The sequence below is a fragment of the Choristoneura fumiferana genome, chromosome 18 (assembly GCF_025370935.1).
Source record: "Choristoneura fumiferana chromosome 18, NRCan_CFum_1, whole genome shotgun sequence".
Lineage (NCBI taxonomy): Eukaryota > Metazoa > Arthropoda > Insecta > Lepidoptera > Tortricidae > Choristoneura > Choristoneura fumiferana.
In genome coordinates this window covers 19897970-19964075 of record NC_133489.1, presented here as the reverse complement: position 1 = coordinate 19964075, position 66106 = coordinate 19897970, and the positions used below count along the sequence as shown (strand labels likewise).

General features: G+C 38.5%; 3 protein-coding genes across 8 annotated transcripts; 1 reads left to right on the top strand and 2 right to left on the bottom strand.

Annotated features, from left to right (window-relative positions):
* Nucleotides 1-10278: 10278 nt before the first annotated feature.
* HDAC6 (histone deacetylase 6) lies at nucleotides 10279-39401 on the bottom strand. 5 transcript variants are annotated; one of them, XM_074101613.1, is made up of 19 exons: nucleotides 39219-39401; nucleotides 38977-39120; nucleotides 37686-37775; nucleotides 35280-35410; nucleotides 34320-34503; nucleotides 33930-34132; nucleotides 33559-33627; nucleotides 32201-32393; nucleotides 30634-30693; nucleotides 30233-30426; nucleotides 29783-30033; nucleotides 27788-27869; nucleotides 21394-21540; nucleotides 20376-20499; nucleotides 19367-19594; nucleotides 18105-18230; nucleotides 17145-17274; nucleotides 15564-16333; nucleotides 10279-13143 (listed from the first exon to the last, which is right to left on the bottom strand). In XM_074101613.1, exons 1-19 carry the CDS (start codon nucleotides 39219-39221, stop codon nucleotides 12922-12924), a joined length of 3351 nt encoding a protein of 1116 aa, XP_073957714.1. In that variant the 5' UTR covers nucleotides 39222-39401; the 3' UTR covers nucleotides 10279-12921. The 5 variants fall into 5 exon arrangements, with proteins under 5 accessions (XP_073957714.1, XP_073957713.1, XP_073957715.1 ...); XM_074101612.1 differs by lacking the exon at nucleotides 30634-30693 and adding an exon at nucleotides 30741-30800 and having other exon boundaries at nucleotides 39219-39400; XM_074101614.1 differs by lacking the exons at nucleotides 30634-30693; nucleotides 38977-39120 and adding an exon at nucleotides 30741-30800 and having other exon boundaries at nucleotides 39219-39400.
* Nucleotides 37102-51840, top strand: LOC141437999 (mitochondrial intermediate peptidase). Of its 2 annotated transcripts, none has more exons than XM_074101619.1 (12): nucleotides 37102-37177; nucleotides 41568-41716; nucleotides 42267-42526; nucleotides 43013-43264; nucleotides 44578-44766; nucleotides 45369-45685; nucleotides 46155-46318; nucleotides 47474-47695; nucleotides 48232-48345; nucleotides 49322-49444; nucleotides 50217-50399; nucleotides 51155-51840. In XM_074101619.1, exons 2-12 carry the CDS (start codon nucleotides 41579-41581, stop codon nucleotides 51275-51277), a joined length of 2085 nt encoding a protein of 694 aa, XP_073957720.1. In that variant the 5' UTR covers nucleotides 37102-37177; nucleotides 41568-41578; the 3' UTR covers nucleotides 51278-51840. The 2 variants fall into 2 exon arrangements, with proteins under 2 accessions (XP_073957720.1, XP_073957719.1); XM_074101618.1 differs by lacking the exon at nucleotides 37102-37177 and adding an exon at nucleotides 39762-39933.
* A 692-nt stretch (nucleotides 51841-52532) lies between these two features.
* LOC141438001 (cullin-4A-like) lies at nucleotides 52533-61165 on the bottom strand. The gene is made up of 8 exons (XM_074101620.1): nucleotides 60977-61165; nucleotides 59691-59883; nucleotides 58892-59193; nucleotides 57149-57370; nucleotides 56407-56514; nucleotides 55710-55880; nucleotides 54696-54848; nucleotides 52533-54151 (listed from the first exon to the last, which is right to left on the bottom strand). The coding sequence occupies exons 1-8, from the start codon at nucleotides 61133-61135 to the stop codon at nucleotides 54056-54058; spliced, it is 1404 nt and encodes a 467-aa protein (XP_073957721.1). The 5' UTR covers nucleotides 61136-61165; the 3' UTR covers nucleotides 52533-54055.
* Between the last annotated feature and the right edge of the window lie 4941 nt (nucleotides 61166-66106).

Here is a 66106-nt window from a genome sequence, read left to right as displayed (position 1 = left end):
TTCGGACTGACTCATTAACATTAGGTAAAGGCTTACCAGGAATATTTCAAAATGGAACCTTGGAATTCGAACGTTATGATTGAGGGAGGATTTGATCAATAAAAGCTTTAGAATTGACCCTACAGACTAGGTAGTCCGCTTCAGTCCGTTCCAGTGCCAGTCGACAATAGGACAGCCAAAGACATGAGCGAGTGCGGCCACTTGAAGAACCGCGAAATATTTCAAGTTCAGTGCAAATATGCATGCAGCTAGGTGTGCACTGGACTCTATGAAGAAGCGGTTGGATAGAATCGAGACCCAAATCAATAATTTGATCTTGGAGGCGGGGTTATGCAAGGGAGTAACGAGGAGAAGCCGGAGCCTCGTCCCCAGCGCTTTAACCTGAGGACATATTTACCCCAAATATTATATAATAAATACAATAGGAAGTGCTTGTTAAATAAATCGCTAGCTTTTTGCCTGCGACGCCGTCTGCCATATTATTTTTTTGCAATCCCGCGGCAGCTATGGAATTTTCGGGATAAAACGATCCTTTTCCTCCCCAGGGTCTCAAACTATCTTTATACCAAATTCATTTAAATAAATCGTTAAGTGGTTTAAATGTGAAAAGGTACCTAACATGCATACGGTCAGACGGAATACATTCGCGTTTATTTATAGTTATAGTTTGGATAAGTTTAATTAGATTAGATGTCAACAATATCCCAAATATCGGCTATGACATTTTTATTTTAACTTTTTTGGCTGTTCGTTTTAAGTCTTATATCGTCTCTTTTGATCCTTCCTTCTGTTTTGTTCAAGTTTGTTTTAATCTTAGATTAGGTATCTAAGAATATAGTCATTTATAATTATTTGTACATAGATAACTAATCATTTTTAATTCAATGGTCATTTGTGTCAAAAAAATAATCATTTAGGAGGCTTGTGAAATGTGAATATCTTGAAGATTTCTGTTTTTTTTTTGTAAATATACCCAGAATCAAATTAATTATTTTGTTTAATTTCCGAAATGACTCATCGACATTAGGTATATTGGACAAAATCTTGAAAATAATAATGGGAAAGTGAACCAAATAAATTTTACAAATGCACTAGCACCTCAAATCCAGTGTATTCAATATCTAGTCTAAGAAGAGAACCAGAAGCCATACGATAAATAAATTATCTTTTCATTTGTTAAGTACAGCTGAGACCAGAAGAGCATATGAAAATGAAGGATCCACTTTCTCACATTGTGCTTGAGAACGATTTAATATCAGTTGCAAGCTTTGTGTTTGATGACCACCAGTCCACCAATGGAAAACAAATTGGTCGAACAAATCAAAGACACGCCACAAGAAAAACCACGGGGAACGTCATTCAGTAAAAATATGAATACTGCAAGACGTTTCCTGGACGCAATGAAATTTAGAATGGACGAGATTTTAAAAAATAATCATTTTGGAACCCAGCCTGAGGAAGGTGCGATACTGAAGAATAATATGAAGGGTGACGAAAATGAAGCATGCTTAGTTGGCAAATGATTCATTTAGAATTAAGGAGTTCTTATTGAACTGAAGAGATTATTTACCGTATAAGAAAACAAGTGCGGGTAGTTTAAAAAAACTCTCCGCATAAACAAACGTAGTACCCTCTGTTAAAAATAGAGTGTAAAGCATTCTTATAAGTTTGTCTTTGATAAGTGCATGTGTGTGACACATGACAACACTAGTTAAATCCTCTGATTTTGCTTCTTCCCCTTCCTTTTTTGACACCGACCGCTGTAAGACGTGCTGTTGTAAAATCCATTTATTTCATACGATAGTTCCTTGTAATTTAAAAGATTCATCGGTTGTATTGGTGACAAATACACAGTTGAATGTACTGGAAGTATAATTTATGCAGCCACTGCCTCCGTTGACCCTGCTTCCACATACGCTGGACGCAACCTCCTCTGCACTTCATCAGGTGCTATAATATAATACAAGGCTTCGAGAAGATTGAGCACTGAATGCGCATTTTGGAAAGCTGACATCGTGGCAACTAATTTTAACACCCTCATACTGATCATCGGTTTATATAGTTTCTAAAAAAATATGACACGAGCGACTAGAAAAGAGAAACTACGTTCTTATTTTTCGTCATATTTTTGGCCCAAAATGTTTGAAAATGGCAACAGTCTTGTACGAGAAATCGTAGTAGGTACTTCTTTCATATTGGTTTTTTTTTTCAATGGTATTGAATTAAACAAGGAAAGAGACATTGGCGATGACTTCTGGTTTCTGTTCACGTTGGAAACAGAAATTGGGAAACAAACAGGTTGGTAATTAATTAATTGACTTCTTAGAAACTTTGAAAATGATTTAGTAATTACATTACTATAATTCAAGTTCATTAAAGTTAATGTATTATTAATTATGCAGGGGGTATTTTTGATTACCCTGTCCAAAAACCGGCTGCCAGTGGTTTGTGAATTGTATAAAAGCTTCTTGCCTCTTGCCCATCTATCAGTTGGTACTTGGCAGTTCTGGAGTGATCATATTCTAGTAAATTTTTTATCAAGTACCCGCGAAAACATTGTCTCATAGTGGTGAGCACGGAGTACTGAGAGAATACTCAGAACTAAGGTGAGTTCTTTCAGACATATCAAACTTTTAAATTTTATTTAACGTGGTTAAATGAAGACATAAAAAGCATATTTTTTTAATTTATGTTTTTCTTTATACTGCGGCAGACTTATAAATAATGCTTTTTCTTACATTTCGGTTTGAATATGTTTTGTTTGAGCCAAGTCAATGGGGTGGGTTATTATTTTTTCACAAGCTTTTATTAAACTTGTATGTATGTACACATCAAATCTTGCAACCGAATACTAACCCACTTCCAATGGTCAGATTGATTTAAAATTTTGTATGGGTAGGTACCTATGTAAGTTCGGTGACAATACAATCTGATAGTGTAATTCTTGGTACGCATATTATTATGTAGTGTGGATGACAATGCAAGCACAGTCAAAAAAATGTACAGTCAGCAAAAAGTCTTCCATTTTTTTTTAAATAACTTTTTTTCTTTTCATTTGTGACAGACAGCTGAGGCCAGAAGCTTATTTTTGAAAATGGAAAATCCAGTTTCATACGTTTGGTCCGAAACGGTATGGTATTCCTTGCGTGCCTTGACGACCCTAGCAGTCCACCAATGGGAAATAAATTGGCGGAAAATGAAAAACCCACAGCGAGGATGCGCCCATTCGAGACAGGGCGCATTTAAAACCGCAGAGAACGACACTCGGTGAAAATATTAATGCTGCAAGGCGTTCTCTGGACTTGATGAAAAGTAGACTGGACGAGATACAGACAAAATTAAATAATTTAATTTTGGAATCAAGCTTGTGGAAGGTGCGATACGAGAAGAAGCCGGAGACTCGTACGCAGCGCCGTCACCAGAAGGCGTATATACCGCCCAATATAACCAAGTACAATAGGATACACTAAAAAGTATCGACGTGGTTATATCCTTCACCAGGCTCTCGAACTATATGTGTACCAAATTTCATCTAAATCTGTTTTTCATCGTCATCTCAAGCAGTTTTAGCGTTTAATTAGTTTGGATAAGTATCGTTAGATTATAAGTACCTAGATGTCAACAATAACCTGTATATATATTAATAGTTATCAAGAAAACAAAATTAGTTTGGTTGTTTGATATTTTTTTAATATACCTATAATCAAATTTATTGTTGTGTTTAATTTTCGGACTGACTCATAACAATTAGGGTGTTTCGGAAAAATCTTGTAAAGTAAAACCGGAAAGTGAACCAAACAAAAACTTACCTATATAATATGTATACCTAGCGAAGTGTACGAAGCAATATTCATAAATATGGAAGTACAAAGTCTTTTGAACTAGTGAAGATACCTAATGTTGGCAGCAAGATGTCCTTTAGACTTGATAAATTAATGAAAATTGAATTTCGGTTTGAACAAATTGTGTGCCAGCTCAAATCGTTCATATTATATTTTTTTATTTCGTTAGAAACAGTTGAGACCAGATGAGCATTCCACGCTTTGATATAATTGCAAGCTTTGTGTTCGACCCACCACTAGGAAACGCTAATAAAGTAATGGATAAAAATCGAAGACACAGTGAGGATGCGCGCATTTAAAACAGCAGAGAACGTCACTCAGTGAAAATATTAATGCTGCAAGGCGTTCTTTGGACTTGATGAAAAGTAGAATGGTCGAGATTCAGACAAAATTAAATAGTTTAATTTTGGAATCGAGCTTGTGGAAGGTGGGCTTGGAGAAGAAGCCTGAGCCTAGTACGCAGCGCCGTCACCAGAAGGCGTATAAACCGCCCAATATAACCAAGTACAATAGGATACACTAAAAAGTATCGACGTGGTATATCCTTCACCAGGCTCTCGAACTATCTGTATACCAAATTTCATCTAAATCGGTTTCTCATCATCTAAAGCAGTTTTAGCGTTTAATTAGTTTGGATAAGTATCGTTAGATTATAAGTAGATGTCAATAATAACCTGTATATTAATAGTTATCAGAAAAAATATTAGTTTGGTTGTTTGATATTTTTAATACAAGAAAACGCTAATAAAGTAATGGATAAAAATCTAAAAGACACAGTAAGGATGCGCGCATTCGAGGACAGCGCACATTTAAAACAGCAGAGAACGTCACTCAGTGAAAATATTAACGCTGCAAGGCGTTCTTTGGACTTGATGAAAGTAGAATGGTCGAGATTCAGACAAAATTAAATAATTTCATTTTCAAATCGAGCTTGTGGAAGGTGCGATACGAGAAGAAGCCTGAGCCTCGTACGCAGCGCCGTCACTAGAAGGCATATAAACCGCCTAATATAACCAAGTACAATAGGATACACTAAAAAGTATCGACGTGGTTATAACCTTCTCCAGGCTCTCACACTATCACTGTACCAAATTTCATCTAAATCGGTTTCATCATCATCTAAAGCAGTTTTTTTAGCGTTTAATTAGTTTAGATAAGTATTGTTAGATTATAAGTAGATGTCAACAATAACCCGGAAGTCGGCTATAACATACACCTGTCATTTTTTTTTAACTTTAGCTGTTTGCTTTCGTCTCCTCATCTTTTTTGTTCCTGTTCCTTTTGTTTTGTTCAAGTTTATTTTACGCTAAGGATTATGTGAGAATCATAGTCATTATAATTATTTGTAGATAGATAACGAATCATTTGTTAATTTCAATTTTCAATTGAGTATTAATAGTTATGTATAAGAAAAAAAAAAGTTTGGTTGTTTGTGAATATTTATATTTTCTTTAATATACCTGTAATCAAATTTATTATTTTGTTTAATTTTCGGACAGACTCATTACAGAAAACGAAACAAAAACTTACCTATCCCTAGCAAAGTGTATAAAGCAATATTCATAAATTTGGAAGTGCATGTCTTGTACTAGTGACGATACCCAATGTTGGCAGCGAGATGTCCTTTAGACATGATGAAGAAAATTGAATTTTGGTTTGAACAAATTGTGCCAGCTCAAATCGTTCATTTTTTTTTCATTTGTCAGAAACAGTTGAGAACAGATATAATTGCAAGCTTTGTGTTTGACCCACTACTAGAAAACGCTAATAAAGTAATGGATATAAAATCTGAAAGACACAGTGAGGACAGCGCACATTTAAAACAGCAGAGAACGTCACTCAGTGAAAATATTGATGCTGCAAGGCGTTCCCTGGAGACAGTGAAAAATAAAATCGACAAACTAGAGTCAAAAGTAATATCGAGGAAGGTGGCTGTATCAGCAAGCTTCACGGTGGAATTATTATCTAGAACTAGCAGTACGAGTATGAAAGATGATAATTTCCTATTTTTTTCAATAGGTACGAACGAATATTTCAGACATTTCGATATATTTCAGAATGAAAAAGAAATATTCTAACCTTATGATTGAGAGAGGCTTGATATCCATTACAAGCTTTGTATTTGACGATTTAGTGCTGAAGTCCCAGTCAAAGATACGACAGCCAAAGGGGCTGAGCGTATGTAGGTACTCTTTGAAGACCGCGCACATAGAAAACCGCGAAGAACCTCTAAGTTCAGTGCAAATATGCATGCTGCTAGAGGTTCACTGGACTTTATGAAGAAGCGGCTAGATAGAATTGAGAACCAATTATATAATTACTAACAAAAAATACTAAGCTCACCCGCGATTTTACTTCACAGAAAACAAATTAAAAATTGTTTCATTTATATTTGTTACAGACAGCAAGGCCTACCAGGAATATTTCAGAATGGAAGACAAATATTCGAACGTTATGATTGAAGGAGGCTTGTTATCAATAACAATAGCTTTGTAATTAGTAATAATAATAATTGACACCAGCAGAAGCAGACTACCTAGTGCCACCACTCCAGTCAAAGATGGGGCAGCCAAAGAGACTGATGCACTCATTCGAAGACTCACGTACCTAGAAAGCCGCGAGGGAACTTCTAGTTTCAATGAAAATATGCATGCTGCTAAAATAAATGTTCACTGGACTCGATGAAGAAACGGCTTAATCAAATTAGACCAAAGTTATATCCGAGAGAAACATAGCTGAAGATCGCGCCGCCGAATGCTGGAATAGAAAGGGAATACCCACGGAGCCAACAACCCGTGACCACGAACAGGATGAAATCAGTCCATCTAGTGAGTCCTGCCGACACTTCGTATTTCCCACCGTGGTTGATAAGTAGTCAAGGAACTTTCTGTTCAAATCAATTTTGACTATTTCCGTGACCATCGTTTTTCGGATGATCTGGATTCCGACGACAGCGAAGATTCCGACGATTCCGACGACACCGATTCCGAAGCCGTCACAGGGGACATGACCCTCCCCCCAAAATCGTAAACGTCAAATTGAAAAATCTTCTAAAAAATTACAACATAAAAAAAAGCTTTTTGGCCCCTAGCCGCGATGATTTATTATTAGTGACCCCCTTCACAATTTCAGGCCGCGATCGCGCCAGCACCACACCACTGAATTAGAATACCTACCTAATATCATTTGGTGTTTTTACTGTACCACCTTATATGTATTTATACCCAAAGTCTGACAATAAAGTTTTTGTACCTATATTGTATTTTTGGTTCCGTTTTCACGCATATTCATTAATCAGCGTGCAACGGTCTGGAACCACTCCCACTTATATTATAAATGCGAAAATTTGTAAGTCTGTTTGTTACTTCATCACGTCTAAACCGCTGAACCGATTTAGATGAAATTCAGTAAACCTAAGGATAGTTTGAGTCCCGGGAAAAGGACATGGGATAGTTTTTATTCCGGAAAATTGCATAATTCCCGTGGGATAGCTATAACCGAATTCGACGCGGACGCAGATTTGCTGAAAATTATTAAACTGAATGTCTTATACTTATCTAATGAAATTTTAGATGAATAATTCATTAAATAGCTATTAGCGACATCCCTTAAAAGTCAGATTTGACTGTAACAATGCCGCGTTTTCTTGTCACAGTGCGAGCATGTTTCTTTTGGATTCTAATGTGAAATTTAGAAGTATAAAAATAGTACTTGCAAACTTGTGGATATTTTAAAGGTACTATTAATAGCTAAACTAGCGGAAAGACATCCAGTCGAGAGACATGAAGCTGAGAGGAAAATATACGAGAGAAGCATAGCTGAAGATCGCGCCGCCGGATGCTGGAATGGAAAGGGAATACCCACGGAGCCAACAACCTGTGACCACGAACACGATGAAATCAGTCCATCTAGTGAGTCCTGCCGACACTTCGTATTTCCCACCGTGGTTGATAGTTAAGGAACTTTCTGTTCAAATCAATTTTGACTATTTCCGTGACCATCGTTTTTGGGATGATCTGGATTCCGACGACAGCGAAGATTCCGACGATTCCGACGACACCGATTCCGAAGCCGTCACAGGGGACATGACACTCCCCCCAAAATCGTAAACGTCAAATTGAAAAATCTTCTAAAAAATTACAAAATAAAAAAAACTATTTTTGGCTCCAAGCCGCGATGATTTATTATTAGTGACCCCCTCCACAATTTCAGGCTGCGATCGCGCCAGCACCACACCACTGAATTAGGATACCTAATATCTTTTGGTGTTTTTACTGTACCACCTTGTATGTATTTATATTATACCCATAGTCTGACAATAACGTTTTTGTACCTATATTGTATTTTTGGTTCCGTTTTCACGCATATTCATCAATCAGCGTACAACGGTCAGGAACCACTCCCACTAATATTATAAATGCGAAAATTTGTAAGTCTGTTTGTTTGTTACTTCATCACGTCTAAACCGCTGAACCGATTTAGATGAAATTCAGTATACCTAAGGATAGTTTGAGTCCCGGGAAAAGGATATGGGATAGTTTTTATTCCGGAAAATTGCATATTTCCCGCGGGATAGCTATAACCGAATTCGACGCGGACGCAGATTTGCTGAAAATGATTAAACTGAATGTCTTATACTTATCTAATGAAATTGTAGATGAATAATTCATTAAATAGCTATTAGCGACATCCCTTAAAAGTCAGATTTGACTGTAACAATGCCGCGTTTTCCTGCCACTTGTCACAGTGCGAGCATGTTTCTTTGGATTCTAAAGTGAAATTTAGAAGTATAAAAATAGTACTTGCAAACTTGTGGATATTTTAAAGGTACTATTAAAAGCTAAAATAGCGGAAAGACATCCAGTCGAGAGACATGAAGCTGAGAGGAAAATATACGAGAGAAGCATAGCTGAAGATCGCGCCGCCGGATGCTGGAATGGAAAGGGAATACCCACGGAGCCAACAACCTGTGACCACGAACACGATGAAATCAGTCCATCTAGTGAGAGTCCTGCCGACGCTTCGTATTTCCCACCGTGGTTGATAGTTAAGGAACTTTCTGTTCAAATCAATTTTGACTATTTCCGTGACCATCGTTTTTGGGATGATCTGGATTCCGACGACAGCGAAGATTCCGACGATTCCGACGACACCGATTCCGAAGCCGTCACAGGGGACATGAACCTCCCCCAAAATCGTAAACGTCAAATTGAAAAATCTTCTAAAAATTTACAAAATAAAAAAGCTTTTTGGCCCCTAGCCGCGATGATTTATTATTAGTGACCCCCTTCACAATTTCAGGCTGCGATCGTGCCAGCACCACACCACTGAATTAGAATACCTACCTAATATCTTTTGGCGTTTTTACTGTACCACCTTGTATTTATTTATCCCCATAGTCTGACAATGAAGTTTTTGTACCTATATTGTATTTTTGGTTCCGTTTTCACGCATATTCATCCATCAGCGTGCAGCGGTCAGGAACCACTCCCACTTATATTATAAATGAGAAAATTTGTAAGTCTGTTTGTTACTTCATCACGTCTAAACCGCTGAACCGATTTAGATGAAATTCAGTATACCTACAGATAGTTTGAGTCCCGGGAAAAGGACATAGGATAGTTTCTATTCCGGAAAATTGCATATTTCCCGCGGGATAGCTATAACCGAATTCGACACGGACGCAGATTTGCTGAAAATGATTAAACTGAATGTCTTATACTTATCTAATGAAATTGTAGATGAATAATCCATTAAATAGCTATTAGCGACATCCCTTAAAAGTCAGATTTGACTGTAACAATGCCGCGTTTTCCTGCTACTTGTCACAGTGCGAGCATGTTTCTTTGGATTCTAAAGTGAAATTTAGAAGTATAAAAATAGTACTTGCAAACTTGTGGATATTGTAAAGGTACTATTAAAAGCTAAAATAGCGGAAAGACATCCAGTCGAGAGACATGAAGCTGAGAGGAAAATATACGAGAGAAGCATAGCTGAAGATCGCGCCGCCGGATGCTGGAATGGAAAGGGAATACCCACGGAGCCAACAACCTGTGACCACGAACACGATGAAATCAGTCCATCTAGTGAGAGTCCTGCCGACGCTTCGTATTTCCCACCGTGGTTGATAGTTAAGGAACTTTCTGTTCAATTCAAATCAATTTTGACTATTTCCGTGACCATCGTTTTTGGGATGATCTGGATTCCGACGATTCCGATGACATCGAAGATTCCGACGATTCCGACGACACCGATTCCGAAGCCGTCACAGGGGATATGACCCTCCCCCCAAAATCGTAAACGTCAAATTGAAAAATCTTCTAAAATTTACAAAATAAAAAAAAAAGGTATTTTTGGCCCCTAGCCGCGATGATTTATTATTAGTGACCCCCTCCACAATTTCAGGCTGCGATCGCGCCAGCACCACACCACTGAATTAGAATACCTACCTAATATCTTTTGGTGTTTTTACTGTACCGCCTTGTATTTATTTATATTATACCCATAGTCTGACAATAAAGTTTTTGTATACTTATTGTATTTTTGGTTCCGTTTTCACGCATATTCATCCATCAGCGTGCAGCGGTCAGGAACCACTCCCACTTATATTATAAATGAGAAAATTTGTAAGTCTGTTTGTTACTTCATCACGTCTAAACCGCTGAACCGATTTAGATGAAATTCAGTATACCTACAGATAGTTTGAGTCCCGGGAAAAGGACATAGGATAGTTTCTATTCCGGAAAATTGCATATTTCCCGCGGGATAGCTATAACCGAATTCGACGCGGACGGAGGCGCGGGTAACGCCTAACGGCTAGTCACACTCACACTAATATTATAAATGCGAAAGTTAGTAAGTCTGATTATTTGTTTGCTTGTTACCTCATCACGCCTAAATCACTGAACCGATTTAGATGAAATTCGGTTTACAAATAGTTTTAGTCCCGGGAAGGACATAGGATAGTTTTATACCGGAAAAAGCCAAAGGGTAAAAACGGGACCTACTACTATTCCTAAGACTCCATTGTCCGTCCGTGCGTCTGTCAGCAGGCTGTATCTCATGAACCGTGATAGCTAGACAGTTGAAATTTTCACAGCTTATGTATTTCTGTTGCCGCCATAACAACAAATACCAAAAACAAAATGAAATAAATCTTAAAGGGGCGCTCCCATACAAAAAACGTGTTTTTTTTTGCTAATGTCTAATGTTGTATAGATAATGGTACGGAAACCTTCGTGCGCGAGTCCGACTCGCACTTGGCCGCTTTTCATTTTTAACGCGACTGCGAAGAAGGAGGGTTATTGTTTGACTATTTTCACTTTTGCATTTTTTTGTTTTATTTGTGTGCAATTGTGTAAATTTTGTTGTATTTTTTTGTCTTTGTGTGAGTGAAGTCTCCTTTCTTTCCTTCAGTAGGACCAGTATGGATTCCGTTTAAAATTGTTGGATTCCATTTTCAATTGTGTGACAGATACTTGAATAAGTAATGCAATGGCAATGACCGTCAATTGAAAAGCGTTAAATACTTGTAACTTTAAATAAATACTTTATTCGTTCCATTTTATTGGTACAAAATCGTCACTAGTACCTTAGGAACTAAGGATTAAATTTAATGTTTAATATTCCAGTTGTTAGTCATAATATAATGTACCTAGTAAGAGTTCACGTTTAATTTACTAGACAACTATATTAAATGATTACGGGGTTATAAATTATTATAACTTACTACTTGTACGTTAGCGCAACTTAAATACATTGTTATAACGACACAATTTGAATAGGACGCTTTAAGGGGAAAACAAAATTACACTGTCACAAATTAAAATATCACTTACTCCCAGAGATTTCCTATTACAAATTTCGTAATTGCTTTTTTTATTTTTGGGTGCTGGGTTATATAAATTCTTAACATTGATATGCATTCCGAGTGGTTTTTAAGACAAAAAACAGACAAGCTTTTAACCAGAATAGGAGCGCTTTTTTTAATTAACCTGTCCTCTCCCAGAGGCACAAATTTGTGCCCGAATTCCTTTGATCCTGTTATCCTGGGAGATGACAGATTAAATCACTCAATATAATTCGAAAGTGGTAAAATTCGCACATCAATAGCTACAAAATTACATACAGCATCAGTTTTACCTTCAACTAGTTTACCAGATCAATTAGAGCATAGTTTACTTGTGGATTTTCAAATTTAGCTATTTCACCATTTACGAATCACCAGTTCCCGGACCCCTATTTTAAATTATGAACACGACAGGCGTAAGACGATGAGAACTTTTTCTAAATTTTGAAACCAATGAAGCCCGTTATAACACGGGACTTCTCAAGTCGTCAAATATTTCTAATTACCACACTTTGTTACCCGACATTTTTAACACACATTTTTGAAATAGGAAGCAAATATTAAATACCCTTTTTGGGTTATGCTCAGTATGTTGATATTGTTAATAAATATAATTAGTAGTTATATGTAAAAGTTTAAATAAGTTAGATTATTAATAAATAAAAATGTTATTACATTAATTAAAAATACGGTAATTTTAATTGAAGATTTTTACACGACTGCCCAAAGAAAAAGTGTAATATTTTCAGGGTCCTTGTATGTATGTATATCAGATTTTTCCACTAATAATTAAATTTTTTAAACCATTACATTGGAAAATGTTATTTTTATACTTGACATTTTATTGCCTGTACTGAATGATTGTTGAATTCTAAAATATACGATCAACTTCAATTATTTTGTTTAATTTTCGGATAGAGCACTATTATAACTAGTTTGAAAAAACACTTGTATCCAAAACATAACAAATAAGTAAATTATAGAAATCAAGTATTTTTTTTTAGATTAGAGGTCTTTTCAAAGTAGTAACGATATCCATTGTACATCAAATATCACAAAATAATGTTATTTCTAGCTTTGTACCTACCTGTTTTTGAAAAACGAAACGTTACATTGATCGACTTTATGAACCCAATACTGAACCGCCCAATCACGCAGTGCGAGTACACCCAATTCCTTCACATACAATATTCAAAAACCCTGCACATATTTCCAATCAGTCTACCTCACTTACTCCATGTGTAAAGTGTCGCTCCTATAGCAATAAGGCATGTGTTCGTTAAACTTGCACACATGCGCATTGTCCTTGGCCGCGTACAGACGCGCATTGTCGACGTATGCGTCGCACACATAGCACCACACTGACAGATCCAAGAGGGACAGCACTAGCGGATGCGAGGAGGACGCGTGATGCGCTTCCATGTGTGCGTTTATGCTGCGGCCGCACGCTCTCTGTGGAAAACCGATCGGTTGTTTTAAAACAAATGATACAAAAGCCATAAACGCAAAGGTTTAATATCATATTTTTTGGAATATGAAAATATTTTTTAATATTTACAACATAATAAACAAAGCAAACATTACGTCACAAAATAATAAACATTACAAAAATCACGCATCAATAAAAACAATACTTTTTTGTGCATTTCTAGCGCCGTACTTTGATTGAAAAAAAAAAAAAAATGATAATCGTGACAGTAAATGTGGTAAAAGCAACATATTTACCTAAAATATCGAAAACAAAGTGTATAAAACAATTAATAAATAATAAAACAAAGCATGGCAACACAACATAGCACTTAACATGATAAAATAATAAGTAAAAACCTTTTTCTCAGACATATGTCTATTTGTCAGTACCTACCTCAAATGCTTTGGTATTGATACAATGTAGGAGACGTGCTTATCACCTATTGCAAAGCAACATGTAGCTTATAATTATAGGAACCTAAAAGGCATAAGAACCTATAAGATAAATTATCTTCCTATTGTATCGTAGAGCGTGAGCACTCAGAATTTCTTTCCCACTTACTTACAAATCCATATCAAAACAAAACAGTGACACAAATACGAAAAATTAAGCTTGGCATGCATGCAATGTTAAACAGAGTTAATAATAAGATATCAAAAATGATTACGGCATATATCGTTGCTTAAATACCAAAGGGACAAAAGTCAAAAAAAAATTTTTTTTCAATCGCAATAATTGCATTTTAAATGCTATTTAAAGTGCAACTATTGCAATAAAAATAAAACAATTGATTTGTGGCCCTTTAGTATTTAAGCACCGATACATATTAATCGCTACATTAAATAGCGCCAAAGCAGGACAAGAAAGAAATAACTCTAGGAGAATTTAACTGGTTAAGAAATTCATTACACAGTATTTATTTATTCTAGTCTAGAGAGAAAACTGACAGCAAAAGTCGTGGAAGAACAATGTTATCCATTATGTGGTAAGACTTTTTTCCATACACAGCGACACTTTCTCAGCGTATATAAAAAATACATTTCATCGCAATATGTCCCTAATAGCACCAGAGGCGGCGCCAGGCGTAGGCGACGCGACGAGGGCCATCGCCCACAAGCTATCTAAGGGGCCTCACGCCTTGAAAGTTTCTAGTTTTTTGCTCATTCAATAATCCGTCATCTAATCTGTGGTGTGCCATCATAGGGCGTCGCAAAATTTACCTTGTTCACGTCAAATTCAGGCCCTGCGCCGCCACTGGATAGTACAAACTGCATTAACCCTTAAGGGGATCCCATGCCCCAATGACCTTCGATCTGAATTCCTTAGTTTTCTAATGTTTTTTGTAGCTTATTATAATAACAACAACGGCTTTAAGCAATATAGTATCCCATATTTACTTCAAAGTTCATTGTTTTCGAGATATTTGGCATCAAAGTTGAACAATTTTAGGCCAAAAACTGGTTTTCTGGCCATAACTTTTGTGTTAATTAGTTTCAAATGAAAACCCTCGACCAGTTTTTAGAGACGTCAAAGACGAACCCAAATATGTAGATTTCGTATATGTTAGATCTTTCACGTCAATAGAGATACGAAATAAGTGTTTTTTCAGACAATGTTTAAAAAAAACATACAAAATTAAGTATAATTTTTTTTTTTAAATCCGGTAGAGAAAAATGGAGATAAACGATTGGAGAACCGATAGCCGACTTGACTTATAATTTTATCTGTAGTGCAAAACTTAATAAGGTAGAGGCGATTTAGCGACCACATGCATTGACTTGCAAATTCAACCTTACTGGCTTAGTAATAAGTTACAATATTACTAGCTTTAAAAATATCCTTTGTCAGGTATGTATTCGATAGCTGTTCTTGATTCTGTGGTAGTATGCTCCAATAAATAGGGCCTTATTAAGGGTTAAAATCTGCCACAACGGAGCGTGTCAAAATATCTGACACGTCCTACCGAGTGCGAAGACGGCCGGTGTCTTATACTGAGCGGCAAAAAATCTGGCCCTGAAATCTATGCAGTAATAGGTAGTTTTATTTTTCGGTATTTCTACCGATATGAGCTCTATCCTACCGAAATACCGAAATGCAATGATTTTTCCACGATTTCAGAGAATAAATGAAAATTATCCCGATTTTCTACCGATTTTACACTTTTAAGTTGGTAACCCATTTCATTTACGTTTTTGCGTTGCTAGGAGCTACTAGTAGAGTGGGCCAAATTTTATACCGCTCAGTAAAAGTATTTATGTACTCTTGTGTTAGATATTGGTGCTGGCGACCGATAAAGTATTTCAACTATACAAAGAATGATTTTAAATATCAGAAATAAATCTCAAAGCCAATCAATATCCCCATTCATGTAGTAATGCAACACAAATACAAGTATACTCACAACGTAACAATGCAGGCACACCCAGACCTCGTTCGTCTCCTCGCAGTCACAACACTTGACAGCCTGCTCGAACTTAACGTCCGGGGGTATCTCGCACAACATGTCCAAGTGAGGGCACCAAGGCAACGGTATCACCGCGAACATCTCACCGTCCACTATCGCTTGCATGTTCTCTGCTAAATAATCCACTAGAGTCGCGTTTTGAGTCACTTTACTGGAGCTCGCTTTGGGCTCGATCTCCTTGGACGAACCGGGTTCGTTGGCGTCTTTTGAAGACTGTGGCTTTTCTTCCTCGTCATCAGTCCCGCAATGTATACCGTCGGAGCATTTCGGTTGCAAACTCAGCGAAGACAGACCAACTTCTATGGAATCGTCTTTGTCACTGCACGGGGATTTGAATGATTCGAAAGATTCTTCTGACTTTACATCGCTGGTATCATGATCGAAGATGGTTAGACCTCGGCTCGGTAAGGGGTCCTCTAAGACGTTCTCTGATGGCAGTGCCAGTTGGAATTTCAGGCTTTTCCAGTATTTTTTGTGGGTGGTTATGACGTCGTTGATGGATTCGATGGCGTATGGGTGGGCCGTCGTTTTGGGGTCGTAGTGGTGGGTTAGGGGATCGCCGAGTAAGGCTTTTGTGCACTGTGTCATGGCGTGGGATATGCTGGTGATGTTGTAACCTCCTTCGAGGCAGAGGACTATGCGGCCGCCGGCCAAGCCCCGCAGAAGCTGCGTCATCCGTCCGTAGCACTCTGGGGACACCTTGCAGCCTGTAAAGTTTAGATGACAAACAAAAATCAGTACTTGGGCGACCGAGCTTTGCCCAGGGAAAACCTCGAGAGCACACGTTTTCGCAGAGATAAGACAAAGCTAGATCGATTGTTCGTTCCCGAAAGCCTCCACATAGCAAATTTCTTCGAATTCCTTAGAGCCGTTTTCGAGATACCCGAAATAAATAAAATAGAATAACATTTATTTATACTTATTAATTACAGACATTTTAGTAAACTAATATTTTACGGTATTGTGCGGTTATTATTGTCTACTAAAATAATGAACTACTGCAAGAGAAAAACACATACCAGTCACGTATTGCAAATAACAAGTTGTGAAGTCGCATATTTGCTAACTCAATCAACAATTTATTAATCCCAAATTTGATTTTTAAATTTTACAGGTGATCGAAAATTCATCTTTTATGCGAGTCATGGAATAGAAAATATGCATAGAACACAAATCTTGTAAATAATTTAAAGATTTTAACGTAACATCAATATCTGTTAAAATTAAGGAAGAATAGATACGAGCGAATGAAATTGTAGAAAAATGAAATTTAGTATGGAATTTCTACAGTCGTCGTGACATATGACGACGTAATGTATTTCGGATGTCTCTGTCTGTCGAATTAACAATATAAAAAATCCATTTTCACATGCTTTTACTCGTATTTAATAATGTTTGTATTATGGGTGAATGGTGTCAACTCCTTAATCGTCCTACGATCATCATCATCATCATCATCATCATCATCATCATCATCGTATCATCTATACTATATTTATTTTTAATTAACAGACTGACCTCCGAGCTGGTCGCCGACGCAAGCGTCGAATCCAGCGGACACCAGCACCAGCTGCGGATTGTACTCGTAAGCGATCGGCAGTACCACTTGCGTGAACGCCGCCATGTACTCCACGTCGCCCATGCCGCGCTATAGACAATACAAATAACATTATTAATACAAAAAAATCTATACAAATATTTTTGCTAAGGTTTTTCGTACTGGCTGGCAAGGGGCACTATAGTCTACTATAGTCACGCACGGTCCGGTGAGGTGAGCTATGAGATGCGAGGTCAAATTCTAGCCAGCGCGGCTGAAGTAGTCGCGGGCACAGCTAGTCGTTAAAATTCATAGCCACCCGACCTTGAGACGTAACAAATAGTAGATTGTACAACAAGAGCATAAAACGAGCCATTTTACCCAAGACGTTCATATAGCCACCCGAGCCAGTACGGCGAGAGTGGATGACACGTCGAGGGGAAAATGGGTTTAAGGCTCGAGTTTTACACTCGAGTTTTTCACTTAGATTACGAGGAAATTAAATGGCAACAGTGGAAACAATTATACACTTTCTATGTACCTTTTATTTTTTATGCATTTTGATTGATTTTTAGTTTTATATAAATTAAAAATTATAAAAAAAAAATATGTAGAAACTTTTTTGTTTGTGGCTGCTGACACCTGATTACCTTGGTCTTAGACGAAGATTTAATTTTATGCACTAGAGCATAAAAAGCCATTTTATGTCGCCTAGATCCATCATAAACACCAACTTTACGAGCATGAGAAGTGAAAACCAATTTTTTGCGCAGTCTAAAAGAGTGCTTACGATAAGCTATCATAAGGTAATTACATCGCAGACTATAGGGACAATGAATTAAGTTGATCAAAACAAATACCGCAATGTAGTGAAGCTTACGTACAAGTTCTCGCATTGTCCAAATGGGGATTTAATCGTTTATAGTTCATTGAGTGCTTACCTTATTCCAGGGTACGTTAACGTTGAATCCCTCCCCGCGCCCCGCGCCTACCGCGGTGTGGTCCGCGTCCTTAGAGTGCGGGAAGAACGTACCGTAGTCGTAGCGGTGGATCGAAATGAACAGTATCTGTGAACACGGATAGAACAGCATAGGAACATAATCATGCAAGGTTAAATTATCCCTTTTTATGTTTATGGATTATGACATTGGCCATCTAATGCACAAGTTAACGATCAAACAGGCCTACTCAAGGAGCACTTACAGAATTAAACAAATACAGTTGATATTGCAGCAGGCAAGGTTGCACTGCCGAAAGCAGATTTATATAACTTTTTTTGGAGATTGGGTTTCAATGACAAGTTACAATTCAGTAAGTGCAACATTAAACAAAAAACAAGAATAAATTTGAGTATGTCTCATATAGTTGTCCCGTCGTGAAATTGTCAAGGAATTATTAACACCAAGGACGAGATCATAAATCATAAACTGCAAAAAACAACAAAAAAATTCTTAACGTCAGAAAAACGTATGTATGTATGTACGTATGTAAACTATTTATTATACAAAAGAAAATTAACAAAATACAACTGACACGAAACGAAACGTCACGAAATCTTGTAAGGAAAAAATTGAAATTTTAACTTAACTACACCGAAAGAAGATTAAGATTATCTGACTTTTTATCACCTTTGCCACAAGGTTTTTGTATTTATATTTAAACACAATATTACTTATTTTTTGTGTTGAAATAGTGTCAGGATATATATATTAAATAAGTGGACAACAGAAAATGGACGACTTTTTGAGAAATAGTTATTTATTTGGTGTAAAAAAAGTAAGATTTGGACCAGGCTAGTTAAAAAAATAATTTACATACATGAAATCTTAATCAGAAATGTAACAGTAGAGCACCAAAATGATTGCTGTACTAGTTCATACTAAGTCTACAAGACAAGTTACCTTATTGTCTTTATAAATGATCCGCTGTGTACCATTCCCGTGATGCACACATATCCACAGCGACGATATTACAACCAACAAATATCGTTTACGATACTAACCCCCTGATTCACCATCCATTGATTAAATTTATCTGACGGATAAATGTGATGACGTCCCTGTTTGTTTTGTTCGAATAAACGGACACGGTATCACATTTATCCGTCAAATAAGCATAGTTGACAACCCTAGCGTAGGTATGAAAAGTGAAGTACATACATGACATTGACTTCTGTACCTATCTGTTTTGTGACACAAGTTACCTTATTGTCCTCATAAGTGATCCGCTGTGTACCATTCCCGTGATGCACATCCCAGTCCACGATCAACACCCGCGTCAGCCCGTGGCTATCCACGGCGTGCCTCGCGGCCGCAGCGACGTTGTTCAGCAAACAGAAGCCGCTCGGTATCTCCTCGTCGGCGTGGTGGCCCGGCGGACGGACCACGCACACCCCTGAACCGCCAGTGTTAGAGAGGATTGTGTCTACCATCTATTGGGGTTGAAATGGTTTTAAATGCTTCGATTTGTATTGTGCAATTGCGCCAGATAGCTCATTTTTGTAGAAAGTCTGCTTAAGGGTGCGCCGAGCTTTGAACGTATTTGTTGCATTCATTTAATCCCTTGCTGTATCATTACTAGTAAAGCTTTAGTTTTGAAACTCGTAAGATATTTAAAGATTTACTCTATAAATCATACACTGTAGAAACACGATTAACCCTTTAACCGCCATTGTCTGAATTATAAGACACAAATTATCCAGCTCATTTCGCCGCAGTCTTATAGTTAAGACAAAATGTCATATAGTTTCGGTGTAGGTGGCGACACGGGCACGTACGAATGAAAACGTAATGGCGGTTTAAAGGCTTATGGTGATTTTCCACCGGCGAGCCGAGACGAGACGAGAATTGAAAAACCACCTTAATACTTGTACAAACCCTTAGTACGACGTAAATATTGCGCGGCAAGTCATAAATTTTTGAATGATAAGAAACCTAGATGTTTTCAATCGCATATACACGGCGCATTTTTAAAGTATGTATTTTTTTAGTAATACGAAGAAAATATCTAAAACGCGCGCGTTCTGACCAACCTATCTTAATATCAACATCATTACTTTACTGTTCCAAATAAAGTTTTTTTATTTTTATTAAATCACATTGATTAGCGCTAAAAACTCGGTGCCCTCTTAATAAAATGTAAGTTTTTTGGTTGCGTCATGCCACTTATGATTAGTTAAAACCATATTGCGTGTATTATTTCTTGCAATTTACCTGTAAAACGCATCCTGTAGCCACGGCAGCGCTCTCTAGGGAATCAGGGTGGAAGTATACAGAATCAAATTCATCTTTTTGACTGTTCAAATCCCTTAACTTTGTTGTTGCTAGTTCTTTTAACCTAAAAACAAAAATGAAACGTTAATTCCGGTCCACCTCGTACAATGACCTTTACCGATCTCGTAATGTCTTGTGTCATCGTGTGTCGTGTGGATCGTGCTTTGCCTGCGACGGGACGATTCTTAAGCCGAGTTTAGACTTGCAAGAAAAATCGCGCAAATTGCATTAACCAACATTGGCCGTAAAGCCAACGAGTTTGTAGTGGTCAATCGAGCGCCGCAATGTAATGCAACTTGCACGATTTTCCTTGCAAGTCTAAACTCCGCTTTACGTGCCCGTGTGATGAGCAACTCGAAGTTACAACAAGAATAAGATCCGAAAAGTTCGAAACTAGCCGGACCGCTCTTTTGGTATTATGGTATATTATATCGTATATTTCGTATAATCGTGAATTGAATCGTTTAATTTTGGAACTTTTCAAATGTGTCTCACGAGAGCTTAAGAGCGTATTAGAACTCGAAGTTATTCATTCAAAGAATAACTTGTCCCACGCTCCCAGTATTCAAAAATTTAAATTCTGGAGCATCATTGTCTAATACACTTGTAATCGCAATCGTTTTCACCACTTCTTTCTGTCACACGGCATAAGACGAGGGTAGAGAGAGATGATTAGCGCGTTAGACAATGTAGCTAGGTAGTCGATCAGAATAATAACTAGTCACCTTATGATTGGTTTTTTGGAGTCTTTGTATATTTTATTTCAACTCCAAATTTGTTACTGTAACGTTATGTATGCATAGGAAAAAATCGTGTCTAGATTCCTGTCCAGCAGTGGTGTAGGGGTTATAGCACGCAGCACGGATTGCTGAGGACCTGGGTTCGATTCCCAGTGCTGGTCTCTTTTTCTGGTTTTTCTGTGCATCCATGTCTCAGTTTGTATTTTCGAACTAGTCACCTGTTTAAGTGTTTGTCAGTGTGTACGGCGAGTATTTCGTCGTCGGTGGCGGTCCGCGCCTCCAGCTGGTGCACCCGCTCCAGCAGACCGAAGTCGCGGTGCCTCTCGTGTATACGCAGTATCCGCTCGGGACATTCCACGTGCCCGCTGTAAAACATTTACACTAACCCCTGTTTCACCATCCATGGATTCAATTTACCTGACGGATAAACGTGATGCAGTCTCTGTTTGTTTTGTTCGAATAGACGGAGGCGGCATCACATTTATCCGTCAAATAAAATTAATCAATGGGTGGTGAAGCAACCCCTAAGTATCTAACCGTAAAAAGTAAAGATAACTGCTCTCCATGAGTTGTTGTTAGGCTCATGGGCGCGTTATCAGTAATGTAGATCCATTGAAACTAAATTATAAGGTTGTCGCACCATATTTATTTCATTGTCAGTGTGAAGTGACATATTGGTATATTAAAACGTTTTTGTTAGAATAATGTTTTCACAGGTAAAATAACATATTTGTATACTTTCATTAGTTGTCTGAATAAATTATTAAGTTTCCTTCTAATTTCGCCATCAGCTATCTTTTAAACTGGGAAAATTCAGCGTGATCATTATTAAGGAAAATCATGATTTTAACTGAATACTAAGCGAACGAATCATATACGACATTAATTAATATTGACAAATAAATTATGCAACCTCCTATTATGGAGTTTAAAAAAAGAATAGAACCTCTTTTAATTACTTGCTGAAAAGAGGTTTTATTTTGTTTTAAAACTTAAATAATAAAAATTTAAAAAAGGTGCATCCAATTATATATATATCTAGGCACATGTTAAAAAAATATGTGCAGTGCCATGCCTAGCGTTTTCAATGATTCTGCAACACTGATAACGGGGTGTGATGCCATCCACCCGTCAGATGACTTGCATGCTCGTCTCACCTGCCCCCCCCCCTCATTATAAATTAAGTAATAATAATAAATTAAATACCCAAACCCTCTCATTCTGAGGGGAGGCCTGTGCCCTGCAGTGGGACGTATATAGGCTGGGATGATGATGATGATGATGATGAATAAATTAAATAATAATACTAAAAATGAATATTTAACCAGAGACTCCGCGACACGTTAAAAATTATTTACGCAACGCCTTAAAAATATTTAACTATATCGTCGCTTCGGAGGTAAAGATACTAAAGCGACACTTTGGGCCAAATTGAGTTATATATACCACCGGAATCAGCGAATTTTTCTGCATCGATCTATCTGGGTTTCGGGACGATCAGAGGACTTTTTTGGCGCTTTAGTCCCTGAAAAATCAGTGAAATTTGGGACACTTCTTACTAAACCGACGCTTAAATTGAGTATTTTCTCTTTAGTGCTTTTACCTGTTTTAGTTTCTAAACTTTTATATTGTTAAGTAATTTGTAATTTTTCACCTTTAAATACATTTGGCGTTTTAGTACTCTGTGCATATCAAGAAATTTGATTCTTCGTCGCTTTAGTAAATTGTTCCAGTCTATTCTGAAGTTTTGGATGCGTTTAGTATTTTGGTTAAAATGATAAGAATATATTTAAGTCGTTTGAGTATTTAGTACAAAACAGTTAACAGAATTTGTGGTGTATTACAACATAGCAAAAGAAAGAAAATATTTAAATTAGTAAAAAAACATAATATTAAAGGATTATCTTTGGTCCCGTAAGTCAATAATCTCATATTTTATTGTCAAAAAAGAAGTGTTTAGGTATTTTTCTTTTACGAAAAATCAATTATATTAATTAGTCAGTTAGTAAAAGTACCCACGATATTTTCATACGAATTGTAGATTATGCCAAATTAATCTGGACTTTAATCTTAGGAACTTAAGTTACAATCACTTTACCAAGGATAGGTAAAGGTATGCGCGTCTTTTATATCAACACAATAATAGAGCGTGTTGGCAACAAAACCTGAAATAATTGATTGTGATTATGAAACGTTAGTTTGTAAACGAATAATTATTATGATTATGGGCACTAACTCTATTGACTGTTATTAGAGTTAGGTACGAAGGAACATGATAAAAAGGTAACCTTATTGCGAGACTTCTATGTATCGGAAATAGGGTCTGATATAGAAATATGATGAATTGACATCTAGCTGTTCTAAACATCTAGTCTTTACTATATATAAAGACTCAAATTATGTTATTGAATGGCAACTTTGATTAATTAAAACACTTGAATTTCAGATCCAAATGGAATCAGATAAACATATCTCTTTCCAAAAATGCGAACCCGGAAAGTGAAAATATCAAATTTATAACTTGCCAAAGCTATATGACTGCTTTGGTTGTTTGTAAATTGCATGCATACTGTTTATTATCGAAACAAATCTGCTGTGATCTCATTTGAAATAAAACATGAGATAACATGCAACTTAAGTACTTTATTAAAAAAAAACAGACAGACAAGCAACTCTACGACGGTTTTTGAGGCTACGTAGCCTGTTCCCAATCAGCGGACTGTCACCGAAAAGTCTTCGGGCCCGGCGCTCCACCGAATCCAACGCGGCTAACTGATAGGAACTTGGCGGAACCGTCCCAAAGGCGACAGCAGTATTCCATACACGACCTTACCTGCGTTTTGTAAAGAGTAAAAAGCTGCTCTGGTGTGAAATATCATTTCACCTTATATAGGACACTAAGTTTTTTAGCAGCTGTTTTCGCTCTGGACTCAATAGCCGTACCTAAGTTGAGGCTAGAAATATGAAGTGAACGGTCTCCGCTTAGCGGTTAACAGACACGCCTGTATCTTGGCAGCACTGAACTGGACCAAGTTGGCCAAACCCCAGTCGGACATGGCCTCTGAGGTCGAATTCGTCCGCTGTACCATAACCTTCCTGAGTGCCCGATCTTATCATCGCTGGCCCGGCCTTTAGTAAGGTACCTCTCTGCAATTGTGCGTCATCTTCGTACCCAAAGACATCGGGTATGAGTAAATCGTTTATGTGCAGCAATAATAGAGTTGCAGATAGGACCGATCCCTTAGGCACCCCGGCATTGATTGCCATGAGATCAGATGAGCATCCGTCAATGACGACTCGAATAGATCGATTCCGCAGGAAATCAGAGATCCATGAGCATAGGACAGGAGGAATCCTACTAAGTAGGCCTCTGTACCAGACCCTATCGAATGCCTTGGAAAAGAGACACAGCAAGAGCTTCGCCATGCTTCTCAACAGGTTCACCCCAAATGTGACTAGCATATACCAGAAGGTCCCCAGTGGACCGATTTCTGCGGAACCCGTATTGGCGGTCACTGAGGAGATCGTTACCTTCTAGATATACCTACCAGGAACTTAGCATTCAATACACGCTCCTTTACCTTACATAGTATGGAGGTGATTGCGATAGGCCGATAGTTCGACGGGTTGGCACGACTGCCCTTTTTGGGTAGGTACTGGCTGCACATTAGCAATCTTCCACGATACCGGGACCTTTCCCATCTTGAGGGAGAGCCTGAACAGACGTGTCAAAACCGGAGACAGTTCCGGAGCACAGGTCTTTAAAACAATTCTAGGTTTTATTCACGTCCAGAGAACGCAGCGTTCTTAAAACCTCCATTTGGTGTATTTTGACCTCCTGCTTAAACGTACCAAAGTGAAGAATGTATGGAGGCGCTGCACTATCATCATCAAGACGCGAACAGGTTTGCCTTCTCCGCTGCAGTGTGAGCAAGCGACTTATCCGACTTCAGCAGTGGTAACAGTGACGAACGACAGAAATTGGACTCCACCGATTTGGTTAAGGACGAAAACGCTTAAGGAATGTATTTTCTTTCTTTTTTTTCTTTTTCTTTACTCTCAGAGGGGCAGGAAGTAAATTTGGCACCGATACAACCAACATGGAGGAATCGCGCTTTCCGTATGACCTTTTTGCAGGACATGGTAGCTTTGTTGAAGAGCTGTTTCTTAATGTGTACATTTGGTCCGGAGCTATGAGTAAGTAAGCAAGTAGAGTGCTTAATAGCTTCAGCTTGAGCGCACTCAGCGTTAAACCATGGGCGAGATTTGCCACCAGTATACGTCAGAGAAAGGAATAAAATATTCCATACTCTGACGCAACGCATCGGTAACAGCTTCTGCGCAGCTCGACGAATCGTCACTGGAAAAGCAAGTTTTCTGTCATGGATAGGAAGCAAAGAAATGACGCATCTCATCCCAATCTATATATAGTAATCTTACTTCTATCGCCATTCTCGCCGAGTACCGATTGAGCAATCGGGAGGAGAGTACTGCGACACAAATTTTACCAGACAATGGTCAGAAGTACCCAGAGGAGAAGACACCGACACATTGTACCTGTCTGGATCAGTCGTCAGCAGAAGGTCCAAGCAATTAGGCGTGTGCAAGGCAACATATCCGGTATGCGAGTCGGTTGCTTAACCAGCTGGGTGAGATCTAGCGAAAGCGCAAACTGGCGCGCTTCTCCTCCTGCATGGTCCATGACTTGGTACGGGAACAACCAGTCCTCGCGGTGAGCATTAAAGTCCCCCAAGAAAACCAACTACGCACGCGGATACCGTTGCTGAACCACACGCTGTGCCGTAACACTGAGGTGATCAAAGACCCTGGTCGTCTCCAAGTCACCGCTGTGCGACCGATAGATCAGAGTGTAAAACGTTTGTTCAACACCAGTGTCCATCAGTAGCCAAAGAATGGAAAAGCTAGGATCCTCAAGGTTGCGGAGACGCTGAGTACAGATGTCATCACAAACGTACAAGCAGACCCCAGCACGTGGCTTAAAAGTATGCTCCAGGCTGTACCCTGAGTAGTGTGGGTAGTACAAGTACGCCGTGTCTAAGGGACATTTTATCTGCGTCTGGGTATCCTGGTCTGGTCAACACCAGGGGTATTGCAGACGCGTTGTCAACCTAGAGGCCTAAGATGGGATACCTCACGTGCCAGTAATTTTACCAGAAGAAAAGAAGAAGGAGATGAGAAAGACAAAAGTGAATAGGTTAGAAAAGACGGCAGTTGAACAGACACAGTGCTGCTCACCCAGCAGCACACGAAAGTGAGCCACAATACAAGGAGCCTGGTCGGTGACTGCGGGGACGCCCGAATGCCCCAAAGACGGCTTTCGGGTCCTCTCTCCGGTCGCCAACCGGCACTACAGCACATCTTCGGGATTTTTCGCAAGTTAGCGGGGCAGCCTTTCAAAGTTGGCGAAACCTCTACTTGGGCCCCCTACTAACTGCGGTTGGCCAGCGGAGCACCGTGCTTCGAATTCAGCTACCCTTCACGATCAGGCACTCGGTGCAGCAAATTGACGGCACCGAAACCGGTTTGCACGCAAGTACCTGCCCAGACCCGTCCCTCCACATGGCTACTCCTAACTTTATGCTGGAACACGGCCAAGACCCAAGACCGTTTGGCAGCATAACTTAGTTAGGTGGGTGGTGACAAACCGCGGCCGAAGCCTACCACCAGAATGAGGTTGTTCATTTGGCGCTACCTAGGGGACACGTGTGGGTAACTAGAGCTAAAGCCCACGGACGCGAACAGCTTTATCCCCCAATAGTCGACGATAGGCAGATAAGACAATAACAAAAACCAATGTCAAATAAAACTTAAAGGTTTATACGATTTCCTGTGTTTCCTTTGAATTTAGTAATATTGATTAAAGTCAGCAGGGCTAACTACGAAACTCGAAACTCGATGTTCGTGTCGTGCGGTCCCTCTGACACTTATACTATTTAATACGAGTGTGAGAGGGACGGTACGATACGAACTTCGAGTTTCGAGTTTCGTAGTAGCCCTACACAGACGGTCCATTAGTGATCATTCGTTAAAGCAATCTGAAAATTTGTATCTTGTATTTCAAACATTTAACTTGCAAGTCTATTAAGTATTTGTAATGTTTTATGATTATCATTTAATAGGTTGCTTAAGCATTATGCAGTTGTAAAATAGTTTGATTATTGGTGAATAAGAATTAAACACAGTTTGATAAGAAGTTGATTAACGCCATTAAGTAAATTGAAGATAAAAAAACTAGAATAAATATCCCGTTAGTCATCTGAAATTATGATATATTACACCAATTCTTACGTTTAGTCCTTTTACCTTATTGCGTTGTCTCAAAAAGTTGAAGACGAATGACTAAAGCGCCACCTATCTCCTGAACTATTGTACTTAGGTCAATATTATAGATTTCAGTTCATAGTATGCTGAATTTTCTTTCATACAGTCTTAGAAATTCTAGAATGTGTTCACAAATAAACGAGTTATGAATTTTTTTCGTCAAAAAAAAACTTTAAATCGCTCTCCTGTAAAGTTGGTCAAATGTCGCTTTAGTATCTTTACCTCCGAAGCGACGATTATGTATGTTGTGTAGTAAGTATAAGTACGTACGGTTCGCAAATGTTCTTGTGTTTTAACATCGCTTGGTCGAAAATGTAACACACTGCATGCTGCGGTATCGTTAGATCCGTAACTAGAAAAAAAATCCAGTTTAGTATTTTTTATCATAAAAGCTAAATGAATATTTTATAATAGAATTGAATAAAAGCAAAAAAAAAAATATTTGAAAGCATTCTCCTCGGTAACCAATACGGTATTTGACAACTCCTGATTTTGCCATATCTTAATATTACGAGTAATATGAAAATATAGATAAACAGATATTGTTTAGCGAAGAGAAAATTTAAATCGGTTGAAAATTGGATTTATAGTAATTTTTGAAAAATCGATATAACTGTCTCTTTCTCAAACGCTTTTTTCTATGCAGCAAGTATGGCGGTACTGGCGTGTGACGTCACATGCCAGTATGTCTTTCTCTGTCTAATCTTGAATTTCAAACCTTTATAACTTTGTTATTTGTAAAGGTAGCTTGAAAATTGTTTTTCTATTCGATAACAGGCATTGTGTAGTTTTAATTTATAAAACATATACAAAATAGTCAAATACCGTATTAGCTAAATACCTACTATCATCCCTACTTTTAAAAAAGCCCATACCTAAAAATATATTTTTTTTGACCGAAACTTCATGAACTAAAACAATTACTTTGCTTGCCTGCGACCTTAAAAATTGAAACTGGGCTTGAAGGTCGCGGGTGAAGCAAAGTAATTGTATTAGTTCATTGTTATTGATTTGAGATCGAGATTTTTACACTAAATTTTATTTTTAGGGTACACTTAACGATTACACCCTGTATACTATACAAAACACAAGGCGAGAAGATCCGAGAAGCGAGAGAAGTGAACTAAAGCCCAAGGCTCAGTTTCATTGGTCGATAGGGCCCTAACGCAGGTTACGGGAGATTTCCATAACGCATATCATAGGGCTCCCGTTCGGGGAACCGTTTTCATTGATCGATAGGGCCCGCATGGCGGGGTACGGGAGATTTCCATAATCATGCCATAGGGTCTGCATTCGAATTTCACCAGTCGTTAATCCGCCTGCGGGGAGTCACCGCACGCCATATATCGAATTATGAGTTTCACTAGTAATTTTACCGCCTGCGGGAAGACACCGCACGCTATATGGGTGGAGCTAGACGAGCAAAGTTTTGTGTTGAGAGTCGCGTATTTTCGATCGCGTAATTTCCGCTTTATACAATGTGTACAACTCATTTTGAGTCATCGTGTGACACAAACTGGACTTATGTATAAAACCGAATGCAGCAGAAATTACTAGAGATGGTTGAGATTGGTTTTTTGGAATCTTTTTGTATTTTTATTTTTATTTCAATTCCAAATTTTTACTTTTACGGTCATCCCGTAAAACCTAAATTGAAAATACAAACTGATAAATAGATGCACAGAAAAACCAGAAAAATAAGACCAGCACTGGGAATCGAACCCAGGTCCTCGGTATTCCGTACCGCGTGCTATACCGCTACACCACTGCTGACCAAACGTGTCCACTTTTACCGAGCCGAATATTCGGCATATTGATTCCTAAGCAAAACGCGCGGATAGAAGCCGTATCCTTCCGTAAATGTTTCTTTTATTTTTGTTTTTAATAAATAACCATCTTTTGAATCTGCTATTATTGGAAATAAAGCTACAGTGACAACAAATCATAAAGCCTCACTGTACCTCATAAAAATAACACATTTAATAGGTACCATACATGGCTCAATACAGTAAAAAGTTCGAGTACCATTTTGCCGAACATTCGGTGATTTAGCCGAATATTCGGTCGAATACGAATATTCGGTAAAACTGCCGAATACCGAATATAAAACGAATATTTGGCCTATCCCTAGAAATTACGCGAACGAAAATACGCTCGTCTGGCTTCACCCTACATAGACCGAGTTACCGACCAAAGACCTCAGCCTTGAGAATATGAAGAGTTTCTTTTGTCCTCGTTCTATTACCTAGTCTTGAACAAACTTACCCAATCGCAAATGATTGAGCCTCTCCAAAATCTTCCTCTTGGTCTCATTATCCTGCAGAGGATAGCAGTCTCTCGTTAGGAACCTGTCGGGCCTCGTCTCGTCTCCCTCCCACCTTACGGCTACCGTGTGTTTCTGTTTCGCTCTGTCACACACGTTGGGTATGCCGTCTGTGCTGTACGTGTGCTGGTAGTTATAACACCGCCAATGTTGCTTGTGTGTGTAGATGCAGTTTAGAATTGTGTCGCGAATACTGTAAGGAAAAAATAAAAATATAGCACCCATGTTTTAATTCACTTTAACTTAACTTCAAATTTAGTTTTGCATGCAGAGGCCATCGTACTCTTGTACTTATTATCAAACCGAGATTAGAATACAATTGGTAAGTACACCGGCGGACTGACTGACGTGGCATACTGTCACTGCACGTGACCGTTACTAACACTACTTACGAGTCGCTAGGCTCTCCTGTAGTCTCCAAAGCTGGGGGCGGGTGTCCGAGCAAAGTCCTCAGCGTCAGAGCCGCGCCCTCCGCCAGAGAGGGCAGGCAGTAGCCGCCCTCCAGCACCACACACACCGACGGAGTGACTGACATCAGCATACTGAGCAGATGTGCGTAGCACGCCGGGGTTACTTCCATTTCACCCTGTTGTTGGAATATGTTTGTGAGTAAAAGAAAATGCATAGGCGTAAGATCGACAATATTATTGTTTAAGTGCAAAAAGAAAATGGTTGCTAACAATTTCATATTCTGAGACCGAAAACGTGAAGGCTAGTAATGCTATTGATCTGTGTAGCAAAGCTAAACATTCACTACCACACCAAATACAGCCTAACTCCCTCCCAGTCTAACCTTTTCGTCGCCCAGGGCGGCGTCATACCCAGCCGAGACGATAACGAGCTGTGGTGCGAACTGAAAGAGACAGAGATACAAGTGTAGCATGAGAAGGAAAGAGATACCTCTGGGCAGCCAACCGCTGCGTCGTAACCCGCTGATATTATGATCAGCTCTGGTTGGTACTGGGGGAGAAAATTGACACCGTTTAATTATGATTGCAAAATTCATAAAAAATTACATAATAGTGTTCTTTTTTCAACAGTCAATTATTTCGACTTATCGGGTATCACCAGGGAACCCTCGATATAATATATAGGTGATTTACACCTGTTAGTGTAGAATACAAACACAGCTATATCAGCTCAGGTTTTTTTTTAAAGATTAACATTACTCTTTTTCCAGCACTGACAAATCCTTATGTTTTTACCCAACTGCAAGTATTGTTAAATATAATTATGTCAAGTTTTTACACACAACTCCCACTTTTATTTTTAATTACGTTCTACAAGATTGTTATAGTTCAAACATACATAACATACAAATTTCGAACTTAACGAGAGAAAAACAGAATCCATATAATTATGTACCTTCACGTATACATGTGTACAGTAGATAAGTGCGAATAAATTTATTTATTTATTTATTTATTAACTTTGGCACACAAAACAAATTGTAAATAAGTCATAAGTCATTTATTTGCAGAAAATAGCGTACAATAATATAGTGGATAGAAAAAATAATGACAACTATTTAACTACAGAGTAGCAATATAAAACTTTTTTAATCGCTGGATTGAGAGTCCATTAGGATTTGTTAACCCCAAAATAAAATTACTCGAAATGGATAACTGTTTGGTTCAGGTGTTAGTTTGCAGAGTTTCATGTCAATGAACTCTCTTTAGTAATTTATTGATATTTATAAATCAAAAGTCACAAGCTAGTATAGCGAGACGGTGTATCTTCGACGCTTCTTTTAAGAGTGACAGAGTAAGCGTTAAATTAGTTTTTCACTTCACATGCTCGTAAAGTTCGTGTTTATGCTGGATCTAGGCGACATAAAATTACTTATTATGCTTGAGTGCATAAAGTAAAATCTTCGTCTAAGACCAAGGTAATCAGGTGTCAACAGCCACAAACGAAAAAAAATTACATATTTTTGAATTTATATAAAACTAAAAATCAATCAATAAAACTAAAATTATAATAATGCACGAAAAATAAAAGGTACATAAAAAGTGAACAATTGTTTCCACTGTTGCTATTTCATTTCCTCGCAATCTAAGTGAAAAGTAGAGTGTAAAACTCGAGCATTAAACCCATTTTCCCCTAGACGTGTCTATCTACCCTCGCCGTACCTCTACTATTAGTGCCGTCTTAGGCAAAGTGCTGACGTCGACGCCGCGACGTGACGTATTACTAATGTAGGACGCGATTCTGATCTAAAATTACTTTGCGGTATTAAACCGTACACTAGGCTTTAGGGGAGAAGTATGGTAATTTAGTGTAGTTCACTATCAACATAGTTTTTTTTTTATTAAGACAAGACTTTTCCATGATTGGAAAGCTACAACACTCGTAAATACCTCCAGCGCCATAGGCAACAGCAACTGCGTCCATATCGCGATGTAATCGGCGTCCCCCATCCCGGTGCGATTGAGGGGCACGTTGAAAGTGTGCCCCCTGCCGTGGCCGCACCCTGTATAGTGGAAGTCGGACTGCCGGAGGTTGGGCCAGAACGCGCCGTGCTCGTAGCGGTGGATCGAGAAGTATACCACCCTGTGGGAACAAGTTTTTAAATTAATATAACCAACTTACAAAAGTTGAAAACTCCCGACATTGTCATTTCAATTTTCAATATCATAGAAACGGGATCAGGATATTTCGTAGAAAATACTTTATTGATAAACTAATTGACGACACGCGCGAAAAACAATACCGCTCCTTGCAGTCGGGTAAAAATAAAATATCTTTTGCAAATGATTTTCATAAATTACGTCACACATTTAGGTAAGGAACAAAAATAATTGCAATTTTCACAGCAATAGGTGTGGCAAAAGGAGACATGCTGTCCCATTAACACAACAACATCCAAAAATCCCTAATTACTCTGTATTATTTTAGTACGTCTTTTGTGTTTTTTTAGGGTTCCGGAGCCAAAATGGCAAAAATGGAACCCTTATAGTTTCGCCATGTCTGTCTGTCCGTCCGTCCGTCCGCGGCTTTGCTAAGAGACTATAAATGCTAGAAAGCTGTAACTTTGCACGAATATGTATGTAAACTATGCCGACAAAATGGTACAATAAAAATTAAGAAAAAAATCTAGTAGTGTGGGGTGTCGTTGGATAGGTCTTTTAAAATCATTAGGGGGTTGCTAAAACGATTTTTCGATTCAGTGATTTGTTTGTAAAATATTCAACTTTAAAGTGAAAATTTTCATTAAAATAGAGCGCCCCCCCCCCTAAAATCTAAACCGGTGGGTGAAAAATTTTGGAAAAATTCAGAATGGTAGTAAGTATATCAAACTTTCAAGGAAAACTATAACGGCTAAGTTTGCTTGAGAATTATTAGTAGTTTAAGAGTAAATAGCAGCCTAAGGTATAAAATATACCTAAACTTGGAAGATTCCGTATAAAATACGAAATCCTTAGAAAAATATTACTTATTTTTTTTTGTGATGGCTACGGAACCCTATTTTGGGCGTGTCCGAGACACTCTTTGCCTAAATATTATATTATATATATTATAATTTCAATTTTACAGCGCATTGGTTTTTACGGTAATACTGTACTTTTTAATAAGTATATAAATTATACTAAAAAGTAACATTTCTGAATCAAATACACGGCGTATTTATTGCGAGGACTTTTAAAGGTTTCCGAGCCGAATAAATGTACAGATTAGGTTTAGAAGTTAAAGCGTTTAAATAATTTTAATTACTAACCTTGGGTCATCGTAAAACATTTGCTGGGTAGCCTGTCCATGGTGCACGTCCCAGTCCACAATCAATATCCTAAAAAATAAAACAGTTTAATTAAACCCTCTTACTTAATTAGCGTCTACCCGCGGCTTCGCTCGTGTAGACTAGAACATAAATTTTAAAACGTTATTCATAAATTTCCATGTGAATTTCCAAAAATTGCATTGCGATCTTCATTAATATTCATGCAAATTTCATGTTTCTAGACTTGAGAGGTTTAGATTTTGGGATTTTGCATATATCCCATGGGCACATCAGGATAAAAAGTGGCCCATGTGTTATTCCATATGTTCAGTTATCTGCTGGCCCAGTCTAGTTGTCAGTGGTGAACTCACCTGTTCAACCCCCGCTTCTCTATGGCATGCTTCGCTGCCAGCGCGACGTTGTTATAGAAGCAGTAGCCGCAGGGCTCTTCCCGCATGGCGTGGTGCCCCGGCGGCCGGACGAAGGCGGCGCCATTTTGGATCTCCCCCGACACTATGCGGTCTACCATGTCGATGGTAGAACCGGCCGAGAGGAGGGCGAGATCGTGGGTACTCTGAACAACCGGATAAAAATGTAATTACTCGTAGTTCGTCAGTTAGATTATTTATCAGAAAATATTGGCCACACATTTTTGCTTTTGATAAAAAAATGAAAAAAAAAATAACAAAAAATGGAACCGAGAACAAAAACCTTGATAACCATTGTCTATGGTTAATGACTAATCCTTTCTTTCTACTTACAGGGTGTATATAAACCGCGTCGTACCGCGACGAAACCTCCTCCAAGTATTCGACGTCGGTGTTGAGGTGGGTAGTTTGCATTAGCTCGAACACGGAGGGAGCGTGGAGTGTGTTTAGCTCGTCCCTCGTAGCCGCCCGCGGCGGGTATTGCTTGCATTGCTCTATTAGATTTAGTTCCTGGCATCTGGAATGAAATTTAAAATATACTGATATTATTTAATTGATTTTACATATTGCCATATTTTTTGTTGTCATTACAATTGACTGGACTTTCCAGTCGGACTCGCAACATTTTTGCCGAAGCCAGAGACGAGTGCGGAGCAACAGCGCGCAGCAGTATTAGTAGGGGCAATGACTCATTTACCAACCTTCAGCTTCATGACAAGAAAATTAGTACGGGCAATGACTCATTTACCGACCTTGAGCTTCATGACAAGAAAATTAGTACGGGCAATGACTCATTTACCGACCTTGAGCTTCATGACAAGAGAATTAGTACGGGCAATGACTCATTTACCGACCTTGAGCTTCATGACAAGAAAATTAGTGCGGGTAATGACTCATTTACCGACCTTGAGCTTCATGACAAGAAAATTAGTACGGGCAATGACTCATTTACCGACCTTGAGCTTCATGACAAGAGAATTAGTACGGGCAATGACTCATTTACCGACCTTGAGCTTCATGACAAGAGAATTAGTACGGGCAATGACTCATTTACCGACCTTGAGCTTCATGACAAGAAAATTAGTGCGGGTAATGACTCATTTACCGACCTTGAGCTTCATGACAAGAAAATTAGTACGGACAATGACTCATTTACCGACCACGGGTTTCACGACAAGCACATTAAGGTCGAGGGTTTTATTTGGGGGTTTTGTTTGGGGGGTTGCAACCAAGGTAGCCTGCATGTTACGACACTGTTTACGACCAAGTGTGATGAAAATAAAGTTTGTTTACCTGTTAATGACGCTCGTTAGTCTTTCAGGGCACTCAGGGTAAGAGTCGTCCCAGAGGCACCGATGCTCTGCCATGCGGGGCTCCGTGACGAACCCGGTCGGACCTTTCACTTTGGTTTTGGACTCCATCGCCTGTGTGCGATAAAAAAAGGAATTCTAATTCGTCAGTTATTATTCAGACTTAAATAAAACATTACGGTATTTAAAAACTCTTTACTTTGTCGTTCCTATATATTTATTATGTATGAAAATATAAATATACAACAAATTGTCAGCGAAGAAAAAAATACTTGTGTGATTTTTGAAAAATCTACCTGTCTCATTCTAAAACACTTTTCTCTATGCGGTAGGAGGTATGACGTCACATGGAAGTATGTCTTCCTCTGTCTAATCTTGAATTACAAACCGTTTTTACAGCAAAATATCATCATAAATTCATAATTAATGATCTAAAGAACTCGTTTAAATTGTAAAATACCCCATCTTAGTCACTTTTTAAGCCCGGCTTTGAATTTTGTCCCTTCAAGCATTAGCTTGAAAAGAACCCTTTTAGGGATAAGTTCGCCTTTGTACCCTTTTTTTGTATTATTTTTGTGTTTTATGTACAATAAAGTGTTCACATACATACATACATAAAATAGTAATAGTATAAGTATAAGTATAGTTTTGTTGCTTAAAAATACCTCGACTTTTCGACCACATTGTAGTAGCCATGGCCACGAATAGACCGAAATGTAGGGTAGGTATCGTTTGTGCAGCGGTGCAAGTTATTCGTAGTAGATACTCGCACTTGTTTTTATTTTTTACCAGCACTTTAACGCGTCACTTTATTCTTTGGCACGAGTAAACAAGTTGTGAGGTGAAACGGTATATTTAGTTCGTTTACCCGCCCATGTTTTTCGAACTACCCGCATTTGATTATGTTTTTGCACCAGCACCTTATGATTTAGCTTTTTAACTGTCGCGTAAAAGTTCCGAGTGTAATAATAACTGAGTGAAAATAGCAAAAATATAATAATAAATATAAGAAGAACATAAAAAAAATCGTGAATATGAAGAATCGTTATATATGTAAATTTTGATTTAAAAGAAATGTACAGTTTTTACATTAATTATGTATAAGAGCAAAACTATTTGGTATTATGCCAAAATTAACCTGCTTGGCAACTTTTAAGATCATAATCAGTCATTATGTTATTATCATCTACCTATGATGATTAGATTATGAATAAACATTCTAGAAAAACGATAATTTAAGAAAAAATACTAATTCCATCAAACTTAAAAACTAGTATAATACTGAGGGATCCTAGTATGCTGTGGGGCAGGATCTTAAGAGACCCCCACACTCGCGTCTTTCGAGTCGACCGACGCGAGCTTTGGCCGGCTGCCGGACGCCGGGCTTACGCACGGCTTAAGTTTTGTTTCGAACATCGCGCGGACGCTGCCAGCGTCGACGCTCGAAAGACGCTAGTGTGGTCTCAACAAGTCAAGGGGCAAGTCTTTAGATTCGGCGATTACAGTAAACTCTTACCTCTGGTGCCGCATTTAGCCTTTAGATCAACGAACGGCACGCAGGGAGTCATATACGCAGCAACAACACATAGTTCACTTTTATTTAAAATTAACGTTAGAGAAAAGTTCACCATCGCAACGGGAAGCGTAACGGCTGCTTTTAAATCTAAACTTTGGGTGGTATTACAAGAAAAGCTCTCCCAGCTGACGAATCAGCTGGTTTTATTAACAAAAATAGTGGAGGGGAGCGGATATGCGGATGTCGGTAGTACGAAAATACAGTGTGACCACTACAAATTAAAATAACCGAGAAATTACAAACACAAGTGAAGTGAGTGAGTAAAGACTAAAAACACAAGTGCAGTGATATATGACAAACCTGAGGTGAACAGATACATAGTTTAGATGACAATCCAAGTAACTGAACAAATATGTAGTACAGCCAACAAAAAAAGCTTGTATTAAAAGTAAAATTTAGAAAAAAAATCTGTAAATAAGCTGTAAAGGGCTTGTTTACATGTCCCTTTTTTTATATTACTAGCGCAATCGGAACGAACATTTCCAAAAGAACGCGCCGCAAGAAATTTGGGTCATTTTTAAAAAAAAAAATTATATTACAATTCACTTAACTATTTTTACAAACATGACAAAGTAAAGTAAAAATATGTATATAAAAGATAAAAAATATGTGGGTATTGAAACAAATTTTATCATAATATCTAGTTTTCTGTGTGTTCATTATTGTAGGACAAGTTTGTGTTAAGCAAAAAAAAATGTGAACAAGGGCTAATCCACACAGTAGGGTCACATTTCTCGGCAGCTGACTATACATACTTTATTTACGCCATATAAATTTATTCTATTCTTTTCTATTATAGGATTATTCACTTACAATTTGGTAATGGTCCCGCAGCACAGTGTCTACCGTTTGCTTTTTCTTCTGCTGAGCTCTCCGCTTCACCGTGGCAACTGAGGCTGAAGGCTGCAGATAATAACGCAAACATCATTAACACGTTCGCTGCAGCAGTGATTTTTCTATTTTTTTCACAGGGTGTTTTAGACCTGGTTTCGCACCCAACGTGTTAATAGCATTATTATGTGTGAGTGAGAGATTACTAGATTATGCAATCTCACTTAAAAGTACCATAAACAACATAAACTGCAATTATATTGTCAATATTGTCATAAGATACCTTTATTTGCAAAGGTATCAGATGCTTAAAGTAAAGTTACTCTTTGATTTTCAGTTACCACTGGTTTCTGATTGACAGTATCCCATGCAGTAGCCATAGGCTAAAGGGGATTTACTCAAGCATTGCGGGGGCCTATTAGATTTTGAAGATTAGAGGATATAAATAAAAATTGGTTAAGTAATTATAACATGTTACCCATTTATGGGTGGTGAGAGCATCCACGGTATTTTAAAAATGTAAAAAATAAAAACTATCACATGAAGATACTCCAGGGAGGCAGTTAATAGTGTAGATGCAAATTTTCATGCTAATCTATAGATTTTCACATCAACCTTTATCCAAAAACAAAAACATAATCTACCTAGTTACAAAAGAACATAAATATGTGAGATGGCTAGTAACTGTAACAATACTAAATGTGCACATTCAATTGGCCATAATAATACATTTACATTAAAAAGTCCTTCAACTTACCTCAGATTTACTGTTTTTTTAATTAACACACAGTTAACAGAGTTTACATCTAAATTAGTGATGAGTTCTTACTGTATTAAACAACAAAACGATAAGAATTTTTATCATAGGTTATCACAGCTGCTTTCAATCGTAGTGTTTTCGCCAGTATATATTGTGTATTCACAGTAAACATAGGTAGGTACATGTAACTATACGTCTATCTGTATATCTGTATGTATACAGATGTAGTGGATGGCGTTTGGCATCATTATTTTGTCGGAAAAGTCTGTATTTATCTTCCTTTCTCAACTATATGGCTTACTGAAGCTATTTGAAAAAGAAAGATAATACGAAGTTTTCCAGAGACTTCCGACCAAATACGTTTGAAAAACATTATTTAATAGATCTGTAGCAACTGAACCAACCAACCAGGAAGTCAAACCAAAGTGACAAATTACAGTGATCTACTTTTATCTAGTGTACTGGCAGTGGCTATTGTATAAGTGAGTAGGCTATTTATTTTAATAGGCGTACTTTTGCTCCCGACGACATAGCTCGAGTTTGAATTTTCGCTTTACGGGCACCATTTCTAGTGACAATATTCGAAGCCGGTGGGGTAGCCTTTTTGGTGTCGCCGACGGAGCTCCGTGCTTGAGGCTGCTGCGGCGGAGGGGTAGACTGGAAAGATAATTTTATAAAGCAAAATATTTACCCACGTTGTTGGAAGGCGCCAACTATAAATTCAGGCACAAGTATGCACAGAAACGCTAACTCACCATTTTCACAGAAACACGAGTCTCGATAGTTTTCAGTCACTAGAATTTTTAGGTGGTCGTCTCAACGTCGTGGTAGTCTCAACCTACATATCAATTAATATCAAAGAATGCACAAAACGACCAATTTCCTAATGACAATGAAGCATTGTTGGATTTGTTGACATATTTGATGGATTCTCACGAATGTCATGTAGTGATGATTATTAGGCCACCGAATTAAAAAGGGGACGTGAGAGTGCATCTACATCTGTCCGAAGCGTGCCAGATCATTGGCCATCAGCCTTGTAGTAAAAAAAAATCAATCATTAGTATTTCAATATCGGTCAAAATATTGATTAATTAATAAAAAATATCTGTTTTTTACTTATTCTTCAAATTTATATAAATTTTAAAACTTAAATGTATTTTTTTTATAACTTTTTGACAGAAACTAAATACTTTCCTACATTTAGGACCCTACAATGATCAAAAAATACCTTTATAATTTAGCCGAGTTATACAAAACAGTTGTCAATCAATTGTCATGTCAGTCATTTTGTCAAACTACACTACATAGCATAATTCATTCATAGTTAGTATACAATAGTATACACTTACTTTATTTCAAAATTTGTTAGAACTAATCTTTTATTTAGAACTAGCGGTGTAAATTTTCCTCAATTTACTTAAGCACTTGAAGTATTACAATTTTATTCGTATGCATTTGTACCGTTTGGTAAGTTACGTTTTTCGTCCTACGCAAGTTCATTGAATCGTTGCAAAACCTATCGTTTGCCTTTTAAAGAAAACGACTGATTTAAATAAGGCGCTGGAGGCGGTCGTGACCTCGACTATATGTTAATATTCTTACATCTGGATGATATCATTGTACAAATAACCAAGTTACCTAAGATATAACCTAACAAGTTGGGAATAAAAAAAAATATACACATTGTTGGATTTTCAGTCTAAGAATTCAGTACAACAGTACAATTTCCAACAAGTTCAAGTTAGAGCAGAAAACATACATACAAAATTAGTTATAACAATTAGATTTATAACAATCTATGATCAAATATGGATGAAAATTGTATGGTTTTTATGATGGCCTGTGCTATGACATTAACATGATAACAGTGTCTTGGGTATGATTACCATCAATATTGATTTTGCCTGAAGAGAGCTGTCATTTTTAACTTTAGGACAAGGAGAGTAATGGGGCCCCCCAAAGTCATTCAGATGGTACTTTTTATTCTCCTGAGGGAGCTCATTGGTTTTGAAAGATCACTGGAATTGCCGCACATTTCACATAATTAGACAGCCCCATAGCTACTTGCTAGTAGTACTAAATAGGCCGCAATGGGCACTTTTACACATCATTTCTTTAAACTACCAGCGCTTTTGGAAAGACCATTATTGCCAAGAAGAATGCGCCGCAAGAAACTTGTCAGTCATTTTTTCAAAATAAAATAATTACAAATAAAATACTTAAAAACTATATGATGCAATTAAAGAAAAAAATACAAAATAATAATGATAATAATACAGGGATGTATGGGGTAAAAAAGCAGTGGTGGCCTAGTGGTTTGACCAATCGCCTCTCAAACAGAGGGTCGTGGGTTCAAACCCCGGCTCGCACCTCTGAGTTTTTCCAAATTCATGTGCGGAATTACATTTGAAATTTACCACGAGCTTTGCGGTGAAGGAAAACATCGTGAGGAAACCTGCACAAACCTGCGAAGCAATTCAATGGTGTGTGTGAAGTTCCCAATCCGCACCGGGCCCGCGTGGGAACTATGGCCCAAGCCCTCTTGTTCTGAGAGGAGGCCTGTGCCCAGCAGTGAGACGTATATAGGCTGGGATGATGATGATGATGGGGTCCCTTAGTTACAAAACTAAACACTAACTATATCTATGTTCAGAGGAAGTGTAGAATGCTTCCACCATCACAAATTTAAAAAATAATAATTATTTAATTCTGAAATATACATTTTAGTTGAAGTAACCATTGAGCTTTTGGATTCCGAAGGCAAGCTCATGTCTGCCGCCCCCTAAAGTTAGCTCACACGCACTCATGTCATGCTCTGAAAGCAGAGCGGTGTGCATAATATTAACCCATACTAATATTATAAATGCGAAAGTGTGTGTATGTTTGTCAGTCTTTTACGTCGAAACGGAGCGACGGATCGACGTGAATTTTGGTATTGAGATAGTTTATGGGCCAGAGTGACATAGGCTACTTTTTATCCCGGAAAAATTCAGAGTTCCCGGGGAACAGCGCGCGATAACCGCATTCCACGCGGTCGAAGCCGCAGGCAAAAGCTAGTGTAATATATGTTAGCACCAATAATAAAATATATGTTCATGCAGATACATCCACAATGAAGCTGTTGAAGCCGATCTGGGTGCTGCGGCAGGGCCGGCAGCGGCGCGGCGTCACCACCTGGTCGCCGCTGGCCACCGCCTTCAACACCAGGCCCAACTCCAGACCCATCTTTGACTCCCTGAGAGAGAGAACTGTAAGTGGAATGATAACTGTATAGTTAATGGACAAATTGAAACAATTTTTAGTTTTCCACATGCATTCATGTCGTCACAGTCAGGCCCCTCTTCCCCACTGGGCACACTGGGCACGTGCCGAGGGCCCCGCAATGCATTGGAGCCCTCTAGTCCCTACTCCATTACTAAACAATAACCGATAACTAATCAACTCTCCCTTGAAAATCAGGCTTACCTACCGAATGCAACATGTTGTGCCCAGGGTCTCTAATAGGTGAAAGACAGTCCTAACCAGGACCAGGACTGTAACCACAGTGTGTATGTCTGTTTGTTTATACTCTTTGATGTACAAAAAGGTTACAAAAAAAAGTGTTTAGTACAAAGGCAGACTTATCCCTGAAGGGATCTCTGCCAGTCAACCAGTGTGCATGTTTTTGTGTTTTTAAATGAGTACCACTTAAAACATTATGCTGAGTGAGGCTCAACCCCCCTCACCTGCCAATGGTGTTCAATTCACACATGAAGGTAACTGAATTCAAAACTGTTCTTCAATTGTGGCTCTTGTTTCAGGGTCTTTTTAACAAGCCTGAGCTCACAAGCTTCGAGGGCTTCAACATTCTAAAAGAGCAGGCAATATCGGCCACTGACAGACTGATCGATGAAGCCACGTCTGGCCCTTCCCGGCCCATGGTGGAGATATTCGACGAGCTGTCGGACACCCTGTGCAAGGTCGCTGACCTGGCCGAGTTTGTGAGGATAGCGCATCCCCAGTCGCACTTCGCGAGCGCAGCGGAAGACGCATGTATCAGTGTTAGTGGGGTTGTGGAGAAGTGAGTGTTTTTTTTTCAATTTCGTTATACAAATTTAGAGTAATCAAGGTAAGGGTGTAGAATCCTGCTGCCCCAAATTGTGTTAATTTTTATGTAGTTCATTCTTTTTTTGTTTTGTTTTAATTAATAAAAAAAATATTCCAAATAATAGGTATGAAGTTGTGCCTCCACCTATGCAACAAATTTGAGAATATTGATCATTTATTCGTGCTATGCAGTAGCTCAGTAATGGTCTTAACTTTTTCTTGGAATTTACCACTGAAAATTTAGGTATTATAATCACTACCCCTCACGAAGTACATACATTTTAATGCCCCAAATGTCATTTCTGTACCACGTTTTATGATTTACCATGTGTGATGGAGACAGGTCAATATTTTTTCTCATTCATTTTGGTATTAGTCATTAGATTACTATTACCAAAATTAATCATTAATAAAAAAATAATTTGTTACTAATAAAACAATAAAATTGCTTTGCTGCCAGATTAAACACACACAAAGGCCTGTACGAAGCGCTCCGCGACTCAGTCAAGCGCGGTACCTCCGGAGACCAGCATTTAGCAGAACTGTTCCTCTTCGACTTCGAACAGAGCGGCATCCAGCTCGAGGATAAGCGACGGAGGAAGGTCGTCGGGCTCAATAACCTGATACTGCAGACTGGGCAGCGGTTTATGGCGGGCGCGGCGCGGCCCCGCCGCGTGCCTAGAGACGCTGTGCCGCAGAATGTTAGACAGTTGTAAGTATTATGTGAAACTTAACCATATTAAAAAATGCATATTTGACACCAAAACTCCCCCATTAGATGTTATATGGTACTAGCGTTACCCGCGCCTCCGTCCGCGTAGTAGTCGTTTATCGCTATGCCGCGGGAACTATGCAATTTTCCGGGATATTAACTATCCTATGTACTTTCCCGGGGCCCAAACTATCTGTATACCGAAATTCATCTTAAGCGGTTCAGCAGTTTAGACGTGATTGAGTAACAAACATCCAAGCCTTCAAACATCCAAACATCATCACAAACTTTCACATTTATAATATTAAGGGGCTGTTTCGCCATCTATTGATTAGTGTTAACTGTCGGTTAGGTGTGATGCCGTCTCTATTTGTTTTGTTCGAATAGACGGAGACGGCATCACATTTAACCGTCACTTAACACTAATCAATGGATGGTGAAACAGCCCCTAAGTAAGATAAGATTAGTGAAGTGGGATGTAACTTGTTAGCAAACACAATGAAGTATTTATTTATTTTGTAGACGACAGGATAGCCTAATGTTCAGGAAACCCGATTATGAAGCTTGAGGTCCCGGGTTCGATCCCCGGTCTAATCAGACATTTGCTTGAATAATACGAGTGTTTGACCTGGAGTCTTAGACGATTAATATGAATTTAAGTATGTATCCATACTTATATTATAAATCGCAACGGAGCGTCGGATCGACGTGATTTTTGGCATAGATATAGTTTATAGGCCAGAGAGTGACATAGGCTACTTTTTATCACGGAAAAATGCACAGTTCCCGAGGGAACAGCGCGCCATAACCGAATTCCACGCGGGCGAAGCCGCGGCCAAAAGCTAGTCTATCTATATAAGTACATTTATTATCCATAGTACAAGTTTTGCTTAGTTTGGGACTAAGTCAATTGGTGTTTTTTTTTTTATTCGACTGGATGGCAAACGAGCAAGTGGGTCTCCTGATGGTAAGAGATCACCACCGCCCATAAACATCTGCAACCTAGAGGCCTAAGATGGGATACCTCAAGTGCCAGTAATTTCACCGGCTGTCTTACTCTCCACGCCGAAACACAACAGTGCAAGCACTGCTGCTTCACGGCAGGATTAGCGAGCAAGATGGTGGTAGCAATCCGGGCGGACCTTGCACAAGGTCCTACCACCTGCAAAATACCTTCGGTGTCCATTGTTATTTATTTATTTATTAATCTTTCTTTCCTTAAAGAACTATGTGGCCTATTGAGTGTTCCACTAACCACCACTTCTTTTTGCTTCGTCTGCGTGACTCAGTTTTGATGCTTTGTTATTATTTAGCTTCAGCACAGAAGGGGACGACATAATCGTGAGCGGCGTGTACGCGGAGTGCGGAGACGCGGCGGCGCGCGAGGCCGCGTACAGACTGTACCTGGCGCCCGACAGCCACCAGGACGAGCTCCTGACCAGCACCCTGGAGGCGCGGCATGACCTCGCCTCCGTCTGCGGCTTCGGCTGCTACGCGGACAGGTCTGTCAGGGATATACACCGTATTTTTCTTGAGTCCTGTTAACTTCGACCGACAGCTCAATTTATTGATATTTCTATACCTAGTGATTTACTTTTTGAACAAATTGTAAATATACATATAGTATGATATTATTATTGGTGTCAAGTGTCCCATGATATTTATTTATTATTATTATAAGGTCACAGTACAGTTATTTGTAAAGGTCTAATCTTGACGAGGGACATTGGCATAATATTATAAGTGATACAAAAAAAAGCACACTTTTTCAAGTTTCTATCAAATTTTTTTTTTATTTCATTTTAACAATTACACAGTGTATACATGAACACATTTTTTCGCCAAACTGCATGACAGTTTACAGTTTACTCAAGTTACAATAAGTTTCGCTGTTTGTTGAAAGACATCTAATCTGGAACCGATTCATTTATTCAGAAGAGTTGGCCGGGAGCAATTTGATCTCATCGACAAAGCACGCTTGAACGGAACGGAAAATTTAAGGGTTCTGTACAGTATGTTTAGTTTTATAAAAGCCGACGTTTCTATTACCCATAGAGTATAAATTTTGTTACTCTTTGAAAAACGTGTCTCCCAATTGTTGCAGAGCAATAAAAGCCAGCACCATGGAAACAGCCGCTAACGTCAGACAGTTCCTCGACGTGCTATCAGACAATCTCTACGACCGCGCCAAGATAGACTTTGACGCCATGCTCAAAATGAAGAAAAAGGAAACACCATACCAAGAGGACCTAGCTTGCTGGGACACCCCGTACTTCACACATAAAGCTAAAACACAGCTTCTAAATGTAGCCAACTCTGACTTTAGCCCGTATTTCTCGCTAGGCGGCTGCATGGAGGGTCTGAATATGCTATGTCAAGAGTTATATGGTATTAGTCTGAAGTCTGAAGAAATGTTGCCAGGTAAGTGTGTCAAACACTATTGTCTAACTAAGTTGATTTGCATATTTGGGTCGCCTTTTTTTGTTTTCAGTTCAGTCTTCGTTGTTGAAATAATATGCAAAATAACAAAACTGGTGATTCTAGTTTTAAGTCTTAAGCAGTACTTCTAGTAAAAAAAGGCGAGAGCTAAAGTATGGTTCGCAACGCTAAATTATTCAGAAAGACAGACGACAAAGCGAATTCCACTTCTCAGCAGTCGCAGCTTGCTGAAACCAAAATGAGAGTTCCATTGGTTTACTCTCGATGTATCTTGAACTCTCGACCTAGCTCTCCATAGGAGCTAACTTGAAATAATGAACTAAAAACAATTACTTTTCTCACCCGACTTTGTGTTTTGGCTTTCGGGTGAGCAAAGTAATTTTTAATTCATTGATATAGACCTCCGCAAAGTAACGCCTGATTCAATAAATCTAACCTGAACTGTACGCAGGTGAGTCGTGGGCGCCGGACGTGTACAAACTAGCCGTGGTGCAGGAACAGGAGGGTTTACTGGGGCACATCTACTGCGACCTGTACGAGCGGCCCGGCAAGCCGCACCAGGACTGCCACTTCACCATCCAGGGCGGGAAGCTGCTGCCTGATGGATCTTATCAGGTGAGTTCATGGTTCGACGTGGGCAATAATGACCCCTGAGGACAGTTGCGGGGCAGTAGAACGCTCAACTCAAAGCGACCACTGGAAGTGGGTCAGAATGAACTAGCACCCATAGGTTAGTTAAAGGCCGGAGTCTGGTGGAAGAAGGGCTTTGGGTTTAAAACAACTAAATTATTTCATAATAAATTAGTCACTAATACCCCTAATTTTCAAATTAAAATGGGCTCATAATACTAAATGTCAAATTGTCTCATTCTTAAAATGAACGAAATTCATTATGACTGACCTAAAACGTCATATTCTCTAAATACCTAAATATTGAAATGCACAATTCCTTCAAACACCAAATGACCGAAATGACAAAATATTAAAATAACTCAAACCGAAGACACTTAAATGGAAAAATGCCTAATTTTTTTGTGCCAAAAGATTACCGTCGCGGCAGAAAAAGGAAGATTCATCTTATGTAAAAATTGACAATCTCAGTGTAATACAAATTTAGGTATTTTGACATTTGGTTGTTTTAATTTAAGCATATGTTGTTTTGCCATGAAAGTGTTTTGAAGTTTAGGCATTATGTTATGAGACTAAGGTATTTTGAAATTCGGCCATATTAAGGTTCCGGTGTTTTAAGACAAAAATTAGGCATTCTGCAATTTAGGTATTTTGAGACCAAGATGTTTTGAGAGCTCGGAATATTGATAAAGAGGTATTATGAAATTTAGTGGTTTTAAGCCCAAAGCGAAGAAGGTTGGAAGTTGATTTATGCGTTCAAGTTGAGAAACTTAGATGACGCAATTATTAGGTATTTGCTCCTCTATAGACCTTGAGGAATAATCTATAACTCCAGTGGTTAGGTTGTGTATTATCTATCTTTTAAAAGGACTAATAACCCTCGTAATTGTTATGCCTCTAAGTCGTTCTACCGGTTTGTTCCACCCAGATAAATAAATACATTCCACCCAGATAGAATAAATTTGACGTGGGCAAGATACATTTTGCGAGGTCCTATGATGCCACACCATACATTTCAACGAGCAAAAATACAAGAAACTTTCGAGGCCCTTAGACCTCGAGGCTGCAAGGCCCACGTCGCTTACGCCTGAAGCCACCTCTGGTCCTGCCATCTATTCTATTGGATTTATTTGTCTTTAGAACCCGATAGTGGTAGTAATGCTGTCCCTGAGCGGCGGGCACCGGTCGGGGCCGGCGCTGCTGTCGCCGGGCGCCGTCGACAACCTGTTCCACGAGGTGGGGCACGCGCTGCACTCCATGCTGGCACGTGCCCGCTACCAGCACGTGTCGGGCACGCGCTGCCCCACCGACCTGGCCGAGCTGCCCAGCGTGCTCATGGAGTACTTCGCCAGCAGCCCGCAGGTGAGCGGAAAGCGCAACAAATACGACATGACCACGGTGTGGTGAAATGTTGAAGGTGAACCAAACGTCTACCATTCGTTTATTATTATTAATATTATAATATAAGACTAATTAAAACGAGCACTGGAGCAGCAAATCACATTTGGTTAATTGACATTCTACTAGAATCTAGTCTCATGACATTTATTGTAGATTAAGCCATAAATGGCTTAAGAACCTTAATGCTTTGTTTTCCACTGAATCGCGTACTTGTGAAGAACCTTCTCTTAAAAAAATCGTGATGATATTTTTGGCAGATATGGAATGTCAACAAAGCAGCGAAAATGTTCCTTTCTGATACGCGATTCCTTTTCTTCGACTGTACAGTCAAGTGCAAAAATAAGTATCTATTCGAACCACTCAGAAATATGTTACTACGGCCTTATTGCGTCTGAATAAGAGTGTGTTGTACTTACTTATTTTTGAAACTTTGAATAAGTTCATATTACACTTGACTGTACAACTTTGTTTGACGATGGATTTCGCTAATTTGCCAGGTGGTGCGTCGGTTCGCGCGGCACTTCCAGACACGGGAGGCCATGCCTGAGCACATGCTGCAGAGGCTTTGCGCTTCCAAATATTTGTTCGGAGCCAGCGAAATGCAACTACAGGTAAACCCTTGAATGCCGCAAAATCATCATCATACCAGCCGTAGGACGTTGTCTGTTGGACGTAGGCCTCTCCCATAGACATCCAGTTGTTTCGGTTGGAAGCGGCCTGAATTCACCGTGAGCCCGCTTTTTAACCAGGGCCCGATTGCATAACAAAGTACAAGCTAATATTATTAGCGATTTTGTATTGAAATTCACTAATACTATTAGCTTGTACTTTATTATGCAATTGGGCCCAGGTCATTCATCCATCTTTTTGGGGATGTCCTACGCTGCGTGACGTAGCCAAGCGAATTAACTCGTTGAAGTGGCAATGGGCAGGCCATATAGATAGCACTGAGAACGGATGGCCGTTAGGGCTGAAAAGTTCTCGAATGGAGATCGCCGATCGGCAAGCACAGCGTAGGGCCACAAAATAATTCCACAATATAGCATCCAGTGGTTATGTGTGTTCAAATAACGGAATAGAACAAAATAAGAGAGCATGGCATGTCAACGAGACATGCTGATCATAAATAAGTTTAGATAGTTGCGTTAAATTTAAATTTGATTCGAACAGCATCAGGTAGTTCTGTCGGCATTTCAGCCATTTTGAATCTAACTGTTTTTTTATAGAGTTTATTTATTTATTTATTTGTATTTTTATAATTGAATTTCTTTTTTAACCCCAATGTATTTCGTCCCACTTCTGCTGGCTCGTGCTGAGGCACCGACTTCGAGCTAGTAGGTACAGTCACCAGCATTAATATCTGCCACAGCGGAGCGTGCAAAAATATCTGACACGTCCTTACGGCCCTAGAAATAGAGTCGTATCAGATATTTATGCACGCTTGTTGTGTCACATATTGGTGCTGGTGACTGTACCTAGAAAAATATTTTCAAGGGTTTTGTAGTCGGTTCCATTTTTTGTTATTTTTTTTTGGAGTCGGTTTTACTTTTTTGTTAAAAAAATCTTTATTTACTATTGTTTGTCCAGGTGTTCTACTCGGCGTTAGATCAGCGATACCACGGCGCGGACGCATCCTGCGGCGGCAAAACCACCGACGTGTTGCGGGACGTGCAGAAACAATACTACGGGCTACCTTATGTTCAGAACACGGTACACTTATTCATTATTTTATAACATGGAAAGACTTCCATGGCTTTTTCAGAAACGTTTATGTTGTTTATAGTTGTTATAGTGGCTACATTCCACTTAACGTCCGCAACGCCCACGACTACGACCGCTGAAATTGCCGATCCACTAACAAAGGCCGCAACGCAAATCTTGAGCGCTGTAGTGATTGGAGTAAAATTTAATTCCCGTGATCTTTTTATAGTTGCGTTTATGACAAAACGAATGAGAGACAATGACTGAAAGTTCATGAAGTTCTGATGACATCTCGTTCATATGTCATCTGTCATGTTGAAAGCCCACTGACCCACCAATATCTCTGGGCACTATCTGTGGGCGAAGTGGGCGCGACACGGTCGCCAACAGTGAAATGAAATGAAATTTATTTGCGGTAAATGTAGTACATTATAGTTAGGTATATGATGTTATAGGATTTTTTGTTTCATACATTTAGACTGTATAAGTCATGCAAATATAATTTTTTTGACAACGGACGACCACGGGCCTTAAGGGCCCTATACACGGTACGATTAGTCTGTACGATCCGTCGCTTCAGACCGATCGAAACGACGAACCGACAGTGTATGACAAGATCGTTAACGATTTACTTCATCGAAGACGATCAATCGTCACGATTTTCATCAGATCGATCGTACAGACGAATCGTACCCTTTAGGTGCAACAATATAGAGGGCGTTACAATCGTTGCGGACGTTTAGTGGAACGTACCCCTGTACCGAACTTTTTTTATCGGCAGGCGTGGCAGCACCGCTTCAGCCACCTGATAGGCTACGGCGCGAAGTACTACTCGTACCTGATCTCGCGCGCGCTCGCGTGGAGCGTGTGGAAACGGAGCTTTGAGGCGCAGCCGCTCTCGCGAAGCGCCGGCGACGCGCTGCGCCACGGCGTGCTTTGCCACGGCGGCGCCCGCCCGCCGCAGGTAACAATCACTTAATCTTATATCTCTTAAGAGCGTTTATTCCTGCTGAGCTGGCAACGTTGCATTTTTGTTAGTTTTTCCCGATTATTCCATAAAAATTTAATGAAAATTAATAATGTTGTCTGATAGAACACTTCTTAATATATAAGTTAATGTGTCTACTCCAATAATTATTCGTTATAGACTTTCATTTTCTGTAAAAACCGGTCATGAACATTAATTCGTTTTTAAGGAATATAAAAGTCTATCACGAATAATTATTGGAGTAGACACATTAACTTATATATTAAGAAGTGTTTTATCAGAAAACATTTTTAATTTTTATTCAGTTTTTATGGAACAAAAATGCAACGTTGCCAGCTCAGCAGGAATAAACGCTCTTAACAAGCAATTCTTGTATATTTATTTCTTTGATAGCTGTTACCCGCGACTCCGTCCGCGTATAATTAGTTTATATGTAAAAACTATTTTATTTGTATGAACTCAAAGTTGAAAATTGACTGAAGGCACGCCCATCTGTCAAGTGTTAACTCCAAGTAATCGTACTGTATCTAGGTTAGTATTTTCTCTGAGAAAATGCACGAAGCACCATGCACCGTGTATGATCCTACTACCAGCGCCACTTGCACGCACCTGCCTGGGACGTTACCTGGCTCTGAGTCCAACATTATTACTGTGATGTGAAGCTCAACAAACTGGTAGGTTCTTCTTCATTATTTTGAGTCGACAAACTTAAAACTTTTCTATTGTTACAGGTTCTTCTCCGAGAATATCTAGGTACAGAGGTGACTCCAAACAAGCTGGCGATGGCTTTGATCGAAGAACTGGATTACCACAAAGATCACCTCGACTCAGTCTTTAAAATTGCGGAAAAATGATAGGGAAAAGATAAAAATGTGGTCCGAGTTATATATCATCTAGGTGCTGAGATTGAATAAGTATTAAAAATAGAGAAATATGTAAATACAGATCTATATATAAATTTGTGTCGTGTGCTTGTTTTTATTGATGATATTTATTTATGTTAATGTGCGTGTTTATGTTTATACATTGTGGTTGTATAAAAATATAACTTTATTTAATGAACTGCCAATCTCCTTGAAATGGTGCATTTGCTAACTTGACTTCAATAACTTCTTCAAAAGTTCCTTGAGAAACAAATAATTCCCGTCGTAGTTGCTTTTTTATAAGCTTTTATTTAACTTAGATACCCAGTAGGTTGGGTCAAATCTTTCATGTTAATTTTGACCCACTTCCAGTGGTCGGATGGACTTGAAATTTGATATACATAATGTAAGTTGGATGACCATGCAAATACAGTCAACAAAAAGTACAGTCAGCAAAAAAAGCTTGTATTTTTAATTTTTTTTTCATCAGCCAGTGTTTACGAACTCGCCAGTGAATAAAAAGGACAAATAAAACAATTTTAGAAAATTATAAATAGACTTTTAATTAGCGAGCCCTCCTGCAACTGACAACTCAACACAAATTACAAACACAGTTCGGAAATCACAATATTATCTGTAGGCTTGTGGTCAGACTTAAATAATCTATACTTAGTTTTTTTTAGCATTATAAAGAGGGTAAAAAATCTTGAAGTCTTTTTATTGAAAAACGTTTTTAAAAAAAACAGTAACTAAATGATCATATGTCCTTGCTAATTGTTACATAGTCGCTGTGACTTATTTTTTAAATTGTTTTTCAATAAAAATACATGTCAAGATCGCTTACCTTCTTTCTAATGCTAAAAAAATAATAAGAATATTAAATCTAAAGTAAAAAAAAAATACTTCGTGTTTAACTTCTGCTTCTATCAATGTATCAAATAAATTGATACTTAAAAACGATTCAACTAATAGAGAATTTCCGAACCGAATGATGACTGCCTTTGATTTCATTGCATAGATAGCCCCTCAAAGCATTCTAAAAAACACAACCTAGGTTTTTTAAATCGGCAAAAATCCGAGCTTGTTCCAGAGGGCCACCGATTGTCTAATATCACACATTTCTTGAGTGTATTATTATTAGATTTATTTATATTTAATTATTTATAACTATAGCTGGGAGCGGGAAATATTCCAATCTTTCTACCTTACAATAAAGATAGATAAGAGGGAATAAAAAGGCCAAATCTTCTATTTGAATTCATATTGCATTTAATTAACTGATCGCCGCTAATTCTTGAGCAAGGGAAGTATTAGGTACAGATCTATTTAGAAAACTTACCCATACGATTATTTTTGGTCAATTTTAATTGCAATTATTTCCAAACAATTAAAAAATTAACACGAGTTTACAAATTCTCACCAACTTCTATGATTTATTTATGTGATTGGGCAAACAAAAGAATAAATAAACAAGTAATAACCATAGGTAATCCTCTTTCGATCGTTGAAGTATTGAGATGCTTTAACAATGTTATTAACACATACAAGTTCAACGGACACTGGCATTTAGCTTTCATAGCCACGATAAAATAGCAAGTTTTTCTTCTAAACACCATCAAAAAGAGAAACTAGAAATAGTTAAATAACATAGATTCGTTATATTATACAGATTATCCTTTAATTTGAAATGTTTGAGCGGGTAAACTATGGCAAAACTGTGATTTTTTTCATTTCTAAAAAGTATTTTGTAACAGCTGTATGTTAATTGATGATAAGTTAAAGACCAACTATGACGAACGAACTTCGAATGTGGCGTCACTCCCTCTACTTTGTAATTCTCAAAATAATTATTTTCTTTGTAAAATATAACAGTACATTTTGAGGAATCTGATGTTATTTCTAAAATGTCTATGGTACCCATTTTTCTTACGATTTTAACAATGAACAGCGATGTGGAAAAATCGAATCCGAATTCCATTTAACATGTTTTTGGTCAATAAAAATAATTTCTGACCTTAGCAGTGTCAAACAAATCAGAAAGAACCCGTGATCAGCACATAGGACACCAGTTATAATGACATATTGGATGTGACAACCAAATGTTGCTGTCCCTTCAATGTCATGTCATTATAAACGGTTTTGAGCTAAAACCTTTTACAATACATCAGAAATACAGTCAAAAACTTGTGACTGTACTTTCGAAGAGAGCGTCAATAACCTTCAATACGGCACAAGGTGACAAATGCAGTACTACTACTTGGCATAATGTACAGAGTTAAATAAAAAGAACAAAAAATAAGGCACACAGGTATAGAGAAGTTTTTATTAAGATAAAACTATTTATACTCATTCTACAAGGTCTCAAGATAAAAATGGTGTCACGGTTTTCCGTAAAACGATTCTAAGATTTTGAAATCACAACATAGGTAATAGAAAAATAATTACATTTAAATTGCCACGTATTTGTATCATTACATCGTCCAATTAATATGTAGACGACTTTCCATACCGGTTTGTCTGTAAAAGACAGGACTGCTAAGGTCACGTTTTTCCAAGCTTTATTACAAATGGTCCACAGTGTAAATCAGTAACCAATCTAACAACGCAACAACACACCCAGTGCCTACAAAACCTACTCGGCCTCACGCTTGCGAGTCCAGCACTGGCGCGTCGTAGTCACGTTACTGCTTTTACACTGTACAATTTTGCCATTGATCAGGTAGTCCATTGTGTCACGTAAATAAATATAAATAAATATCGCGTGGACGTTTACGCCACGTAGTTGTACTGGTTGGGGTTGTCTTTATCTCGCTCCATGTAGTCGCGGTCGATGAGGGATTCTATGCGTTTCTTGAGGTCGGCGGGCTGCGAAAAATATAATTTGAATCAGTCAGAGATATGGCATAAGTGCTCTTCAATGGAGAGCCCGGCCCTCATTGACATCTATGTACTAGACTGCATGTTTCTTACATCAAGACGGCGCACAAAAACAGTTCACAGCGCGGTTTTGTGAACAGTTCACTATAGTCTGTTGACGTCCGTGACAGCGGTTGTGTCAAAGTAAAATTGATTGAAGCGCCGCGCGGCTTGTTCCAAACAGCCAGTCAAGTGCCGTAAGGTACATAGATGTCGATGCCGGCCCTCTATTACGAATTGCATAATTCGACTTTCGTATCACGTTGACGCTTATATTATTTACGAGGGAATGGGACGGTACGACACGAACGTCGATTTTCGAATTTCGTAGTAGTCACCCAGGACCAAAATACAGCAGATTATGTGCTGATTTTATTTAGCTCTTTAAAATAATGAAGTCATGTCAACATTATTGCAAACAACGAATCGTCCGATCGCTGGCAATAAATGAACATGGATACCGTTCGGGTGTATATTGAATATCTTATCCTACCTTGACGGGGAACTTGAGCTGGTTGTACAGTTCTGAGATGAGCAGGTTGTGCGAGAGCGCTTTGCGCATTTTCATGACGCGCACGATCGCCGCGTCGATCTGGTACTGCCGGTCTTGGAACACGCGCTCTTCCGTCGCCTTTTGCTCTTCGCTCTGAAATACATGCACGCACACATTAATGCAGGAGTCAGCAAAGTATGAGACGCGGCGCCCTTGATACGTATTATCAAAATCGTCACTACTTTGAAAGAATCTCGTATCTCAAATCGATACGTCAACAAAATCGACCCTTCAAATAATGCGCATAAAGTTCACTCAGAAAAATTATCAATTTAAAGTTACGAACTTTTAAAAATGTAGTGATGATATATGAAAATAACAGGTAACAAGAGAAAGAGATGACAAAGGCTAACTTATCCCTTAGTCACAGACTTAGGTGTTACTCAGGCATGGTGCATATGTGCACAAATATTCGACTTGGTGAATTCACAATATGGTACAAAATACAAAATCACTTGAAGTCGTTAAAAATATTATACGTTTATAAATTAATTCCTCAAAGGTAAACAACTAATAAAACTATGATTCGTTATGTGGTAGCGTATTTAAATTAGCGGAGCCTGGAAAAGGGTTAAAGATACCTCTTCCAGTTAACCTTTGAACGATCGCAAGGACATCAGAAACAAGATTTTTAAACTATTTCCTGCATCATTATCATCAGCCAGAAGACGTCCACTGCTAAACAAAGGCCTCCCCCTTAGAACGCTACAATGAACGACAACTCGCCACTGCATCAATTCAATTCGCAATTCTTACGACGTCGTCAGTCCACCTGGTGGGATGCCTACCAACGCTTCTTCTTCCTGTTCGCGATCGCCACTCGAGATCTTTTCTCCCCCAACGGTTATCTATTCTTCGAGCGATGTGGCCCGCCCATTGCCCCTTCCACTTGCATATTTTTACAGCTATATCAGTGATTTCCTGCATACGAGGTTAAAACAGTGCACAACTTACAGTCTCCTTCATCTGTATCTGGTTGATCTTGATGCGGAACAGCTTGTTAGTGAAGTCAGCGTTGAAGCAGAAATGGTCCGTGTTGGCGACCTCGCGGCCGCGCGGCGCCTTCGTCAGCACGCGCGCTTTGCCGCACGCGAGCGACTGCAGAGTGCGCCGCAGCTCGCCCTCCTGACCACACGACGAATTAATAAATAATAGCACATAAAAAAAAAAATCATGGGACACCTGACACCAACACACACACTGGCGTTCGTGTCGTCACAGTCTAGTGTGTATATGTCTTTATTTTATGTGTTTAGTTTTAATGGATCCCACTGAAAAACAGCGTTGTGGCTTGCCGCTACGTGCCGCAACATTATGCTGAGTGGGCTCCAATTTATATTATTCGATGTTTTTTTTTATTATTATTTCTTCCTAACGTGTTTTTTCTGTGTATAGAATATGTGTAAATTAAATCTCTCTCTCTCTCTCTCAATTGAAGTAGTCCCAACCTAGTCCGTATCAATCGTAGTCAAGTTTTCTAACCACTTGGCCATCCGGTCGTCGACATTGTGCATCAAGGCTCCGATTCGACCACAGACGTGCGAGGATGTGTTTCGAGGGATGTGTTTTGCATAAACAATAGAAAATTCGCACTGAGCCCCACAAGCACAGAAGTGGGATGTTGGCGCTGGCGAGGTGAAGAGATTCTTACCTCAATATTAGAAGCTACTTTGATCTCCTCGAAGGACAAGTTGTCTCCGTCGTTGAACAACAGAAGCACCAGCGCTTGGAACAGCGATACTTGCAGCTCTTTGTTACCCTGCAACATTAGTACGTGTTTGTGTAACGAAACTAGCTTAAGGTCGATTGATCATCGAACTTATCATTTTATTACACTGTTTTTCTGAGAGAACTAGGCAGCTGTCCCCCCCCCCCCCCGAAATTCAATTTCAAGAGAATTTTCATGTCACAATGGAAAAAAATAATGGTAATTCTAATCACCTACCTGCGTTGTAGTGCAACTTTTTAGTCTTCAGTCTTATATGTTTAACATGTTTTATGTATTAACTTACCACGCAGGTGTGTGAACGAGAAAATAAGCACGGGGGATGCAATCGAAATAAGCTTTTGTTAAAAAAAGAACTTTATTTTACAAGTTTTTTTGCAGACTGTACTTTTTGTTGACCCGTTTCCGTACCAAATTTCAAGTCGATGCCATTAACCGTTGAGTTCCGTCCTGCAGAGACAAGCTTGGTTGGACCACCGGGATGTCACTACCAGATTATTCTACTGTCACCTGATTTACATAAGTATCAAATTCAACTTCCAAAATTTGACCCGCACTACATACATTGCAAGTTAAGTAACAGCTTGTGAAAAAATATGACTTGCCCCTCCCCTGGCCCCTATGGGCCATAAGCTACACCCTTGCCCATGTGTGTCCACCTCCATACCTGTGCAAAGTGCGCCCGGAGCACACAGTGCCCCAGCGTAGGCTGCCACGTGAGCTTCCGTCCGGAGTGCTTGCCCAGGTAGAACTTGGTGAAGTGGTCCTGTTGCCGCGTCAGCGCCGCCGGCAGCCGCGCCTCCGCCGCGCCGTACGTCGGCCAGAAGCCCATCGTCAGGATGTACACGGACAGCTCTATGCCGGAGTTGTCTTGCGTGCCCGCTAGGTGCTGGAAGTAATGCAATCCCACTCATATTATAAATGCGAACGTTTGTAACGCTGTTTGTTTGTTACTTCACGTCTAAGCCATTTTATTATGCCGTCTCCGTCTATTCGAACAAAACAAATAGAGACGGCATCACACCTAACCGCCGGTTAACACTAATCAATAGATGGTAAAACAGCCCCTAACAGTTAGGGGCTGTAATAGTTACTATTACTTGCTAATGACACCAAAAGCATGTAAATGATCATATATCCTTGCTAATTGTTAAATATTTGCTGTGACTTATTTTTCAAGTGTTTTTCAATAAAAGACGCGTCAAGATCGCTTACCTTCTTTCTAATGCTAAAAAAACGAAGTATAAGTCCCGGGAAAGGACATACTTAGATAGTTTTTATCCGGGTAAATTGCATAGTTCCCGCGGTAGAGATAAACTAATTCTGCTAGTAATTTAATATTATCGAAAATACAAACTGAGACATGGATGCACAGAAAAACCAAAAAAGAGACCAGCACTGGGAATCGAACCCAGGTCCTCAGCATTCCGTGCTGCGTGCTATAACCCCTACACCACTGCTGGACAGGAATCTAGACACGAATTTTTCCTATGCATACATATCTCAGGTTGCTTATTTCTACTTTGCTACTTAGGTAGCAGCACTAGCGACATCTATGTAGCGTCGACAGACAAGAGATGTCGCTACTAAGCAATCAAATTATGATTGGTTTTTTGGAGTCTTTTTGTATTTTTTATTTCAACTAAAAAAAAAAAAAAAAAGACTCCAAAAAACCAATCATAATTTAATATTACTTAAGCTTTCGTTTTGTTTTGCGTCTTGGCAAACTTAATGTAGGACGCCCTACGGCCAAGTGGAGTGACCATCTGCGAAAGGCTGCTGGTAGAAGCTGAATGCGTCTAGCCGAGGACAGGGCGCAATGGCGCTCTTTGGGGGAGGCATATGTCCAGCAGTGGACTACAATAGGCTGATGATGATGATAAAGCTTTCGTGAGACATTTGAAACATTACAAAATTAAACGGTTCGAGAAAGGGCCTCACGACACTAGCTCCAGTGCGCCGGAGTGAGTGAGTGGTGTCAATACGGTATTTGACAATTATGTACATACATATACATATAAATCCATACTTAATATTATAAATGCGAAAATGTGTGTGTTTTTATGTTTGTGTGTATGTTTGTCCGTCTTTCACGTTGAAACGGAACGGCGGATCGACGTGATTTTTGGCAAAGAGATAGTTTATGGACCCGAGAGTGACATAGGCTACTTTTTATCCCGAAAAAAACGCAGAGTTCCCGAGGGATCAGCGCGCGATAACCGAATTCCACGCGGGCGAAGCTGCGGGCAAAAGCTTGTATAGACATAAGAACAATGTTATAAATACTGTAAAAAAATAGTAAAATACTGTCCTATGTTATTAGAACACAGCTCAGGCCTTCGAATTCAGAGGATTATCCCTACAAATAGAATGTATGAAAACCGGTGAAATAAAATTAACCTGAACTCACCTGTTTATAAGTAATATTAATATCCTTGGACAGCTCCATATCCTTGAACATGCCCTCTAATTTACAAGTAAAGCCGCCACCACACTCCTGCTTCAGCTTACTAAGCATAGACTTCTCAGCGTCCACGGACGCCGACTTGCCAACCAGCAGCCGTTTCGCCAAGTCTTTCTTGTAGAACGCCTCGAAAACATCCTTGCCGTGTATAAATCTGAACAACACCATTATTTTGTCGAGCAACCGCTCCAATTCTTCTTCCGTCGCTTCTTTGTTGCCCGCTCGGAGTTTTACGTCTACAAATTTAGCTGGAATAAAAAAGGTACGTCGAGGTAAATATTACTTGTATAATAATAGCGTGATAAGTCCCGTTTGTGGTATTTTGACTATAAAAAAGGATTGTTTGTTTTAAGTTAGAATATATGCCAGTGCCTTTATTAAGACACGCCAGTGTATCAGGCCACCCTTTCGCACGCAGGAATCCTTTCGCATGTTATTTCACATCCTGGTAAAATTTTAAATGAAAATGGTTGTTTCATTTTCAAAACATTTATAACTAGACACTCCGTAGGTATATTTTTTACTATGGTTTATATCAATCCAATTTATATAAAGTGTAAACAAACCGATTTTATCAAAATTCTTGTATAAACACCCAGTGGATCGCATCAATAACACATTCCTTTATAATTTTAGTTTTTTTTTTACGTACTTTGATAGATAGATAATAAATATAGTTTCATGTTTATAAATAAAACTTGTCTCAAAAAAAAACAGACATGATAGACGACATTGTTAAACTCACCAATGAGTTCCGCAGGTTTATTCTGCCGCTGGTTGATGAAGTGTTCGAAGGCCTCTCTCATGGAGTAAAGGAAGCGGTCGTTGCGCATGAAGCACACAGCCACAATATGGTCCAATTGTTCCTTGAATTCTAGGAGCTCCGCCACCATCGTCTTGTCGCGCTCCGGCTCGATCACTATCGTCCGACCTTTTTTCTGAAATAATTATTATGGTTCATAATCAAAATAAGAAGCTTATTGTAACTTACAGTACAGTACCCGACCATAAAGATTGCACACCGGTCTTTGGAAAGAGACTCGGCTAATTTCGGCTTCTTAGAGCTTTGTCACACACTACTTATGTGACGTTTGTCAGTCGTTGTACAGGTGCAATAGAGTAGGTACTGACGCGTTTATATGAAAATACGAGTATATAATAAAGAGTTGTTGAAACCCCCCAAAACTTTAAATTGTACGATAGCATCTTTAGGAACAAGAGGGTTCCAAGTAGTTGCAACAACTCTATAGATATCCGAAGTTTACATGTAATTAATTTGACGTAAGGTGCAGTATTTATTTGATATAAAACGTCACTTAATAAATAAGATGATTGATGGACGGTCGCCAGTGTTGGGAATGTGCAATCTTTATCGCCGGGTACTGTATGTGGTTTCGTGATTCTGGGATGCCGTGACAGCCGGCGGTACAACATCAGATGGCCAAGCCAATGGGTTACTGAGTTTGCTATGGTTGCACCTTGGGCAGGCGGTTTTGATGTCTCTCCAGGCTCAGCGACTCTAACACAGCGGCGGGTGGTGGCGCCCTAGCACAGAACAGGCAATAGGACCCGATGGAGTTCTCTAACGTCTCGTCTTTCAACGATCGCTGCAACCTTACCAGTACACACAGTCAAAGCTGAGTGGTACTGTCCTATGATCTGCTCAGATAACACGGTCATCTGCTCACGAAGCAACTGGATTTCCATGGAGGGGTGGACATAGACACATTACCCTTCGGTGACTGTAGCTCAAGCGTAGGAGGTGCGGCCGTGGAAACATTCCTATGGGTTACATTTTCAATGCTAACAGGTGTCCCAACTGGAGTCTCGCTGTGTCGGCCGCTTTTAGAAGCACAAGTGCATTCAGGACATATCCAGGTAGCTTTCTCCTCAGCAGTGAGGGTTTTGTCGTTGCAAGCATAATGGTACAGCTTAGCACATGCCACGACCATACATTTTGTATCTGTTTGGTCAGTAATGTTTTTTAAAATTGGCTAGAAGTGGTAAAGTTGTTTTTCAAAGTTCACTGACCTTGATATAAGCATTGAAGTGACTACACAGCTCTGTGAGGCCGTCTTTGACGCGGCTGAACAGACTATACAGGGTGGTCAGGTCTGCGAGCCGGGGGCCGTCCATCAACGCTTCTAGCCCTTTGCTAAGGATCCCCGTTAGGTGTTCGCTGAGCAACATGCGCTCTATCGTGTGGATTAACTGCCATCTGGAAGTGATTTAAAGGATAAATGTGAATTGGGCAACACATTATTGCGTGTTTAAGTCACGGGAGTGGTAGTAATTGTGTAGTTTTTTTTTTTTTTTTTTACTGTATAGGCTTGCGATTGGCCACAATCACGCCTGATGGAAAGCGAGGATGAGGCCTACGATGGAGCACGCTTGCCTAGTAAATGCTCATTCACCCTAGACTTGAAGGCGGCCAAATTGTAGTGTTCAGGAAACACAGTCGCAGGCAGGGAATTCCACTCTTTATATATATATGGTGGTGGCAGATGGGTTTGTGTGATTTGTGTGTGTTCTTACAATGTGGAGGTGGAGGAACTGCTTGAACACATATTTCTTTCATAAGCGTATGTCACGGGTGTATAGTAGGAATTTTTGAGATGTTCCAAACTCGTTAACAGCCCACCTTTCGAAAAAAGCCATTGTATTCTATTGTGCCCTCAACCGCATAATCCTCAGTTTAAAATGAACGGAAATATAAAATAAAATAGTTCACTCAAATAACGACTTCATCTAGAGCAGAAAGTGCATTTAAAAAAATACACGTTCGCAGATAATAAGTTTTCATGAGGCTGCTTGTCCACGACACATTCAATTTTGAAACATATTATCTGCCAACAAAGTTTTATTTAAAATGAACTCTCTACTGTGAATAATAAAGTCGTTATTTCAATGAGCTATTTTATCTTATATTTTCGTTAATTTTAAACTGAGGATTATGCACTTGAGGACATAATAGAATACAATGGCTTTGTTCGACAGGTGGGATGTTAACGAGATCGGGACATCTCAAAAAATTTCATTTTTTTAACACCTGTAAATAACTACAGGACTCGAAAGAGTTTTGCCTCCTGAACATGGAAAATATTTATTATAATTTATTTCTCCATATTTAAAAAAATACAAAAAATTTAAAAAATATGCCTGAATTTGCCAACACTACGACAGAATAGATATGTTTCCGTTGCCTTTTTCACCAGAAAAAGGAGCTGTCATAATTTTGACAACGTCTCTATGCAACGTCTACGTCAGATTTACGTGATCTTTTTTTTAAGAGACTAGACAAAAGTAATGGATCTATTGTGTCGTAGTTTTGGAGTTATGCCCTTTTAGAATAAGCACATCTTAAAAAAATTGTAATAAATTAATTAATAGTTGTAGCGAAATTTTAAAAATATCAGCGTTTTTCTCTTTCCAAACAGAATACAGAGAACGAATCAAATTATAGTCTTAGAAATATGAAATCTTGTCAATTGGTCATGCTTCATTTTTTTTTTGGATGGTTTTTATAATGTATTTGATAAATATAGACTATTTTAAGAAACTAATTTCGGTATTTTTTTTTTTAATTAATCCTATCTACTATAAAAAATATATCAATTTATTGCTGGCGTGACGTCATCAAATCCTCAATGGATAGTGTAGTCTTTGACTGCACAAAAAAAAAACAGTTTCGTTAACGTCAAGGTATTAACGTCACCGCGGACTGCTAACCTCAAAAAAACTTGAAATCGCTTACGGAACTTGTTTAAAATGGAAGGCTACAAGTGTTTCGTCCCTTTATGTCCGAATAACAGCCGGGATAACCCGGATTTGTTATTCGTACCAATCCCAGAACGACTGCAAGAGGAATGGTGTCGTAAAGTGGAACAAAAATACATCAAAAACTATTTGCAGTTTGTTGTGAAGATCATTTATATGTATGTACTTATTTAAAACAAACACATTACTTTTACACAATTGTTTGTATATAATATAGTCGCTTATATATAATAATAAAGTCTTGACCATTGAGTACTCGTATAAATTAGATCGTATTTATTAATTATTATAATATTGTTTTATTTTGCAGCGAGAAGATATCCAAAATTATTACAAATGTAAGCTGATGAATGAGCAACCAGTAATGGCACGAAATGCTCAGCTTCGACGCGTTCCATTAACTGTGGGTCAGAAGCGATCTGTTTGTGTGATTTACTACGATGCGAGGACACACAAGAAACACCAAGAAACAAAAGTTAAACCAAAATATAATACCTAGTACTTCAGGATCAACATTACCAATCAAAGTGAATGCTGCAGTGCAGTGTGAAAAGATTGTGTGTTTTGATAAGGGGAACAAATACACACTTTAAGAAGAAGATATTATGCCAAGTCCAAGAAGCAGTACCTCACTGTGGGAGGAAGAAGTTGTCAATGTACAAGAGGCATCTAGTCCTTCATTAAATAACTTTCCTTCAGAAACAGAAGTGAAGAGATTGTTTCAACTAAATCTAATTTGAAAAATCTATTTTTAGCACTAATCTATAAAAACCCAAAAATATTTAGGTTTTCCTCAAAATATGTTTTGGTTAATAACACTATAGTAGAAAAAAGTGCAATAAAAACAAGTATTATGTCTTTGATAATTACATTATTCAAAATCAAACAGAATGACACATTGGATAGAATGTGTGATGTATTTGAAATAACTCGACCGAAGATGACAAATCTTTTCCAACAAGGTGTAGAAGTGTTGGCAAATTATTTCCAAAACTTTATATTCTTGCCATCAGCCTTACAAATAAAAAGAAATTTACCTCTGGTTTTCAAAATTGACTATTCCATGTGCAAATGATAATAGACTGCTTTGAAATTCAGATAGAAAAACCCACAAATCCTTTGAGGCAATCTCAAACCTGGTCTCAGTATAAAAGCTGTAACACTTTAAAATATTAATTGGTTGTACTCCAAGTGGCTTTATCAGTTTTATATCCAAAGGTTATGGTGGGCGGATTTCTGATAAAGCCCTTGTGAAAAGAGTTGCCTGATCGAATGTCTTCCTGTTAACGCAGTGATATTAGCCGATAGAGGCTTCAAAGAAATTGAGTCTGCATTAGTAAATAAGAATATAAAACTATTGCGTCCACCAAGCGTTTACGCAAATCAGAAACCTTCCAGAGAAGAAGTCCTTAAGAGCAAAACGATTGCAAGTTTGCGAATCCATGTTGAGCGTGTCATCAGGCGAATTAGAGAATTTAAAATCTTAAAGCCCCACTCTGTTGTCAATCACAAACATGTAGGCTTCTTGGATCAAATCATAATGATTGCTTGTGGGCTTATAAATTTGCAGGGTGATTTAATAAATAAACTGAATTTGTAAAGACATGAATTGTTTTATTTTAATAATAATAAAATATGTTTCTGTGATACAAAAAGTAGGACAAAATTAAAAACATATTTAGTTTAAAACATTCTTCAGTTGTTAACATTTTGTGTAGTACTGCCAAGGACATAAATATACCATTTAAAACTGCACAAAATTAGAATCATCCTAATACTCATTAATACATACACATTGAAGAACTCATAAGTATGTATACTACACATACACTAATTTGTATACATCAACTGTTACATTAACATGTATATGATATTAAGCTAAAAAATAAATATTCACATATATGTAACTATTGTAGCTGCCAACCCTAACGCTCCGCGCAGTCATAGGTATAAATATAAATTTCAAGAATACGGCTAAGTTACTTGTATTGTGATGTTAGTTACATTTGGCACTTAACATTATTTTTGGATATATAAAAGTTTTCCAAAGAGATTCTGCTTTGCTGTTTAGGTCATTTGATGTATGGTTCATCAAATCTACTGGATAAATATGAACTTTCTTAGTTGTCTCAAATAAGGGATCCGCAACACAAAATATACCTTTTTTAAGGCTGGTTGCTTTCATTTGCAGATTTATTTGTGCTTTATATTTAGCACTTATCTCATTGTTTGTAGGATCTCTTGGAGCAATCTTAATTTTTTTAACATTTTTGTATACATCTTCTGCCAAACATGTTTTAGTCGTCAGATCCCAAAGTAGGCTTAATCCAGAAGCATTGTGTAGATGTGCAGGAAGGCTCACAACTCTGCTTTTCAAGCCAAAATAAAAGCAGTAAAGAATGCTTGCAGCCACCTTAAAAAGAAGAAGTTGGTATAAATAACTGATTGATTTGAGGTTAAATTGGTAACATCCTGCCTATTTTTATATTTGTAGTTAAAAGTAATAAAAAAACATTATAAAAACTATAGTTACAAAAAGACTTTTTTTTAAATCAATCAAAGTTACGCAAGGAAAGATTTAATAGATCTACCTGCAGAAGCTGCACAATCAGAACAGTTTGACTCTAAGATTTCGGCATCAGTTTCCCTTATTTTGGCATTACAGTATATGACTTTTGTGTTCTATGCTCTGGTACAATTCTGGCTTTGACAATACAGATTCCCAGCTTCTCTGCACTTCCACATATCCCACAGCTGAGGACAAGTAACTATCCCGGATGACCTAAAAGGGGAGAAATAAATTCAACTGTAGTACTATTTAATTTGGTATCAAAATAATAAAGTTGTTATTTTTAAGCCAGAAATTTACTTACATAAGAGCTTTAGCTCCTCTTATTTCAGCGATGTTGTGGTTGCTAGAATTCGTCATGAACTCCAGTATCATAACATTGTCCACTAGTGGCAAATTCGGGAATCGGCTTTTTCCGAAATTAGCCGTCCTTTTGGCCATTTTCTGTTCCGTTAGAGGATAATATGCTGGGTTTATTTACTCTTTGTGTTTAAATAACAAACAAACTACAATTACTACAAAACGAAACGATACGCCAACGTCACGATTGTGTTTGACTTAGACTAGACAGACGTCGGTGTTTTTTTTTTTGAATAAGGCATAGGAATCATTATCCATTGTTCATTTGATGACGTAGAGAAAGGTCATTTGAAGATCAAAACATTTCAACGAATATCTTAATAATGTATGATTTTTTTTTAAATCTGATACATAGAAACTGTACCGAAAGCTTGTTTCTCGAAATGGTTTTGAGATTTCCATACATATTAAAAAAGTTAGCATGGCTAATTGTTCCAGTTCATTGATATGGACCT

Coding starts and splice junctions, on each gene's coding strand:
- LOC141438001 (XM_074101620.1), bottom strand. CDS start 61,135: ATGTTGCTCAGCGAACACCTAACGGGGATCCTTAGCAAAGGGCTAGAA. Junction 59,194..59,690: donor TAAACCTGCGGAACTCATTG/GTGAGTTTAACA, acceptor TTTTTATTCCAG/CTAAATTTGTAGACGTAAAA. Junction 54,849..55,709: donor AGATACAGATGAAGGAGACT/GTAAGTTGTGCA, acceptor CATGTATTTCAG/AGCGAAGAGCAAAAGGCGAC.
- LOC141437999 (XM_074101619.1), top strand. CDS start 41,579: ATGAAGCTGTTGAAGCCGATCTGGGTGCTGCGGCAGGGCCGGCAGCGG. Junction 43,265..44,577: donor CCGCAGAATGTTAGACAGTT/GTAAGTATTATG, acceptor GTTATTATTTAG/CTTCAGCACAGAAGGGGACG. Junction 50,400..51,154: donor GCGGCGCCCGCCCGCCGCAG/GTAACAATCACT, acceptor CTATTGTTACAG/GTTCTTCTCCGAGAATATCT.
- HDAC6 (XM_074101613.1), bottom strand. Junction 35,411..37,685: donor TGCGGGACCATTACCAAATT/GTAAGTGAATAA, acceptor TATCGCACACAG/GCGATGGAGTCCAAAACCAA. Junction 33,628..33,929: donor GAGAAGCGGGGGTTGAACAG/GTGAGTTCACCA, acceptor TTTATTTTTTAG/GATATTGATTGTGGACTGGG.